Here is a 72,089-nt window from a genome sequence, read left to right as displayed (position 1 = left end):
CATATAAGTGGATTGGATCCCTTATAAGTATGACCAATTAGTTCGGAGGAGTCCGAATAAGAGATAAACACTTCCGGGCCTTAAAGAAGGACCCGGGAAGGCTTTAGGTGGGCCGGCCATGTGATGACCGACCTTAACAAGGGGCCGGCCATTACCTGGCCAGTTAGGCCCTAAGTGGGCCGGCCAAGGAAGCCGATAAAGGGCTATGTTGGCCGGCCACACTAAGGAACCCTAAAAGGGTGTTTTGGGAAACATCTTATAATTAGGCTTTACTAATCCTAGTTTGGGTCAAATACCTTTTCTAGGGATTTCTATATTAGGACCTAATTACACAACCTAAGGGTGTGTGTGTGTGCCTAAGAAGTGAGACTTCTATTCACAACTAAAAGAGTTCAGAATATACATCTCAGAGAGAGAGAGAGAGAGAAAAAAGGAGTTTTCTCAATTATCTAGTCAAGAAAGAGTTCTTCATGATCTCAACCTTCAAGAAGGTCCTAGCTGACTGAAAAGAGGGAGTTCAAGTTATACACTCGGTGTCTCAAGTAGAGGAGCAACAATTGGGGCTCTTATCTTCCGAATACTGGTCGGGATTTAGTTCGAGGGAAGGCGATTAAAGGTAATCTTCTTTCTATTCTAGTTCATTGATATGTTCATGTATAGATTCTGGTAGTCTAGTGTTAAACATAGAGATGTTTGAGATTCCGCTTACAACATTAGTTAGATGATTAGTATGTATTAGATACCTACGAAACCCTACAGAAATGGGCTACATCTCTAGGGTGCCAGACTATGAAGTGATAAAGGCAGTGGTTATGTAAATGGGGTCAATCAAGAGCCCTGGACCAGACGGCATGCCATGCCATTTTTATCAACACAACTGGGACATTATAGGGGACGATTTGGTCTTATATATCCAGCAAGCTTTTTCTACGGGTAAGATCGACTCATCCATCAATAATACCACTCTTGCCCTTATTCCGAAAATCCGTTACCCAAGTATGGCATCATATTTCAGGCCAACATCTTTGTGCAATTTTCTCTATAAGTTCATCACAAAAAATCTGGCTAACCGTATCAGCCCCTACTTAGATCAATGCATAATGTGGACTCAGAGTACTTTCGTTCCTTCGAGACAAATCATCGACAATATTATCATTACTCAAGAGATTATTCACTCTATTCAGAAGTCTAAAGCCAAAAAAGGTGGTTTTTGTCTTAAAATCGATATGGCCGAAGCCTACGACAGAGTGAGTTGGGACTTTCTTGGAAAAGTCCTACCGACAACGGGTTTCTCAGGTCTATTCTTAGATCTTATCATTTCATGCATTACTTCTACCACTTTTAGCATCCAAATTAATGGTAGCCTTCATGGGAATATAGTTGCTTCTAGGGGTCTAAGGCAGGGGTGCCCGTTGTTCCCCTACCTTTTTCTTTTAGTCTCCCAGTCGCTCTCCCTCTTTATCCATTATTATGAATCGAAAAATCTGTACAGTGGGTACAAAATAAATAAATATAGCCCTACCATCCCCCACCTACTTTTTGCCGATGACCTCACCCTCTTTGGGAGAGCCACCACATCAAATCTTACAGCAATTAAAGAGATTATCACTACCTACTCTAATTTTTCTGGTCAGAAAGTTAACTTTGATAAATCCTCCATTTTCTTTGGAAAGAGAATTCCCAATGCTATGAGAATGCAGTTCACCAACTCCCTCCAAGCTCTTGCTATAACTAATCAAGCCAAATATTTGGGGTCGTTCCTCTTCAAGCCAGGTAATTGCATTGGCAGTTTCTCTTGGCTAGTCAAAAAATATCAAAAGTCTTTATCAGATTGGAAGAGCAAATATATTTCTCAAGCAGGTAAGACAGTTTTAATCCAATCTATATTGGGAGCTTACTGTACATATACTTTCAGTCATCAGCAAATTCCAAAGCATATTACTAACAAGTTAGAACGAGCTGAACGATGTTTTTGGTGGGGCCACTCAATATCAGAGAAAAAGATTCATTTCATAAATTGGAATACAATATGCTCATCAAAGCAATATGGTGGTCTTGGAATCCGATCTGTCCCGGAAGTCAATGCTTCTCTCATTGGTTAAGCAACATGGAGGTACTTAACTAGCCCATAAGAGGTATGGGTTAAGATTCTCAATTCAAAGTATATTAAAACTGGCAATTTTTGGACTATACAAGCCCCCTCATCTGCCTCTCCTTTCTGGAGGGCTATTTTGAATAGTAGGGATGTCATCCATCCCAATATCTTATGGGAAGTAGGCAATGGTAATAACATGGGGATTCTTTCTGACTCTTGGCTTAAAGATCTTCCTAGCAAAATTCTTGTTCTCATAAATGATATGCCAGATAATATCAGATTGGTCTCTCATTTAAGAAACCCTTCCAACCGTGATTAGGACCAAAATCTTTTACATAATCATTTTGATACAGACTCTATAGAAGCCATAAACTCCATTAATATGAACCAATATAACACCTCTGACAAACTTATTTGGACTCCTACCGAGTCTGGTAAGTTTTCAGCCAAATCTTACTATCATGAAACTCATAGCCGACCTATTTTAGATAATAATATCACTGATTTTCCCTGGACTAAATTATGGAACAATAATATCATGAACCCTAGAATCCGTCTATTCATTTGAAAACTAATCCATAATGGGTTAGCCACTTTGGCCAATATTAGTAAATGCAATCAGTCTATTAGTCCTTTTTGCAAATTATGTTCAACAGGGGATATAGGAACAACAAATTACATATTCGGGTCTTGTCCGAGATTCAGAGATTTTCTTAGATCTTCTAAAAAAACAAATACTTATAGATCTAAGCAAAAATCCAATCAATAACTTGAAAGGCATACTGAATAAAAGATCAAATAGAAACATAGATTGGATGTGGTATACTTATCTGCATTGGCACTGGTGGAAACCAGAAATGATCTCGTCTTCAATAATAAGGAACCAGATTATACCAGATGCTTTTGGTCGATAACACAGGAGGTATATGCTTCTTATTACCCACTTTATCTTCTTCTATATCTAAGCCCAACATGCAAGTTTCCAGCTGGTTACCTCCTCCCTTTTCACTACTAAAGGTTAATGTGGATAGAGCTTTCAAACCACCCATGGGAGCTGCAGGAGCCATAGTCAGAAACAGTGAAGGAGAAGTAGTGAAAGTAGATTCAATGAGTTTTCCGGCGATTTCGCCTCTACACAGCGAAATGAAAAATTTCGAATTAGGGCTAAAATTGATAGAAGATATGGGTTTAGGAGTTTTTATATTGGAAGGAGATTCAAAGTCTATGGTTGAGCTACTTTGTGATGAGAATCAAACTCCGCCGTGGCGGCTATCCATCGAGATTTATAAGCTACGTGTTAGGGTTTCCAATTTGCAGGTTGAATTCCAGTATTGCCCCCGACTTTCAAATAAGGAGGCTCACCAGCTGGCGCATTCGGCTTTAGGCCCTCAGACGTGAGATAGTTGTTCTTTCGTCCTTTCAGTTAACTTCCTTTATCTTTCGTATCAGTCTTTTGTGTTTTCAGTCCTCGTGACTCTTTTGTATGACACAATGGATCTCGTTATATTTATGAAAGCTTTAATAAAAAAATATATCTTGACAGGCAGTACATTTGAATATACTTCTCTACACATTTAGGCAGTTTTGGGCTCTGGAGCGGAGTAATTAGTTTTATCTGATGGTGCCACCATATCCCTTTCTCTAATTGGTTATTTTTAGGCAGTCTTGGACGGTTTCTAGTAGTTTCTCTAGTAGTTTTTTTTTTGACAGTTTCAACTGAACAGGAACATTTGTTCATCTTTCTGTCTGTCTTTTTTATTTTCCTTTAAGGGTCTTTCATTGGGGGTAGCAATTTGATCCGAACCGGCGGTTTTTTGCCTAAATCCGTCCATCATGGGACGGGTTTTACCGACCCTTATTAAATGGTTCAGGTTTGGTATGAAGTTAAAAAAAATAATCGGGTTCCGGGCGGGTTTGGTATTAGATAATAAATCCCGCCCCGAACCGGTTATATGTTATATATTCAATATATGTTTTATCTAAGGTTATGTTTCTAAAATATTAATCTTATAAAATTTTGTTAATAATTGTTATGTTACTTCAAACTAAAATAACTTTTGTAAAACAAAATAGAAAATATTTTGTTTGAACCCGAGCCGACTCATTTCATATTAAACGGGCTGGGACAGGACAGTAATGGTTTAACAATTTTTAATTGGGACGGATATGGTAATTGAACAACCACCCCGATTAATTTTTGGAACGATTATGGTAAAACCCGTTTACTAACGGGCCGACGGAGTTGGGAAGGGGATGAACCGTCCCAAACCCGCCCCGTTGACATCCCTAGCTTTCATTCTCCAGACCATCTTATTACTTTATTTACTTCTTTCTCTTCCAAATTCAAATTAATTTTTCAAACACCATGAATGCTCAAGATTCTCACTTTTTATAGCAATTTCTTGCCCTTTATGCTGATGATGTTGTCCCGATTACTGTGGAAGGAGAAGACTAAATTTCCTCGTACTCGGATCTTGTTAAACAAGGAGTTCTCTGGTTTCAAAGCACTAAGAAGATTGACATCAGTCTAGCTATGCTTCGCTTATCAAAAGTTCTGCACGGTCCTTATAGATTCACGCTTACTGATGTTAAAACTAATGTCTTTTTTTGTTCGTTTCATTGGGTTATCCAAGATGAACTTGTGGTTCTTCAATCTTGTACTCTGGACATTGCTCCTAGTAAATACTCTTTCGACTCGGTCTAGATTTAAACCCAATTTCATGGCATCCCCTTGTGTCATCTTAATAATACTACTGTCAATAGGTTGCCGAGTTCCATTGGCCAATTTATTTCTACTACATCTGAAGATGCCGCGAAATGGAGTGTTTTTGGCCGAATCAAAATCAAGTACACCATAAACAAACCTTTACCACAACGTGTTTACTTGAAATTGTCTAACTATAAACTTATATCTATTACGATTAGAATGGAAAAACTACCCCGTTTATGTAACTAGACTCCATTCAACTAGACTTGAAACTGCTTTATGGAAAATTACATCTAATAACTATGTCATAATCAGTACACATTTATAGTAACACATATGTGTCAAAAACGTAACTTTGCATTGAGCTATCTATTAAACAAAATTAGAATTTTTTTGGAATAAATAGTTTTGTTGTCTCAAAAATCATTAATAACTTAAGTTAAGTCTTATACCTCTAGAGCACTACACTTATCTTTACAGCGTAATGATCTCAAAAGTTAAAATAACAACATCTAAAAAATAAAGACAAATTAAATAACTGAATATCTCGACTATTTTTCTGTAATGCGTAAAGGGCATTCCCCCAACCATATGGCGGCGTTATGCTTAGTATTGCTTACATTGGAAAGGGAAAATCATAAAGATGAGGGCAATAACAAATAATTACCAAAGATAACACATTTGTTGACTTCCCGCCTAACTAATATTTTTGGTGAACCAATAACTTGTTTTCGGCCCTTTGATAGTCGGATATTTATGGGGGCCAAAACAATCCCTAGGGCGCCCATAGAGAGGCCAAATGGCCAATTGATCACAAATTGAACAAAAAAGTGATCTCACCCTAATAAAAATCCGTAAAATTGTAAAGAGAATCAATTTTGTAAAAGGAAACTATGTGAAGTGTTAGCTAATAAATTTTGTTTTTTTTTTTTGAAGAGCTAATAAATTATGTATGGTTAACTTTTGTCTATTGTTTGCTTCATGAATCTCCAACCGGAGACTCAAGAAATACTCCAAAAATATATAGTGTCAAGTGTCAACTTTTTTTTCTTCAATACATCGATGTATTGAAAATTTTGACTCTTTAGTCAATACATAGAAAAAAATATTATCTCCGCGCGCATTTTCCTAACTAAGGGGGGCACACAAGAAACTGGTCATACTTTAGGAGCCACTAAGAAAATAAGACTCAATTAAATGTCCAAGACAATATATTATGCCCAATTAATAAATTTTGCTTTAGATAAAGCTTTATTACATGGTAAAAGTGAGATCTAATATAAAAAAAAGTACACATCATTTGTGATTTTCAGCACACAATATTCCCATTCCTAGCAATGCTTACTCAACTGGTGTAGTAACTTTGTGAGGATTAACGTCAGATTGTAATGAGGCAGGCATACGATTGCCTTCACCGATGCAACTAAAAGGGCATTTGATCCTGGCAAAAAATCCATCATGTGTAGAAAGACAAGTGAGCAGGCAACTTACGTAAGATTCCACAGAGGCTGAACTCTGCCCAATACACATTCCAAATACTAGAACCAACAGAATTAGTATTCCTCTCACACTTCTTCCTTCCATTTCTTATTTTTGTGAAGTAACCCTAGTTTTATATTTCCCTCTAATATACCTCAACCTTTTTCTCTAAACTTTGATGGATATATGAATCAAAAGAGACCTCTTATTTATAGGCTTTAAAATGACTTATCATTTCACCGCAAATGGAGAATATTATTTTCAAGGGTGATCACAAATATTTCCTAACTTTAATTCACAATTTCGTTATTAGATTGTCCTATAAGAGAACAAACAAATAGAGTAAAATAGTAATTTTCACCTTATCATGCTACTCACTGCACACTTAAAACAATTAAATATTTTCTAGAAATTCACCAAATTTGGTCAAAGAGAATCTTTTTTTTTTTGTTACAAGAGGTCAAAGAGAATCTTTTTTGTTGAACCAAGGTTAGAGAGAATCAAGTAATTCACTTCTAGAGTCAAATCCTTAAAATAAGAATACATTTTTGTTTATTAACATATGAATCAAGATCTAGTTCAACAAAAAAAAAAAAAACATATGAATCAACAGAACATTCTTTCAACATTTAACCATATTCTAAATCTATCATAGTAACCCAAAATCAATAAGATTTTGATTCATGATAAAGATTACTTACAGGACAAAGAGAATATCATAACCCAAAATCAATAAGATTTTGATTCATGATAAGGATTACTTACGGGACAAAGAGAATATCATAATAAAGATAAGGACGATAAAGAAAAATTAACCAAGGTCGCATATTTGTTTACTTCCAACCTAACCATCAGTGGCGGATCCAGAAATTTTATTTTGTGGGGGCACTTTTAACTATAAAAATATTCATGTTGTAAAAAAATCTGGATATGAACTTCAAGTGATTGATTTAAGTATCTCTTAACCAACTCGACTATTGCTAAATTGTGAGTTTTTTGTTTTGAGAAACTCTAACTTGTGAGTTACATTGACTAATGTGTCGAGAAAAAATAACTAGCCTTTCTTTACACAAAAGATAACATTCGTAAATTTTTGAAAGAATGAGCTGTTTTGAAAAATGATTATCACATTTTACTTTCTTAAAAAAATTTAAAAAAAAGAAAGAAAGGGAGCGCACAAATTTTAAGAAAAAATTAAAAAATCAGAAATATATATTATTGTTTGGGTCTTGTATTTCTCCATTTCTGTTTGAGTCTTTTTCGCTTTATCACATTTTTCCTTTTCTAAAGAAATTAAAAAAGAGAGAGACACCCAGACAATAATTAATTAAAAGATATGGGCACAAACAAATTTAGTCATAAAAAAAGTCAAGAATAAGGAGGGATGATGAGGGTTGAACCCGTGTCTGTAGCACATTTAATTGAGAATAACTATGAACACGTGGGGGCCTGTGTTACGTGGATCCGCCCCTGCTAACCGTTATTTTTTATGGAGCAGTAACTTATTTTCGGCCATTCAATGGTCGAATACTTATAGAGGCCAAAAGAAATCGTTGCACACCAATAGAGGCCAAATATTCAGTTGGTCACAAATTTAAGGATATAAGTGATATAAAAAATTCACCCCTTAAGCTTAAGAAAAGGCGGAGGTTTTGGGGCATAAAGAAAAATCTCAAGGGAATAAAGACTTAGTCAATGAATCTTGACTTAGGTGGAATATTTATCTTTTGTCCAAAAATAAATATGATTGTATTTTAGTCCTTAATATTCATCTCCCTCACCTCCACCATAAATTCCGACCACCACCACCATAATTTCGGGCCAACACCACTAATCAAAATTAAAGAAAAACCTATGTTTAATTTCAATCCTTTAAAGACTAAAATGATCAAATGGAAGTAAGAAAAAACAAGTGCTTGATCAGAACTCGGGAGAGAGAAACCTGTACATATTCCTTGAAAAAAATTGTCTTTGATGAACCAGACGTGCATCCCAAGTCTTCTGTACTAACACAAGCATCATGTTTATGAGCCATTTTAGTTACTTCTTTGATGAATGCTTTTGTCTTCAAACAGTGAGACCCACCAGAGAACTTCAATCCGGTCAACAAATTGTGCTTTTTACTCAAAAATATCCTATCAACTAGAGGAAATTCACTGAACGACTTAATTTAGATCAAATCATTCATATTAGGGGGATCTTCATCCTCAGACAAACTCTTCCTTTCATATATCGACCTTTTCTTTCGAAGATAGAGACTCTTTTGAACTTCGCCTTATGTTTCGCGGATTTTTCTCCTTCCTCATCTTCTTCAACTCGATGAGTTGAAGAAAAATAACCCCTACATATCCAAGATCCGGTGGGTATTGAGAGGGACAGAGAGAAAGAGGGAGAGGAGAGGAGGACTGTGAAGAGGTAAATCACCTCTTGATAATAGAAGATTATAATTAACTGAACACAGAGAGAGAGAGAGAGAGAGAGAGAAATCGTGTGGGAGAGAGAGAGAGATGGAAGAAAGAATTCTCTGTGTGTTTATTCATCTAGTTTACATGAGTATTTATAGGTTTACATGTAGGTTACATATAGAAGTAAATCTAGGAAACATGGAAACTTCCTTTAACAAGTTATTACATGAAATAACAATTAATAGTTAGGAAACTATTAATAATTAGGAAACTCTAATTATAGCCGGTTGGGCTTCCTCTTGCTAGTCGGCCGGTCATCCCATGATGTTGGTGGGCTTGTGTATTCTTGGGCCTGGTGATATATCTTAACACTCTCCCTCAAGTTGGAGCAGAAAGGGACGTGATGCCCAACTTGCCAATAATATGTTTGAACGCATCTGCTCCAAGTGGCTTCGTGAAAATATTCGTTAGTTGCTCAGAAGTAGGTGTAAAACGGGGAGCAATGACGTTGGCTTTAATCTTTTCCCGAACGAAGTGACAATCAATCTCAATATGCTTTGTACGTTCATGAAAAATTGGGTTATCAGCTATGTGGAGTGCTGCTTTATTATCACAGTAAACTGACATAGGAGAAGAGTGGTCGATACCAAGATCGCGAAGTAGATATTTCAACCATTGAAGTTCACTAGTTAAATGTGCTAGGGCACGATATTCTGCTTCAGCAGAAGACTTAGCAATGGTAGGTTGCTTTTTAGATTTCCAGGAGAGTGGGCTAGAACCCAACATAGTGAAATATCCCGTTGTAGAACGACGAGTGGACGGACAGCCAGCCCAGTCCGAGTCACAATATCCAGATATGTGTAAAGAACTGGTGGAAGATAGGAATAGACCATGACCAATAGATCCTGAGATATCGTAGAACACGATGAGCAGCATCGAGATGAGTGGTGCTAGGTTTTTGAAGAAATTGACTAAGATTATTCACTGCATAACTGATGTCAGGTCGGGTGACAGTGAGATAGAGGAGGCGACCAATCAGTCGTCTGTAGATGGTGGGATCCGGAAGAGGGTTGATGGGCCTAAAAAGTTTCCTAAATAAGTCTACACCCGCAAGTGCTCGGGCGTCAAGTTGTAAAATTCCGGTAAGACCGGTTCGTTCCTCAGAGACTAAGTCAAATTTTAATTCTAATCTTAAAACTATTATGTCTTCAAAATAGTGGTTTGATTGGTAATATTTTTTTTTCAAATAATAAAAAGATAAAAAGCAATTAAAAATTAAATAATACTAAAGTTGATATTCAGAAAAGGGGAACCTAGGGTTTTCGAATCCATCCTTTTAACAATTGTAACGACGATTTACTATGATTTAATTAGCAAATTCTTTATATAACTCAGATTTTTGGTCCATTAATGGTCTAAAAATCCGGAAGATTTTATCATGAAAAACAATAAAAATTATTAATAAATCGTATCGATAAAATTATTTATGAAGAACTTCATCTAAGACCCTAGATAAAAGATTAGTTAATCATAGACATTTTATAAAAAAAAAATTGGAAAATAAAGTAAACAGAGAGAGAAGAAAACAAACTTTTTCTTCGCTGGAAACGGTTTCCTTCTGATTTTCCACTGATAGCCAAACACACCCCTGATGGAAAACGATTTTCTCGTCTTCTAGGAATTGAATTCTCTGTAGGAAAATTGTTTTCCCACCTATTTTCTCATCTTCTCCAACTACTTTCTACTGTTTCCTTTCTCTCTTTTAATCTCTTACTTATAGAAATAATGAAGAGAAGATAACAATTATCCGAATGAAACAAGCAAAGAAGAAGAAAATTGAAACTTCTATTTAATTTCTCTCTCTCTGTAATCACTCTCTCTCTCACTAAGAGAATCAATACAAAGTGGGTTTCTGTTTCTTTATCTCTCTACAAAACAATCTTTCCTTCTCTCTGTTTCTCTCTTTCTAACTCTCTGTAAATGTTCTTGTTTAACCGTGGAATCCTCTCTTTCTCTCTCTAAACCGAGATGATGAAGATGATTTAACTTTTTCTCTCTCAGCCGTGATGATCCTCCCTAACTCTTAGTTCATGTTTTTCTTTAGCCGTGAGATGATGTTATAACCCTGGAGTGATGATGTTGTCTTTGGCCGTGACTTCCTTTTGTAGAAAGAGGAATACCATCATCATTCAATCTTTCTTCTCTCGGTTTTAGAAACTTTCGATTTCTTTCCTCCTCTTCCAATCTTTCCTTTTCGGTTCAAAACTTTTTTATTCATGGCAAGATATCTTCCTCTCTCCAGCTCGTCTCTCTTTCCTTCTTTTATTAAACAAAATCTCCATCTCTGTCTCGGTTCTTTCTCTCTTAGGTTTAAACAGCTATGTCTCTTTCCCTTTTGAATTTGAAAAGAATAAATAAGGGATTCCGATGAATCTGGACGTTAACTGCTAGCATCGATCTAAGCTGCTCCTCTCTTTGACCGTCAGATGTGTGTAGGTGTGGAGATGAAGGCATTAGATCACTCCGGACTATCATACTATCATGCTTCCACGAGCATTATAGCACAAGTCTAAGAAATCACGTGAACCCGTCCTTGAATAACAGCTGGCGTCATTTCGGGGCGTATTTAGTGTTGCAAAGCCTACGGTATTAAACTACACCGACAGAGCGATAGCCGTCAGATCCGGAAGGAAGTACAGCGATCGTCAGATATGCACGAGGGTTACCGAAGCTTGGATACGCGGAGTACTAAATCAAATTCTCGAGAAAATCCCAAGCATGTCCCGCTGGTGCCCACCTTTGTACCGAATTTTTCGTACTGACGTCCAGATTCGTGCCACATGTCATTGAAATGCCCTAACTTGACCGGATATTGACCAAAACTTTGACGTGATAAAATTATCTCATCCGAACTCCGATTTGACCTCTGTTTCCGCCGTTGGACTCGTCTTGGGCTCTACTTTCGTCCGAGCATCAAAAATTGATCACAACTCGCTGAAAATTAAAATGACCAAAATGCCCCTCTTTCATCTATTTTTCGAGCCCAATTCCGTAGAAGATACCTGAGAAAGAAAATCAAACAAATCATCAGAGTAACTGCTCGAATCGGACTAACTGACCCGAGTTAAAAGATTCAGATGGGACATTTTCATGTCTCATCAAACATCCCCAAACTTAGATTTTGCTAGTCCTCGAGCAAAACAGAAAAATAAAACTAAGCCCAGTTCACCAATTTCGTAGGAAATCACGATTGCACTTAGCTCGTGCAACAAGCCGTTAAACCTCTAGGTTACCCTAGAGGACGAGTTTTGTCTCGTGAGGGTTTGCAGTGAATATACCCACAAAATTCAAAAATTTCAAAAATGCAGAAGGGTCTAAATATGATATGGACTAAAAATGTTTATCCGGTAAACTTTCGAAAGTTAATAGAAATGAAATCCAAGCTAACCAAACCATACAAAAGCTAAAATTCCCTTCACTAGTAACCAAGACTCGAAGTGCACGTGACCAGCCAATATGAGTATCATTTCGGTTCAGAACAGACAAGACCTTGATTACCTTCTCAATACATTTCGCCTCGACTACTGCCTCACGGTCATACACTCAAAAATTTAAGTCACTCAGAAATGTTTCACTCAATGTGCGAGTATGAGCATGAAGAAAAACTCAACACATTACAAAAGACAGACTAAATTTTTGGTAAACGACTGATCTCATAGAAAGGAAACAACCACTAATACGGAATGGGGAAGTTAACCAACTCTTCTCACCTGATCAACTATCCAACAATGCTTCCTAGAGGTCAATAGACTATAATGATGATGTGACTAGAACTCCTGAGAACTCGACGTCTTCAAATCTTCAAGAATTACTTCAAGGGATAAACACGTAAACAAAACTACACAAACACTTTTTTTTCTTTTTCTATTTCTTTCTTTTTTTTTTTTTTTGGTAATACAACTCAAAATACACATCTTACTTTCTCAACAATTTCCTTGGGTATAATTTTCTCCTCTTTGCTTCATGTCTTATTCTCAGGGTTCTAAATGATGGATGAGATCTATTTTCCTCTAGTTGACATTGCTTTCAAGTTTCTCAGACTACAAGAGAAGGGTTGACTTCCTGATGACATCCCTAGTGGTTGTAAAATTTGAACTCAAGAGATCAAATGAGTTCTAATGAATATTGCGAGGCTGAGTAGCTCTTCACTCTACTCGGAATTAGCTCAGAAGAGATCACTCAAAACAACAAGAAAGGCTCAGAATCTCACATAGGTTAACTCTCCACTAATGATTAATCAGGTTTTCTCAGAAGTGTCTATTCTTCACCTATCTAACACTCACATGGCCAGTGCAAAACAACTCCAAGACTCGTAATTCGTGGAAGAACTTTCAGCAAAAGCATAGTACGACCAATTAGACTCTATAACTATTAACAAGCAAAAACAACTAGACTCACATTTTCAATCCAAAAATTAAAAAATTTGAACCCTTTTGAATATTTGAAATAAGGACTAAAAATTCAATCCCCTATCCCCAAAATTAAACCTAACATTGTCCTTAATGTTCTGAAGACTATGCAAAAATAATAGGATGTAAGGAAAGATGTTACCAGATTTAGAAGTCCTATGCATGGGTTGCCTCCCAGAAAGCGCTAAGTTTAACGTCTTCAGCCAGACGAAACTGATCATAGCGGATCAGTCTGGATAGACAGGATCTTCGATAGAAACATCCTCTGTATCGTTCAACATCTCTAAAAATGGTTTTAACCGTTGTCCATTCACTTTGAACACACTACCATTTTTGTCTTCAATGTCGACCACACCATAAGGATAAACAAACTTGACCATGAAAGGTCCTGACCATCTAGAACGGAGTTTCCCAGGAAATAAATGCAAACGTGTGTTATATAATAAAACTTTCTGACCCGGTGAAATTTTTTTTCTTAAAATATTTTTATCATGAAACATTTTCATTTTATGCTTATACAACCTAGCACTTTCATATGCATCATTTCTCAACTCCTCCAACTCACTGAGTTGCAACTTTCTCTCTCTACCCGCCTTGTCAAGCGAAAAATTCAACTGCTTGATAGCCCAATATGCTCTATGCTCTAACTCAACAGGTAAGTGGCATGCTCTGCCATACACTAGTCTATATGGAGACATTCCAATAGAGGTCTTAAACGTTGTACGGTAAGCCCATAGTGCATCGGTTAGTCGTAAAGACCAATCCTTCCTATTGGTGTTAACCGTTTTCTCTAGAATGCGTTTAATCTCCCTATTCGACACCTCCACTTGACCACTAGTCTGTGGATGATATGGGGTTGACACTTTATGGGTAATACCATATTTTTTCATTAAAAGCTCAAACTGCCTATTACAAAAGTGTGTGCCCTCGTCACTAATAATTGCTCGCGGTGTACCAAAACGTGAAAATATGTTTTCCTTCAAGAAAGTGATCACAACTTTGTGATCATTCGTTTTGGAAGCAATCGCCTCTATCCACTTTGACACATAGTCAACTGCAACTAGGATGTACAGATTTCCAAATGAATTTGGGAAGGGACCCATGAAATCGATGCCCCACACATCGAAGATCTCAACTACCAAAATAGGATTAAGGGGCATCATGTTCCTACGTGAAATGCTTCCCAACTTCTGGCATCGTTCACACGCCAGATAATATGCATGGGTGTCCTTAAAGATAGACGGCCAGTAAAAACCACATTGTAGAATTTTTGCGGCCGTCTTCTTACTACTAAAATGCCCTCCACATGCATGATCATGACAAAAGGAAATGATTTTGGATTGTTCACTATCAGGAACACACCTCCTAATAATCTGATCGGGACAATACTTGAACAAGTATGGATCGTCCCAGAAGAACCGTTTTACCTCGGATAGAAATTTATCACGATCTTGCTTGGTCCAGTGTTTGGGCATTTGACCAGTAGCAAGATAGTTCACTATATCAGCAAACCAAGGTAATTGGGAGATACTAAAAAGTTGCTCATCAGAAAAGCTCTCTCTCATGGGTAACTTGTCTTCTACAGACTCGACTACAAGTCTAGACAAGTGGTCTGCTACTAGATTCTCGGAACCCTTTTTGTCCCGAATCTCTATGTCAAATTCCTGTAGCAGTAGTATCCATCTAATCAGCCTAGGTTTTGCATCCTTTTTAGAAAGGAGATATTTTAATGCAGCATGATCAGAGAATATGATGACCTTAGAACCCACAAGATATGATCTAAACTTCTCAAGGGCATACACTACAGCTAACAACTCTTTTTCAGTGGTAGAGTAGTTTAGCTGTGCATCGTTCAACGTCTTACTAGCATAGTATATAACGTGAAGAAGTTTATTCTCACGTTGACCTAACACGACTCCAATAGCATAATCAGATGCATCGCACATGATCTCAAATGGAGTACTCCAGTTGGGAGGTTGGACAATAGGGGCAGAAGTAAGCATAAGTTTGAGTTTCTCAAAGGCTTCTAAACAAGGCTCATCGAAGACAAATTTGTTCTCTTTTGCCAAAAGATTACAAAGAGGTCTAGATATCTTGCTGAAATCTTTAATAAGTCGTCGATAAAATCCAGCATGTCCTAAGAACGATCGAATATCTTTAACCGTTTTAGGGACTGGAAGGCTTTTTATCAACTCTACTTTAGCCTTATCTACTTCAATGCCCTTTTCAGAAATGACATGCCCTAAGACTATTCCTGAGCGAACCATAAAATGACATTTCTCCCAATTGAGAACTAGGTTCTTCTCTTTGCATCGAACCAACACGAGTGTGAGGTGATGCAGACACTGATCGAATGATGAGCCAAAGACTGAAAAATCATCCATAAAGACCTCGAGAAACCTCTCTACCATATCTAAAAATATGCTCAACATACATCGTTGAAATGTAGCGGGTGCATTACACAACCCAAAAGGCATCCGACGATAAGCATAAGTTCCAAATGGACAAGTAAAAGTGATTTTCTCTTGGTCTTCAGGGGATATTGGAATCTGATTATAGCCAGAATAGCCATCTAAGAAACAATAGTAGCTATGCCCAGCTAGTCTTTCTAGCATCTGATCAATGAAAGGAAGAGGAAAATGGTCTTTCCTCGTGACCGTGTTCAATTTTCTGTAGTCAACACAAACACGCCACCCATGGTCATCCTGGTGGGTATTAATTCATTTGACTCGTTCTTGACTACAGTAATGCCTGATTTCTTGGGTACAGTTTGAACAGGGCTGACCCAAGTACTATCTGAAATAGGGTATATGATACCCGCACCTAACAATTTCAGGACTTCAGCTCTAACAACCTCCTTCATGTGAGGGTTAAGTCTACGTTGCATTTCCCTTGACGGTTTAGCATCTTCCTCTAGGTAGATATGGTGCATGCAAACAGAAGGACTTATACCCTTTAAATCAGCTATTGACCACCCTAAAGCCTCTTTGTGGTTTCTAAGGACATCTAGCAATCTACTTTCCTGTTCTTTTTCTAACTCAGAAGCAATAATGACAGGTAAAGTTTCAGATGGGCCTAGAAACGAATAATTTAAGTTCTCAGGCAAGGGTTTCAATTCTAAGGAAGGTGGTTTCTCTGTGGATGGAGGCAACTCTGGGATAGAAGGACCACTGGACTCACTGGTGGATGATAGTTGATTCGTCTCTACAGTTGGCGAGTCAATTGGCTCGGACAAAATGAGGGGTTCAGCTTTTGCTTTCCATTTATTAGTATCCAATAATGGGGTAGAATCCAACAAAGCATTCACCTCATTGATACTTCCCTCCTCATCAAAGTCTAAGCCAAAATGAGCCAACAGGGTTTCTAAAGGATCCTCAGATAAAGTCTCAGGTAAAGAATCCTGAACGAACATATCTATTAGGTTCATCTCATTAAACTCATTAACATCATCTGGGAAAAGTCCAGCCTTAAAGATGTTCATCTCTACAGTCATGTTTCCAAAAGATAATTTTAAAAGTCCACTCCTACAGTATATGACAGCATCAGATGTAGCTAAGAATGGTCGTCCTAGAATGACGGGAATTTGGTTTTGGGTATCACTAATTGGTTCAGTATCTAAGATGATGAAATCTACCGGAAAGATGAATTCACCAACTTTTATCAAAACATCTTCCACTATCCCACGTGGTCGCCTAACAGACCGATCTGCCAACTGGAGAACTATAGAAGTGGGTTTTATTTCTCCTAACCCTAACTGTAAGTAAACAGAGTAAGGAAGTAGGTTAACACTGGCACCTAGATCTAACAATGCTCGTTCGATCTCATGTTCCCCTATGGTGCATGGTAAGGTAGGGCTTCCTGGGTCTTTATACTTAGTTGGAAGGGTTTGCTGGAGAATAGAGCTGACTTGATTAGTCAAGAAGACTTTCTTATGCACATTCATCTTACGCTTCCTAGTACATAGGTCTTTAAGGAACTTAGCGTAAGCTGGGATTTGTTTAATAGCATCTAATAATGGAATGTTAATACTAACCTGTTTGAACATTTCCATTATCTCCTCAAACTGAGTCTTCTTCTTTAGTTCTACCAAACGCTGAGGATATGGGGCTCTAGGAACATACGACTCAGGCACAATGGGTGGGTCTTCAGACTCAGGAGCCTTCTCAGGTTCTTTACTAGGGACACTAGTTGGTAAGGTGGGTTGTTCAGAGTTTAGTTCACTATCTTCGAGAACTCCTACCTTATTGTCAATTACCCTACCACTTCTAAGGGTGGTTATTGCATTGGCCTGGTCCATCGACTGTTTACCCTTCGGGTTTGGCTCTGGTTGACTAGGAAACATACACTGATCTCTTTGCCTAAGGGCTTCTACCTCGGTTTTTAGACTAGAAATTTCCTGTGAGATTTGTTGCATAAATTTAAGCATGGTTTCCTCTAAAGATCCCTGAGGAGTATTTTGGGTATTAGGCTGACCCTGATTTTGAGCATAAGGATTCCTAGGAGCATTAAACCCAGGAGGGTTCATGGAGCTACTAACCTGACCATGATTTTGACCCTTGGACCAAGCAAAATTGGGGTGATTTCTCCAACCTGGATTATAAGTGTTCGAATAAGGATCATATTTCTGACGGTAATCTTGCCTAGAGTTTAGGTAAAGAGCATTAGCTTGCTCTTTTTCGTCAGAAACAAAGAATAGGGTACACTTATTCCCTGTATGAGATGGGTCTCCACAAACGGAGCATGGATAAGAGATGGATTCATTTCCAACACTCATGGCCTGAGTGGGATCCTCCCTAACTGCTTTAGGCTGACCAAGCTCTAAGGCTTCTATCCTTCTCGTCATGGCGGCGAGTTTAAGTTCGGAATCATCAACTCTATAGATGCCGCCTTTATTCGGAGTAGGGTTTGCCCTAGTAGGAGGTCCTCTAGAAGTTTCCCATTGATGGGATTTCTCAGCTAAGTCTTCTAGAAATGTCATGCAGTCATCGACGGATTTATAAGTAAATCCGCCACCACAGAATGACTCTACCATGGATGTAGTGGGATAGTCTAGTCCGTCATAGAGAATTTGGACTAGTCTGCTCTTTTCATAACCATGGTGAGGACACTGTAGTTCCAGTTCTTTAAATCTCTCAAGATATTTGTAGAGAGATTCTCCTTCTTGTTGCACAAAATTATTAAGACTTTGCCTTAAAGAGGTGGTTTTGTGCTTGGGAAAGAATTTCAGAAGGAATAAACTGGTTAATTCTTCCCATGTGGTGATGGAATGAGGTTGTATGGCATACAACCAAGATTTTGCTTTCTCTCTCAAAGAGAAAGGGAACAACCTAAGCCTCACTATTTCATCAGACATATTGGGGAATCTTATAGTCCCACAGATTTCTTCAAAATCCCTAACATGGTGGTAAGGATTCTCGTTCTCAACTCCACGAAAGAGTGGGAGCATTTGGATAATGCTCGGCTTTAACTCAAAGTGAGCCGTGGAGTGGGGTAACTGTATGCATGATGGTTAACATGTTCTAGTAGGGTTCATATAATCCCTGAGTGTCATAGGTGGATTTCGATCCCTGGCTTGGTTTAGATTTTCACCCATAGTGTCACTCAAAGAGAGATTGGCTAGAAGATTACTTAGATGAGTTTCTCTACTAATGAAACGACCTCTCTTATCACGATATCTATCGGGCATAAACTAGAGCCCAATGACCAAGGATATTCTCAACAAAACTTTTTTTTTTTTAAATCGAAAATCGAGGAATCACTACGAAGACCCTAGAGGAAAGCAAACACAATCAGTCTGACTCCACCAAGCAACCTAAACAGAATTTAGACAGACAAGTTGGTCAGATTCACCCTAAAATTCTAGACAGCTCCTACTTCTTTACAAAGCTTGAACTATAATTGTTATGAGGGTTACTCCGTCAAAGTAATACGGTCAAACAATTCTTGGTGACGACCAACGATGAACGTTGTGATAGCCGTCCAACCTTCGGTAGCGTTGCCTCTTCTCGAGGTGACCTTTTAAAGAATTGATTAACACTTTCCTTTGAGGAATGCCCAAATAAAAATTAAGTCCCTGAATTGTTTCAAAGATCCTATGAGCTCGAAACCTTAGGGGCTGATGTCTAATTCAGATTTTAGATTTTAGGTGAAGTTTGGGATCGTGAATGTTGTTACCTATTTGGGCAAGAGAACGGTGATGAAATCCGTCTCCTATCTTTCAATTGGGTTATTGCCCTTACTAGAATGCTTACACTAAGCAATTCGATCAAAACAATTAGGCACACGAAACACGCAAATACCCACTGACAGGGGCTTCGTGGGTGATTAGAGAAATTACCTCCCGTTCAGGACGGGCGATGACCCTTACAGACGACCCGGGCCACTCTCCCCTTGAGTGTTCCAACCCGAGGCTTCGTTTTGGTTTTCGGTTACAATTTATAAAGCCCTCCAATTTAGGGTCAAAACTTTAATACCAAAAATAAAAACTAGAAAGTCTAAAAGTCTCTCTCTCACCAAAAATAAAAAAAAAATACTAAAAAAAAAAATGTAAATTTTCCTTCTTGAGTTCCTCTCCTTGTTGAGCCTTTTCCTTCGCTCCTTAGCGTTCTACACACCAAAAATGGAAAAGCAAGTCAAAGTGTCCAAAAAAAAAAAACTTACCAAAAATAGAAATAAAATTAGATTCAATTCAAACTAAGTCCCCGGCAGCGGCGCCAAAAACTTGATGGGCCTAAAAAGTTTCCTAAATATGTCTACACCCGCAAGTGCACGGGCGTCAAGTTGTAAAATTCCGGTAAGACCGGTTCGTTCCTCAGAGACTAAGTCAAATTTCAATTCTAATCTTAAAACATTATGTCTTCAAAATAGTGGTTTGATTGGTAATATTTTTTTTTTCAAATAATAAAAAGATAAATAGCAATTAAAAATTAAATAATACTAAAGTTGATATACAGAAAAGGGGAACCTAGGGTTTTCGAATCCATCCTTCTAACAATTGTAACGACGATTTACTATGATTTAATTAGCAAATTCTTTATATAACTCAGATTTTTGGTCCATTAATGGTCTAAAAATCCGGAAGATTTTATCATGAAAAACAATAAAAATTATTAATAAATCGTATCGATAAAATTATTTATGAAGAACTTCATCTAAGACCCTAGATAAAATATTAGTTAATCATAGACATTTTATAAAAAAAAATTGGAAAATAAAGTAAAGAGAGAGAGAAGAAAACAGACTTTTTCTTCGCTGGAAACGGTTTCCTTCTGATTTTCCACTGATAGCCAAACACACCCCTGATGGAAAACGATTTTCTCGTCTTCTCGGAATTGAATTCTCTGTAGGAAAATTATTTTCCCACCTATTTTCTCATCTTCTCCAACTACTTTCTACTGTTTCCTTTCTCTCTTTTAATCTCTTACTTATAGAAATAATGAAGAGAAGATAACAATTATCCAAATGAAACAAGCAAAGAAGAAGAAAATTGAAACTTCTATTTAATTTCTCTCTCTCTCTGTAATCACTCTCTCTCTCTCACTAAGAGAATCAATACAAAGTGGGTTTCTGTTTCTTTATCTCTCTACAAAACAATCTTTCCTTCTCTCTGTTTCTCTCTTTCTAACTCTCTGTAAATGTTCTTGTTTAACCGTGGAATCCTCTCTTTCTCTCTCTAAACCGAGATGATGAAGATGATTTAACTTTTTTTCTCTCAGCCCTGATGATCCTCCCTAACTCTTAGTTCATGTTTTTCTTTAGCCGTGAGATGATGTTATAACCCTGGAGTGATGATGCTGTCTTTAGCCGTGACCTCCTTTTGTAGAAAGAGGAATACCATCATCATCCAATCTTTCTTCTCTCGGTTTTAGAAACTTTCGATTTCTTTCCTCCTCTTCCAATCTTTCCTTTTCGGTTCAAAACTTTTTTATTCATGGCAAGATATCTTCCTCTCTCCAGCTCGTCTCTCTTTCCTTCTTTTATTAAACAAAATCTCCATCTCTGTCTCGGTTCTTTCTCTCTTAGGTTTAAACAGCTATGTCTCTTTCCCTTTTGAATTTGAAAAGAATAAATAAGGGATTCCCATGAATCTGGACGTTAACTGCTAGCATCGATCTAAGCTGCTCCTCTCTTTGACCGTCAGATGTGTGTAGGTGTGGAGATGAAGGCATTAGATCACTCCGGACTATCATACTATCATGCTTCCACGAGCATTATAGCGCAAGTCTAAGAAATCACGTGAACCCGTCCTTGAATAACAGTTGGCGTCATTTCGGGGCGTATTTAGTGTTGCAAAGCCTACGGTATTAAACTACACCGACAGAGTGATAGCTGTCAGATCCGGAAGGAAGTACAACGTTCGTCAGATATGCACGAGGGTTACCGAAGCTTGGATACGCGGAGTACTAAATCAAATTCTCGAGAAAATCCCAAGCATGTCCCGCTGGTGCCCACCTTTGTACCGAATTTTTCGTACTGACGTCCAGATTCGTGCCACATGTCATTGAAATGCCCTAACTTAACCGGATATTGACCAAAACTTTGACGTGATAAAATTATCTCATCCGAACTCCGAGTTGACCTCTGTTTCCGCCGTTGGACACGTCTTGGGCTCTACTTTCATCCGAGCATCAAAATTGATCACAGCTCGCTGAAAATTAAAATGACCAAAATGCCCCTCTTTTATCTATTTTTCGAGCCCAATTCCGTAGAAGATACCTGAGAAAGAAAATCAAACAAATCATCAGAGTAACCGCTCGAATCGGACTAACTGACCCGAGTTAAAAGATTCAGATGGGACATTTTCATGTCTCATCAAGGGTCACCATCAGAAGGACTTAGACGAAGTTCCTGTTCCATTGGAAATGAAGAGGGACGACAGGCAGAAAGACCTGAATCTGTAATAATGTCAAGGGCATATTTGCGCTGACACAAGAAGATGCCTTGAGAGGAGCGAGAGACCTCGATTCCTAGAAAGTATTTAAGAGGACCTAAATCTTTGAGAGAAAAGGTGGTGTGAAGAAAAGATTTTAGTTGAGAGATGGCGATTTCGTCATTTCCAGTAATAACGATGTCATCTACATAAACTAATACGTAGAGATGGACAGATTCTGTGCAGAGAGAAAATAACAAATAGTCGGAAAGGGACTGTGTGAAGCCCTTTTTGATAAGGACTGAAAAGAATTTAGAGAACCATTGACGGGAGGCCTGTTTTAGGCCATATAGAGACTTTTGTAAACGACAAACTTTAGACTCGCCCTGTTTAGAAAAACCGAGAGGTAGTTTCATGAAGACCTCTTCATCGAGGTCGCCTTGGAGAAAGGCATTGTTGACATCTAATTGATGTAGGGACCATTTTTTAACAGCTGCAATGGATAGCAGGACGCGAACTGTAACTAATTTGGCGACAGGAGCAAAGGTGTCATGGAAATCAAGGCCCTCTATTTGAGTATATCCCTTTGCGACAAGACGAGCTTTGTAACGTTCAATATAGCCATCAGCTTTGAATTTGATTTTGTAAATCCATTTACAACCAATTGCCCTTTTTCCAGAAGGGAGGCCTGTAATGGTCCATGTTTGATTAGCCTCTAAGGCTGCAATTTCTTTTTCCATTGCCTCACGCCAGTGAGGGGATTTGACCGCCTGAGAGAATGAAGTAGGCTCAACTGTAGAGATTACAGAGTTAAGAAAAACCTGGTGAGAGGCTGAAAATTGATTAAAGTGAAGATAGTTAGTGAGTGGATAAGTAACAGTAGAAGAAGGATAGGAGTGACAAACATAATCGTCTAGGTGCGCCGGGGGACGACGGAGGCGTGAAGGCCGAAGGGAATGAGGTGGAGATGACGGTGCCTCTAGAGGTAGGGACGATGGTGCCTCTAGAGGGACCGGCCGGTCATCGAAAGATGGTGGGCTTGATGACCGAGATCGAGGAGGCCCGGGAGTTCTCGTAGGGCGAGAAGGAGAGGGCGGATCGGGAGTGCCGGAAAGGGCATGAGCTGAATCATTGATTCTAGTTGGTGTGCCTATAGGTAGACCGGTTGAGTCCGAAGGAGAAAGAGGAAAGATGAATGAGCCATCATCCGGAATTGAGATCATCGGATGTGTGTGAACCAAAGGAGGGACCCGACCGGTAGTGATCATGGGAAATTTGTTTTCATGGAAGACAACATCACGAGAAGTGATGATTTTTCGAGAATTGAGATAAAAAACGCGATAACCTTTTTGACTGTTGGGGTAACCAATGAAAATACCCGGAGAAGCACGGGAATCGAATTTGGTTTTGACCAATGGTCGTCTAGTAAAACATAGACAACCGAAAACCCGAAGATGATCAAATGTGGGAGGAGATCCCAATAACTTTTCATGAGGAGAAAGACCTTTTAAAGTGGGTGTAGGCAATTTATTAATGAGGTAAACTGCCGTGAGAACACACTCACCCCAAAAGGAAAGTGGAAGATGAGCCTGAAGGCGAAGAGAACGTGCCACCTCTAGAATGTGTCGATGTTTTCTCTCGACGATTCCATTCTGTTGTGGAGTATGAGGACAACTAGTCTGATGGAGAATTCCCTTTTTGCGGAACCATGATTGGATGTCATTGTTCATAAATTCGGTACCATTGTCTGAGCGAATGGTTTGAATTTAGGGCTAAAATTGATAGAAGATATGGGTTTAGGAGTTTTTATATTGGAAGGAGATTCAAAATCTATGGTTGAGCTACTTTGTGATGAGAATCAAACTCCGCCGTGGCGGCTATCCATCGAGATTTATAAGCTACGTGTTAGGGTTTCCAATTTGCAGGTTGAATTCCAGTATTGCCCCCGACTTTCAAATAAGGAGGCTCACCAGCTGGCGCATTCGGCTTTAGGCCCTCAGACGTGAGATAGTTGTTCTTTCGTCCTTTCAGTTAACTTCCTTTATCTTTCGTATCAGTCTTTTGTGTTTTCAGTCCTCGTGACTCTTTTGTATGACACAATGGATCTCGTTATATTTATGAAAGCTTTGAGAGGATAAATCTAAGGCCCAAAAAGGAGCCCAAATAGGAAATCCAACCCAATAGGGAATTATATTTCAAAAAAAACCCAAAATGTTAGATTACCTCTCTATCCCTCAAAAAGAAATTGTTCCCTCTCTTATCCCTCACTCATTTCCCGCCCAACCAGCCTCCCTCTTCCCCTCCCTGGCTTGATTTGACCCGAGACTGACCAGCCTCTCTCTTTCTCTCTCGGTCACCGCGCTCTCTCTCTTCATTCACATCCTTCTTGATTAGACACAAACCCTCTCCATCTCTCTCTCTTCATTCAAACGATTTCTCTCTATCTCTCCTCTCTATCTCGATCAAACGATTCCTCTCTTCATTCATTCAAAGTTGCCTCTCCATTTCTCTCTCTATCTCTTTTTCAAGCGAAACGATTTCGGCCATTAACCCCTAGAATCGAAACGTTACCGGCGATTCTCTCTCTCTAGCAAAGCTATTTAAGCAACTTGATCTACTCATTTATCTCTCTATTTCGCTCTCTTTCAACGAATCTTGTGCTTCTCTCTCTATTTCGTTTTCTTTCAAACACAGGTACGTCTCTGTTCTTCCTCTAACTCTTGATGCTCTCTCTGTTGTTGGTAAATTATTTGGATTGTTAGAACATTTTTGGGGTTTCTTGTTTCAGATCTTTGGTTGTTGGTACAGTTTTAGGGGTGTTCGAAAATTTGGGGGTGTTTTCAAACAATTAGGGTATTTATGGTTAAGTTCAGTAGTCTGATCTTGAGTTTGTGATAAAATATTTTGGATTGTTTTTCAAAAAAGTTTTAGGGTTAAGTTGCTCTACAGTTTGTGATAAAACATTTTAGTTGTTGTTTTGTGATTTCGGAAGCATTTGGGTGTTTATGGTTCTTCATCAAGCTTCTAGGTTAGGTTTGTTTTAACATTTAGGGTTGTGATCCGAAAGTTAGATTTCTGTGGAGACATTTAGTACTTTGTCTTTGATTTTTGGGGTTTGTCTTTGTTGATGAAGTGAATGATTTGTTTTATCATTCTGGGTTGTGTTGAAGAAATGTTAGATTATGTTTAGACATTTTGATAGTTGTTTGTGATTTCAGAAGCATGCATCTTCACAGAAAGGTCATTTGGGTGTTTATGAATCTTCATCAAGTTTCTAGGTTAGGGTTGTTTTAACATTTAGGTTTCTGTGGAGGAATTTAGTCATTTGATTTGGATTTATGGGTGTTTGTCTTTGTTGATGAACTGAATGGTTTGTTTTAACATTCATGGTTGTGTAAAAGAAATTAGTATATGTTTAGACATTTTGGTTGTGTACATACATTCTGTGTTTGTTTGAAAAATGTGGATGTCTAATACAAAACATAACTAATTTTGCAGATTACAAAGATGGTTAAAACAAACACAAAGAAAGGAGATGGTCCTGAAAAAAAAACAACAGACTCCAGTGAGGGCTAGCCCTAGAAAGAGGGCTAGCGAGGAACCATCATCTGCTGGGCCTAGCAAAAAAGGCAAGAAAGTTGCTAGTCCAAAACAAGCAAAGGTATGTTATTGTATACACATCTTTGACAATGTCCTGTAATTAATGTTTGTGTTCTGACATTTCTTATAATGGTTTGGCATATTTGTTAGTGTGTTGTCATTCTGTAAAATGTTGCTTCAATTAGTGATCTGTCATTATTGTGTAGACCATTGGCCTAGGCTTATTATGTAGACACATTCAAAAATGATCTGCCATTACTTATAGTGATGTAGCATTCAGTTTAGTGTTGAACATTTTGTTGAATGCCCTGACATTTCTGTTACTGTTTGTGTGAAGCATCGAGGGTATACTTCGAAGACGAGAGTGCCGATGGTGGAGCCTCAACCAACAGAGGCTAAGGAACAGATGAAGAAAACTACTTTCAATTACAAATGTAATTTGAAAGCAGTTTATAAGGTGGCGCGGGATTGTAAATGGGGCATGACTGACGAGCAAAAGAATATGGTGTTTGCTTCCCCATTCGGGGCCTTCTTTAAGGCACTGACCAGTGGGGTTTTCCAAAAGGAGAATGTGATGGAGAAGCCTAACAAAGCCATATACGATCTGGTCTACTGCTTCGACAAACAGAGCCAAGCCTTCAACATCGGAGGGAAGATGATTGAGTTCACTCCCGGAGATGTTGCTTTGCTGTTGGGAGTCCCCATGGAAGGACAGGTTTACGAAGCATTCCCAACAAATGTCACCATAGATGTGGCTAAGGACCAGTTTCTGAGCAAGTATTTCAGAGATTGTATTGTAGAGGGGAAGTCTGCATCGTTTGGGGGCCCGAGCATCGAAAGGGCACTGAGTGTGGCTGCCAGAACAAAGGCTCCTGCCATTGAGTTCTTGAAACTCTGGATCATGTACATGGCAGCAACCTTCCTCTTTGCTTCAGCGGCTGGCTCCTCGGTGGTCGGGAGTTTTTATCACAATCTCCAAACGGAGAGAATGATAAATAGAGTTTCATGGCCGAGAGTTATTCACTCCTACATGATGGAGAGAATCAACAAGCACTCGGAAGACCCGGCCAAAGCTTCAGGCTGCCTGACTCTGCTGCCCTTAAGTATTCATAATCATGCACTTAAATGTTTCATAATTTCTTATAATGATAAAAGTCAAATTAGTTTGCTCTGACATTCTATAATATGTTTCATCATTATTTTGGGGAGCTTATCTAATGCTGAAACATTTTGCAGAATGTTTGGGAATTTTATAAAATGTTTTTCCATTCCTTGTGATGATACAGAAAAACACTTCTGATCTATTTGTGTTTAATTTATTTGCAGTACTGGTATTGCATGCACACCAGGATCCATGAGGACCTGGTAGAAGAAGTAGGGGTAAGTCCTAGAATAGCTCGATGGATGATCGAGCCATTCTTCGTTGAATGTTAAGGCATTTAGAAAAATGAGAACTATAGTTGGGCTCGACATGTTGCACTGTTGTGATAAGCGGGGTGGTTGCACCTGCGACATATTCTTTTCCTCCTGGTAACATCTCCGGAACTCTGCAACCGTGTTGTACGTGGTCTCCCTGGTGCCCTTTTAACTAGTGGAGGAAGAGTCTTGGTTAATGGATCAAAAGCATAGGGTTCGTCAAAATTTGGAACGGGGTAAACACAATGTTGGTATGTGTTTCTGTAAGCCTCCACCGTCCAGACCGGATCGTAAAAACATGTACTATCACCACGAGTCTTGTTGATGCATAACATTGTATGTTGACACGGAAGCGAATCTACTTGCCAACGCCGACAAGAGCATGTGAGAGTACCAAGATTTACGGAATGGCGTGGAGTCGAATATACTTCATAAATAAGTGGGGCTGCCTTGACGTATCTCCAAGTCTCCGCAACTTTGTATTTCGCTTGTTGCTCCAAGTTAATGGATGGGCAAAGAAATGTATTTCATCCAATAGCGGCGTCTCTATGCTTTCTCATCTTGTTCATAATCTTTTGTCTTATGGCATCCAACAATGCAGTAATAGGGAGAACGCGGGCTTTCTTTACCATGTTGTTGAAGCTCTCAGACAGTTGGGAACTGATGGCGCCATACCTGTAAGAAAACATTATAACGAATGTCACAACATTTAATGGAATGCTTATAATAAATCATGTCGTGTTAGAACAGTGCACTAAATAACTGAAGATATGATTAAATGTGAAAAATAACTGAGTAAACTTAAAGTGTGCCGGTAACAGGGTTCATGGTGTTTCAACATTTCAACTAAAAAAGAGTAAACAAAATACCTATCCCCTGGGAAAAAGGAATCTGCCCATGATTCCGGATTAAGGGATTGGAAAAACCTCTCCACATTGGTTCCACCCATCTCAACCATTTGTTCAATGGTTGCGTGATACTCGCTCTCGGGTAATGCCCGTGCCGCCGTAAACATAAGACTCTGAAAATAACGTGACTGGCGCGCCCCGTTACGTATTCTCAAGTTCAGATTACATCGTAAGTGCCAAGCACAGAATGAGTGGTGAGCAGTGGGAAAAACATTCTTCACGCCTTTTAGAATTCCAGCATGTCTATCAGAAATAAAGGTGTAACGTTTTATCAGATCCACCACTAATTTCAAATTTTGCAGAAACCAATCCCAATTATGATCATTCTCAATGTCCACAACTGCGTAAGCAATGGGGAAAAGACCTAACAAAAAAAAAATACAAAATTACTTCTGTTGATTCATAAAGAAATATTGCATTAACATGTGCTGAAATGTCCAAACATACTTGGTAATGAGGAATGACATCAATAAATGACGCAGCATCTCACTGTATGCCGCGTCATTGTAGATCATGTTCTTAACATTTTGTCAAGTGTTAGCAGGAACATTAGAATGTTAACGTAAGATGTGAAAATGAAAACATACCGTCGTTTCCGTCCTTGGTAACCGCAGCTAAAATGCAGCCATTAAAACGAGTTTTGGCGAATGTTCCATCAATATAGATCACAGGGCGACAGTGTTGAAACCCAAGGATAGATGCGTGAAGGACAATAAAAACTCGGACAAATCTATTGGTAGTGGGTTCGATTTGCAAATCAATTATGCTATTGGGATTAGTAGTCGCCAAAGCATCTACATACCACTTCAACTTTGCATAGGAATCACCCTCCTGCCCAAATACTTTGTCCATGGCTACCTTCTTACCACCGTAAGAAAAGTAATAGCTCAACTCAACACCGTAATCGTCTTGAAACTTTTCTTTAACTTCAGCCGTACTCCAATTTGGGTGTTTTCTGATGTCTTCATCCATTAGGCTGCCAACAAGTTTACTAGAGAGTTTGAGATCCGCAAGTTTGAGAACAACATCGAGAAAATCGTGTTACGGTTCGTACTCTTTCAACAGAAACACGGATTTACATCCCAATGGTGCAACCCCGTGGACTCTCCAATTACATCCGGGTTTGGAACAAACGGCAGTCACACGACCTGGTTCATTCTTGATATATTTGTAGTTGTTCTTGGTTGCAATGGTATATCGACCAAGAGCGTGTCGAAAAGCTTTGATACCACCGGGGAATATTTGCCCAATCTCCGTAAATACGTCGCCCCATGAGTCACATACTAACTTCTTGTCATTATTTTGAGATGTAGAAAGTGACCTTTCAGATTCCATACTGCAAAATTGAATAAAATGTTATGAAAGTATCATCAATTGTCTTAACAGGTTAACAAATGTATGAACATCTAGTGTAATGTCGCGGCACCAGACATAATGTACTGACATGCGTAGGAATGTTTAGTTATCAAGGAGAATGTCTTACAATTATATGAAATGTGTGAGTTTATGTGAAAATGATGGATAACATTCTACTGAATGTTTCGAATATGTGGTATAATCAGGTGGTCCAAGAAACAATGTCTGATCATTCTATCAAATGTTGGTCAAAGTGATAATTCCATAGCTATGAAACAAATGTGTTAACACATGATAAAGTACTGTTAACATGTAACCAAATGTTCAGAAATTTTAGTAAATGTTAACACAAACTTTAAAGTTGTACCAGAAACAAAAATAATGTACGGACAACGAAAGAACTGTACGGACACTTCAGAAACTAAGCATTAGACAAGAAGGATGAACAAGAGCATATAATCTCATAAAAAAGAGTTTCATCATCAACAGTTACCTGGATTTATAGGAGAAGAAGATGGTGATTCGAACAAGTTGATGGCTGAAGCAGAGTCTAGAAACGAACAAGTTGATGGCTGGAGAAGATGACTCGATATGATGAATGAAGAAGAGGGTTTGTATCTCGATTTGTGTCTTTAGGTGATGACTGAACGAAGATGATGAAATTATTAGAGAGAGAAAGGTGAAAACGAAGATGATGATCGAAGAGATGATGACTGTAGAGAGATGAATGTGGAAAATAGGGTTTGGGTTTCGGTTTAGGTAGAGAGATAAAGTGAAACAGATTTTGGAGAGAGAAAGTGAATCAAATTTTTTAGAGAGAAAGATATGATTTGTTAGGAGTTGTTGGATATATATAGGAGGGCAAAAGAGGGTTTAGAAGAAAATAGGAAATCTTAGAGATACGAGTTGGGCCCGGATTGAACATTAGGATGTGTATTTGGGTTTGATTTCAAATATTAGTTGATTTTTGGGTTTTGGGTGGGTTAATAATCCCTATTGGGTTTTTTTTTGTATTTGGGCCCAAAATTTGGGCCTTTCATTAAAATTTTCTTTCTCTAATTGGTTATTTTTACGCAGTTTTGGACGGTTTCTAGTAGTTTCTCTAGTAGTTTTTTTTTTTACAGTTTCAACTGAACAGGAACATTTGTTCATCTTTCTGTCTGTCTTTTTTATTTTCCTTTAAGGGTCTTTCATTGGGGGTAGCAATTTGATCCGAACCGGCGGTTTTTTGCCTAAATCCGTCCATCATGGGACGGGTTTTACCGACCCTTATTAAATGGTTCGGGTTTGGTATGAAGTTAAAAAAAATAATCGGGTTCCGGGCGGGTTTGGTATTAGATAATAAATCCCGCCGCGAACCGGTTATATGTTACATATTCAATATATGTTTTATCTAAGGTTATGTTTCTAAAATTTTAAGCTTATAAAATTTTGTTAATAATTGTTATGTTACTTCAAACTAAAATAACTTTTGTAAAACAAAATAGAAAATATTTTGTTTGAACCGTCTATTTTGTTTGAACCCGAGCCGACTCATTTCATATTAAGCGGGGTGGGACAGGACAGTAATGGTAATTGAACAACCACCCCGATTAATTTTTGGAACGATTATGGTAAAACCCGTTTACTAACGGGCCGAAGGAGTTGGGAAGGGGATGAACCGTCCCAAACCCGCCCCGTTGACATCCCTAGCTTTCACTCTCCAGACCATCTTATTACTTTATTCACTTCTTTCTCTTCAAAATTCAAATTAATTTTTCAAACACCATGAATGCTCAAGATTCTCACTTTTTATAGCAATTTCTTGCCCTTTATGCTGATGATGTTGTCCCGATTACTGTGGAAGGAGAAGACTAAATTTCCTTGTACTCGGATCTTGTTAAACAAGGAGTTCTCTGGTTTCAAAGCACTAAGAAGATTGACATCAGTCTAGCTATGCTTCTCTTATCAAAAGTTCTGCACGGTCCTTATAGATTCACGCTTACTGATGTTAAAACTAATGTCTTTTTTTGTTCGTTTCATTGGGTTATCCAAGATGAACTTGTGGTTCTTCAATCTTGTACTCTGGACATTGCTCCTAGTGAATACTCTTTCGACTCGGTCTAGATTTAAACCCAATTTCATGGCATCCCCTTGTGTCATCTTAATAATACTACTGTCAATAGGTTGCCGAGTTCCATTGGCCAATTTATTTCTACTACATCTGAAGATGCCGCGAAATGGAGTGTTTTTGGCCGAATCAAAATCAAGTACACCATAAACAAACCTTTACCACAAGGCCTTTACTTGAAATTGTCTAACTATAAACTTAATTATATCTATTACGATTAGAATGGAAAAAGTATCCCGTTTCTGTAACTCCTGTGGCTTGCTTGGTCACACTTTAAAGTTTTGCCCAATTATTCTGGCTTTTGTACACATTCTAAAGCAACAAATCACAGATTCTCAAAGGGAATTAGTTCAAAAGCCATGGAACTTAAGTATCCAGACAACTTTAAAGTCCCTTATATGAATCCAGGACAGGGGAGAGAAAATGACTCCTTGGGAGTTCAAGTGGGATTAACCAGGGCACAATTCCCACTGGTCTACCTAATGATTCTCCGCTAAATAATGAATCCATTACTAATGTATTTGGTGATTTTCTTTCGAATTTACATCAGGCAAAACGAAGTAGGGTGAATATTTCCTCGACGACCATGGTTAAAGACAACCCTATTTTCAATAATAATCGGGAGAGAAATCTATTGGTTGGGGTACATCCTCTTCATCACCAACAGATCATGCGTCAGAATTACAACACATTAAGATCTCTTCCGTGGATGGACCGACTAGACATTTAAAAAGAACGGCTAGGCAGATTTCTAACAATAGTTCTTCTGAAAGGGTGACGTCGTCCGATACGCCGATGGAGCAATGAATGTCTTTTTATGGAATCGCCGAGGACTAGGGAACGCCTCGACAATGGAGACTATAAACCAGTTCCTATCTTCAACTAAACCTGATGTGGTCTTTTTATGTGAAACCATGCTTAATTTTTTTTTTAACTTCTTTTAATAAACATGGGTCTTAGTAATAACTTTTATGTTTCTTCAAATGGGCGAAGACGCGAAGTAGAGGTTATCTTCTTCGTTGGACTAATAATGTTTCTATTCATATCTATAATCACTCTATTAATATGATTCATGCCTCAGTACAATCGATAAATAATTCTTCTATTTGGGACCTCTTTTGTGTCTACGATCCTCCACGGGTCCAAGACAGGCCGACCGTTTGGTCAGGTCTATCAACACTTATTCGGTCTATTGTTAATCCAGTTTGTTACATAGGAAACTTGAAAGCTCTAGGTTCTCGAAATGATAAATGGGGTGGGTCAACTTATATTCATTTTCTAACTAAATTTCAGGACTTTATGCAGGAACTTCTCTTTTGGATATGGGTTTCAATGGTCCGGGTTATACATGGACCAACAGTAAGACAATTCATCACTTGACAAGAGAAAGGCTAGACGGGGCCCTCTGTTCGGTATCTTGGTTAATTTAATTTCTTGAGGCCTTTAAACAAAACTTAGCTATTTATTCTGATTATGACTTCCATCTGCCACATTTGATTCCTGATGCTATTGCTGCTGATATTGAGCACTTTCTAACAATTCTCTAACTTCCTTAACAACCAAGATGAATCAATATATTCAAAAGGAACTTGTTGAAATAAAGAAACAACAACCATTGATGTAACAATAGAAAGTGGACTTCCACTTGAATCAACAACACAAGAAGAGAATTTCTCACTATTATATTGATAAATTTTAGGTGAGGGTTTTTGGGAACCAGGGTTCAACAGAAGAAAGTAATGGGCGATTTTCACGTACGGTTTTAGTAGTTAGGGTGTAAAGGGATTGGAGTGGGAGGTATGTTGACGGCCATTGAAGGTTGATAGTTGTGCCTATACCTAAATTTGGTTTTAATCCCCCTTCCCCATTTATCCATTTATTTTGTGAAGTTTGAATGGTTGTTTTGTTTGATGAATTGGGAATACAAATTCTATTTGGCCTATTAATTTGTTAGATGAATTGGGTATATATTTCTATCTCTTAAAGCTTTTGTTGATGTTAAGCTAATCGAAGTTGTTTTTTTTTGTAGGAGTAGAATTACAACACCTATTAAGTAATATTAGAAATACAATGCGGGATGGAGTTCCAAATCTGCTTTTGAAGATGTTTCCGTCCCCATTTGGCTAGAGTGTCTGCTTTCGAGTTGCTTTGTGGGAGTGTAAGAGAATATGATGTTCGTGACGTGTTGGTTGAGCTTGAGGATTTCCTTAATGAGCTTTCCTGGTGGCCATTGGATTGCATAAGCTTGATCTTCAATGTGCTTAATAACGATGAGATTATCACTTTCGATATAGAGGTGTTGGATATGTAAGTTGATCGCCCATAAGATTCCATTCCAGATGGCTAAGCATTCACACTCTTCTGCGTTTTGCACTCTGAATGTGTCTGCTAACACTGTTACAAAGTTTGCTTTATCATCTTACATAATACGATCAATACCTGCTGGGTCCGTCATGGATGTGAAGGAAGCGTCGACGTTCATCTTAAGAAATGGTGTCAATGGAGGGCACCATTGGTATTGCTTTTGTTGAGCTCTGTTCGTGGTGGATTTTGTTGGTGTTGTTTTCAGAAGAGTGGTGATGCACCTGAAAAGGTTGCAACCCAAGTGGAGGTACCAAGTAGTACCCGATAAAACCGGAGTCGATCCAAGGATAGGTTGGTAGTCCGGTTATCGGGAGAGTCTAATCCACCGCTCTACGAGTCACTCACTATCTTAGACTAAAAGGAAAATGTGACAATTTAGGTTTTTGAATTGATTTTAGAAGAAGTAAAGAAACGTAAAATAATACTAAACTATCTAAGTGAGAGAAGTGAGGGAGATTCGGGAGATGAGTCAAAATAATACTAAACGTAAAAGTCGAGTTAGAGGGATACTTCGATCCACACGATCGATATGGCTAAATACTAATTATCTAGAGCATGAAAGGTTAGTTAACTTCACCCACATTGACAATCCAAAGCATAATATGTCAAAATAAGCATAATCGATCAAAAGTTACTAAGCCTCGACTATCAAACTAATAACATACTATCAAATAAATTGACAACGAACAAGTGTGACACTAATAAGTATAATACGTCAAACTAAGTATAACCGATCATAAGTTACTAAGCATCGACTATCAAACTAAGTACGGACCATCAAATTATGCATCAATAAACGATTAAGAACGAGGTTTCTAATTCACAAAATTAAAAGAAGTTAATGAACTATCATTCAACAAACAATAAGTATTTCATCACATATCAATTCATGCTTCACGAGTATCCGATCAAGGGTTAACTAGACATGGTGAAACAATCAAATGCATAGAAAGGAGATAAAGAAAGACATGAGTTAAAGCGAGAATCCCCCTTTTCGATGTGGAACAAGGCTAGGATTGTCGAAAAATGTATGTGTTTGTGTGCAGCCGATCTCCCCTTAGCATATATCTAGATTCCCTTTAGAATTGCAAATTTGGTGTCACCAAGCAAAATCAGAGTTCCCCATATCACAACATCATCTTCTTCCTCTTATCACTTTACTTCCATGAAAACCAAACCCAAGCTTTCTTGTTAGAATAGTTATAGTCCCACATTGCCCAAATGTTTAAACTTTTCTCATGTACTACTCTTTATAAAGATCTTATGTAATTGCTAGGAGAATCAATACAATTTCTTTTTTCTTACATGGTATAAGAGCTTCTAGGTTTCTTTCTTGGGTAATAGTTAGTCGTTTATAGTCTCCCGCTTTGCCGGCGGCGATAGTCCCATTAATGGCTACCGTCCGCCGGACTTTCGACGATTTTTAGTATGCTTCAAGTTTAGTATTTTTTTTTTCAAATAAGAGTAGTTTTCTTCTATTGTTCAAATCTAGTCATTATTCAATACTTTTCTCAATAGTATTCGAAAATGATGCAGATTAACAACAAGAAGAAATATCAAAACAAGAGTGATTTGTTGAAGAAATCAAAATATAAGCTATTAAAATATCTCAAGCATTTCAAATGCCTCAAGTTCTCCACAACATGAAATCTATGTGGATCAATGGTCATTTAAATGAAGCTCTATTGAGATGTGAGAAATTGGAAAGCTATTAGAGAGGGGGAAAGATTTCATGGGCTTTTTTTAAACTAGTTACTTACCCCATGTTTATCTTGAAACTATGCTTATAGTTGTCCAAAATTTTGATCTACTAAATGATGCACACGACATGTTTGATAAAATGTGTGAAAGAAATGAAGCCTATTCTCAAAGAGGGTTTCTTGATGTTTTTGTGAACATGTTTGTGGGTTCTCTAATGGCAAAAGAGTTCATTCTCTTAGTTGATTTACTCATACTTCTTATATCAAAGTTGAGAACTCTCAAACTATTGTGTCTGAGTTTCCATAAGATCAAATGAAGAGGAGATAAGAGAATAGAGAAGAATTGAAGTGGGAAAGATCAAGAATGGTGATTGCTAGTGGTTGAAAAATGATAAAATCATAAGAACAACGGGTTGCATTTATATGGAATAATAATCATGTGTGAGAGCTATTAAAAGCAAGGAGTATATCTCCGCCCACAACCGGACAATGGGTTATAATTGTCCGCTTTCTTTTTTAAAAAGAGAACATACCTGGCAATGGGACCAACCTGACAATGGATCCAACAAAACCTGGCAATGCGGCCAACCTGGCAATGGAGCCAACAAACCTAGCAATGGGGCCAACCTGGCAAGGCAGCCAACCTGGCAATGCAGCCAACCTGGCAATGCAGCCAACAAAACCTGGCAATGCAGTCAACTTTTCTTCAAATGGACTTCCAATGGAGAAAAGAATAACAACAACAACGAAAACATCAACAACAACAACAAAATCAACAACAAAATCGACAAAATCAGCAACAACAACAAAATCGACAACACCAAAATCAACAAAATTAACAACTTAGCAACCTCACAATGATGCCTCCATATTAAAAAATGTCCAAATAAGACTAAATTGAATGTCCAAGACAATATATTATGCCCAATTAATAAATTTTGCTTTAGATAAAGCTTTATTACATAGTAAAAGTGATATCTAATATAAAGAAAAAGTACACATCATTTGTAATTTTCAAAAGTACACATCATTTGTAATTTTCAACAAACAATATTCCCATTCCTAGCAATGCTTACTCAATTGGTATAGTAACTTTGTGAGGATTAACGTCAGATTGTACTGAGGCAGGCTTACGATTGCCGTCTTTGATGCAGCTAAAAGGGCATTTGAGCTTGGCAAAAAAATCCATTATGTGTAGCCAGACAAGCGAGCAGGCAACTGTTGTAAGATTCCACAGAGGTTGAATTCTGGCCAATACACATTCCAAATACTAGAACCAACAGAACTAGTATTCCTGTCACACTTCTTCCTCCATTTGTTATTTTTGTGAAGTAATCCTGGTTTTATATTTCCCTCTAATATATCCCAACCTTTTTCTCTAAACTTTGATGGATATATGAATCAAAAGAGACCTCTTATTTATAGGCTTTAAAGTAGCTCATCATTTCACCACAAATGGAGAATATTCTTTTCATAGGTGATCACAAATATTTCCAAAATTTAAAATGTATTTACTTCTACTAATATTATTTTCAGGAGGATCCAAGGGGTGCGGCCGCACCCCCTCGCATCTTCCCCGGTCATGGATGAAACGTATGGACCTTGACAATGATTTCGTCCATAGATTCATGCTCTTTCTCAACCAGCTTACCCTTTGAGTGAATGCTCTTATTAGGAAGAAAAAGAGTTCTCCAGGAAGAAGCAAGTAAAGTATCCTAACTTATGAAGGAAGGCATAAAAAAGATCGATGGATTTTTGGAGAAAGAGAAAATGTGGAAGTAGTGGTCGGTGGTCGAAATGGCGTTCGTGTTGGAAGATGAAGATTAGGAGTCAAAATATAACATTGCCCGTTTTTTACTCAAAATAAATATGTTCCCTAAGTCAAATCTAGTTGATCAAAATCTTTATATCCTTGGAGACTTTTCTTTATACTCCAAATTAGTGGTCTGATAAAAAGATTAAAAAATGTAAAGAGGAACAGATTTTGTAAAGACAAACTACGTTAAATGTTAGCTTGCTAATAAACTTTGTAGGTTAACTTTTAACCCTTTCCTTAATGTTACCCTATAAACTCTAAAACAATTAAACATTTCGGAAAAATTCATTAAATTTGGTCAAAGAGAATCTAGTGTAGTACCTCAACCCAAAATGATTTTCATACACAAATAATACTTACATGGTAAAGGGAAAATCATAAAGATCACGGAAATAACGAATAATTACCCAAGATAACACATTTGTTGACTTCCAACCTAACTAATATTGTTGGTGAACCAATCACTTATTTTCGGCCCTTTGATAGTCGGATATTTATGGAGGTGAAAACAATTCCCAGGGCAGCCATAGAGAGGCCAAATGGCCAATTGATCACAAATTGAACAATAAAAGTGATCTCACCCCAATAAAAATCTATAAAATTGAAAAGAGAATTTCGTAAAAGGAAACTACGTGAATTGTTACCTAATAAATTATGTAGGATTAACTTTTATCTATTGTTTGCTTAAGGAATCTCCAACGGGAGGCTCAGAAATACTCCAAAAATATTTGGTGTCAAGTATCAATTTTTCTATTCTACAAAGCATCGATGTATTGAAAATTCTGACTCTTTAGTCAATACATAGAAAAAAAATATTCTCCGCATTTTTCCTAACTTAGGGGGGCACACAAGAAACTGGTCATACTTTAGGAGCCACTCAGAAAATAAGACTAAATTAAATATCCAAGACAGCATATTATGCCGAAGTAAAAATATTTGCTTTAGATAAAGCTTTATTACATGGTAAAAGTGAGATCTAGTATAAAGAAAAAGTACACATCATTTGTGATTTTCAGCACACAATATTCCCATTCCTAGCAATGCTTACTCAACTGATGTAGTAACTTTGTGAGGATTAACGTCAGATTGTACTGAGGCAGGCTTACGATTGGCGTCTTTGATGCAGCTAAAAGGGCATTTGAGCTTGGCAAAAAATCCATGATTTGTAGCAAGACAAGCAACCAGGCAAATGGTGTAAGATTCCACAGAGGCTGAACTCTGCCCAATGCACATTCCAAATACTAGAACCAACAAAACTAGTATTCCTCTCAAACTTCTTCCTTCCATTTCTTATTTTTGTGAAGTAACCCTAGTTTTATATTTCCCTCTAATATACCTCAATTTTTTTTTCTAAACTTTGATGGATTTATGAATCAAAAGAGACCTCTTATTTATAGGCTTTAAAATGACTTATCATTTCACCGCAAATGGAGAATATTATTTTCAAGGGTGATCACAAATATTTCCTAACTTTAATTCACAATTTCGTTATTAGATTGTCCTATAAGAGAACAAATAAATAGAGTAGTAATTTTCACCTTATCATGCTACTCACTGCACACTTAAAACAATTAAACATTTTCTAGAAATTCATCAAATTTGGTCAAAGAGAATCTTTTTTTTTTTGTTGCAAGAGGTCAAAGAGAATCAAGTAATCCACTTCTAGAGTCGAATCCTTAAAATAAGAATACATTTTTGTTTATTAACATATGAATCAAGAGAACATTCTTTCAACATTTAACCATATTCTAAATCTATCATAGTAACCCAAAATCAATAAAATTTAGATTCATGATAAAGATTACTTACAGGACAAAGAGAATATCATAACCCAAAATCAATAAGATTTTGATTCATGATAAGAATTACTTACAGGACAAAGAGAATATCAAAAAGAAAGATAAGGACGATAAAAAAAAAAATTAACCAAGGTCACATATTTGTTTACTTCCAACCTAACCATGTGTGGCGGACCCAGAAATTTTATTTTGTGGGGGCACTTTTAACTATAAAAAAAATTCATGTTGTCAAAAAATCTCGATATGAACTTCAAGTGATTTATTTCAGTATCTCTTAACCAACTCGACTATTGCCAACTTGTGAGTTTTTTTTTAGAAACTCTAACTTGTGAGTTACATTGACTAATGTGTCAAGAAAAATTAACTAGCCTTTCGATTTACACAAAAGATAACATTCGTAAATTTTTAAAAGAATGAGCTGTCTTGAAAAATGATTATCACATTTTACTTTCTTAAAAAAATTTAGAAAAAGAGAGAGAGCGGACTAATTTTAAGAAAAAAAAATCTGAAATATATTATTGTTTGGGTCTTGTATTTCTCAATTCCTGTTTCAGTCTTTTTCGCTTTATCACATTTTTTCTTTCCTAAAGAAACTAAAAAAAGAGAGAGACCCAAACGATAATTAATTAAAAGATAAGGGCACAAACAAATTTAGTCATAAAAAAAGTCAAGAATAAGGATGGATGATGAAGGTTGAACCTGTGTCTGTAGTACATTTAATTGAGAATAACTATGAACACGTGGGGGCCCGTGTGTTGGGTTTTACACCCTTCTACTAGTGTTTATAGCGGAAATAAGACATCTAATGTCTACGTTAGTATTCCCAGGATCACATGCATAAGCCCATAATAATACTAAGTAAAACTAGAAAGATAAATACCTTATTCACTAGTTTTCCCTCGAACCTTTCCAATTGCTTATGAGAAGACCAAGAGCTTCAAGCGTAGCTCCTCTACTTGGGACACGAGCAATCAACTTAATCTCCCACCTTGTTGTTTAGCTAGCACACCAATGGTGGTTGGAAGAAGAACTCCTTTCTTCTTGACTAGATAGATAGTTAATGGGAATTAGCTCACTTTCTCCTCTCTACTTGGTATGGTAGAGTAAGAAAGCTTAGAGAGAAATTTCACACCTTATTCTCTGCCCTAAAAGTGTTTATATAGAACCCTAATGAGAATACACCTTGATGGGTCATGAAAATGTCCCATCTAAGTCGTTTAATTTAGCCAAGTTAGTCGATTTCGAGTCTTTATTATAATAAAATGGTTGGTTTTCTTGATTAGGTGTCTTTTGTAGAGTTATGTGTGAAAATCGATTAAGAACGGGAGGAAGTTACTTGAAGGGCATTTTGGTCTTTTGGACACAAGGGTATTATGGTAAATTTGGCCAAGGTCAGTTTATGGGTGAAAAGTAGAGTCCGAGACGAGTCCGTAGGAGAAAACGGAAGTCGATTTGGAGTCCGGATGAGGAAACTAGGCAAAGTCAAAGTTGGGTCAATATTCGGGTAAAGTTCGGGAACAGTTGGACATGTGTCGCAATCTGGAGGCCTGAAGCACTTTAACTCCGTGGTACGTGAAACACCAGAACTGATCTTAAAGTGTTCGATTTAGTGGAGCGCGGAGCAAGTTAGATTCGGTAGTCCCGTCCTCGTACAACCGTCCACATCCGTGCACTTTTAATCGAACGGATGCTGCTTGTGGTACAACATAATACCGTGGATCAGCTCACACAATAACTTTCAATTTCCCAGCTTTGGAGACAAGTAACGGACAAACCTGATTGATGCATTAATTCCATAGCCGACACTTGGCGCCCCCATATTCACAATAGATGCTTTTCCTCAAAACCCCAAAACGGCTAATAGGCTTACCCTCTTGTAACGAGACAAGTGTCCTCCCATTTCTCTCTTTTAAAGTGAGAAACCCTAGCCGCCTGGGTACTCCGGGGTTTTTATATTTTAAACCTAAAATCCCACAAATAACCCTCCTATTCTCCCATTTCTACCATTTAACCTCAATAAACCCTAACACTATATAAGACCTTTTTCCTCCTCCATTAAAACCTAGACTTGCAAACCCTCTCAAAGGCTTCCTTACCTAATTTCTAAGCCACTTCTTATCCTCTCTTAGCCTCCTTTTCTCTCTGCCTCTTCTCAACTAAAAACCCTAGCCACCATTCTTTTCTCTACCACCTTCATCTTTTCTTTCTAATTTCTTTCTCCTTCTAATTTCTTCTTCTAACCCTCTAATTTCTCCATACCTTCTTCTCTAAAATCTCTTCTTCTTCTATCTCCCTTCTAAATTTCTCTTCTTTCATCTTCTAATAAGCTATTATTTGGAGTTTTGAGCAATATTCTTGAGATACTTGGAGCTTAAATTGGACATCAAAATGGAGATACATGGGAATATGGATTGGGAACATTCTTGGTGATTTCTTTCCATTAATCTTTTGTAATTCCATTTATTTTATGAATTCAATGAATATTATTTTAGATTCCATGAGTAGCTAAATTTTGTATCTAGGGTGTAGAGGAAACCCATATTTGGGCTTATTTTGGGATATGTTATAAATCAATGAATCCTTATTTTTGAGCTTCAATGCCTATTGATTGTCATTTCATGTTGATTCTATAACCTTGTTATCATTCATGTATTATAATTAGATATTTCATGCTTTTATTGATTTATTAGATGAGATATGCATTTTAGATCTTGAATGATAGTGTAGGAAATTAGTTTTATATGGTAGTCAATCATACATTCTTGATTTTGAATTGTGCTATTAAAGAATATTATCCGAAACCTAATTAGTTCATTAAGCTAGGTTTTGAGTTATAAACAAATAGTGATTTGTTGATTGAATGCTTATCTTAAGTAGTCCATTTATGTGGTGAAATCGAAATCCCTAGATTCTTCTTCTCATCTTGATTTAATTCTTATTAGTCTTTTAGTATTGCTTTCTTTTTAAAATAGTTTCTTAAAAAAAAAACAAATCAAAATTAATGAAAGGGGGTTTTAATTCGAGATTTAGATAAAATAGCTTGTCCTTGGGACGATTTCCCGATCTTATTATAAATACTATAACTTGACCCCGTATACTTGCGGGAATAGACCTATTTTTAGGCCCATCACACCTCCTCAAAGGTTTCCTCAAACACCGTTTAGAATAAGATTTAAGGAAATAGTCGAAAATAGCATCTAATGATATTTTTCTCAATTACTTAATAAGGAGGTGTCCAAACACCACAAAATTTTGCATGCATACTACTGGATATGTCAGAAATCTCCCCTCAAAATTTCAGCCCAATCCGATCCCTAGAATTGCCCGAATCGGCTAAGGCCCCAAAACCCTGTTTTTGGCCTTTTGTACTATCTTTGCCTAATTCCTTTTTAGGCCTATGAGATATGTTTATGGGACATTCCCATTGTTATATCTCACTCCCACTAGTCATATCCTAGATCAATTTGACACTCTTATGTGTAACCCATTGTAGGATCTGATCAAAGTTAGCCGCGAATTACTTCGTAATTCGACGATCGTAGTTGGTCTCTAGCTACAACTCTACGATCCCTAAATCAATCGGAATTGATGATCTTCCACATCAATCGTCATATCCAACAAATTGTTCGCATTGTCACCTTGGTCGAAGGACATCTCCTTCAACTCCTTCACCGTGACCCCATGGGCCCCTACGTGGATCCGCCCCTGTTATCCATTATTTTTTGTGGAGTAGTACCTTATTTTCGGCCATTTAATAGTCGAATACTTATAGAGGCCAAAAAAATCGTTGCACACCAATAGAGGCCAAATATTCAGTTGGCAAAAAGAAATCGTTGCACACCAATAGTTTGTGTAATGACTTATTGAATCTTAGTATAACCTCTAAAAAAATTTCATATTTTAGGTTATTTCTTGTTCGCCTATGGTTCGTTTGGATTCATATCCTTGAACCTCTATTGACTATTCCCACTTGAACCATGATCTCATCGTTCGGTTCGTCAATAGATTTTAAGACCCTATACTCTAAGTATTATTCGAGTACATTCACTTGTGCTTAGAAACAAGAAACAATTACTTATCTAAAGGTATACTATTCTACGAAATCACACATTCATACATACAATAATATGACATCCATAATTAAAACAAAGTATATATCCTCGATTCCTTTCTAGGTTTGCTACGTTTCGTATAGCTACTCGTGGGAAATAGTGACATCTCTATGTCAAATGGGCTCTAAAGTTTATTTTCGTAAAATTCGGACTAAAAGCACATTATGTTTCTTCCTTAATGATTTCCAAAATTAATTCGAGGAAAAACTCTGTTGGGCCCCCGATGACCCGGGTCAATGTCGGAAAAAATATGCTTGGAACCTGGAGAAAAGGTTTGAAAAACTCCCACTCAGGTCAAGGCCCCAAAGCCCTCGAGTCAAACTCGAAAAAACCTAAGTCAACCCTGGTCAAAGTCCCTTGACTGGTCTCGGGTCAACCCTGGACTTTGTCTCGGATAAGCCTAGTCATAGGCCGGACCAAGAGACAGCACGTTCCTGTCGTGCTGTTTCCCTCGGTCAAACTTGTCCTTCTTGGGTCAGATGCGTCCTAGACGCTTCTGACCTAGGACAGACCATAGGCATCTCTGATGGGATGCCTGGGATGCGTCCTGGACGCATCCTAGATGCGTCCAGACCATCGGGTCTATGGTGTACCTTCTCGGATGCTAAGTCCGAGAGGTGTTGGAATAGTGTGACGCGTCCTAGGCGCGTCTCGGGTCGGGACAGTACACGGGCCATCTCGGTTGCAAGGTCTGAGATTCCTTGGTGCACCACAGTCGCGTCCAAGACGCTTCCGTGCACGGACGGCACCGGCATCCTGCATGGGATGTCTTCTGGATGCGTCCAGAGGCGTCCTAAACGCATCTGGATGCTCCAGTCGCATCCTAGGCGCATCTGGATGCTCCAGTCGCATCATTGGTGTGTCTGGAAGCTTCCAGTCGCATCCTAGATGCGCCTGGACTCGTGTCCAGGGTCTCGGTCCTAGACCAACTAGGATTCCCAAGAGCGCGTAGTGGACGCGTGAGGGACGTCCGAGATCCGTCTGTCTCGGACTGGGATATCCCAGACGCGTCCTGGACGCGCTGGGACGTCCGAGACCTTTGATTCTCGGACTCCTAGTCCGTGTTGGGCTAGGATATCCCAGACGCGTCCTTGACGCGCTGAGATGTCCGAGACCTATGAGTCTTGGACTCCTAGTCTAGTCCGTGCCCCACCCGGTCTCGGACTCCCAGTTCGAGAGGCGCTGGTCCGGCCCGGACGCGTTCTGGTCGGTCCGGCCAGCTGGGTTTCCAAAAATTTTGGAAATCCTAGCGTTCCAACTGCTTCTTTTATGTTTTCTTACTGTTCCAGCTGCTGTTTGGTCCTGTTTTTTATAATATCATCATCCAAAAATCCTAGTTTTTGATGATTTTGTCAAAACTTTAAATCTCCATTCAAACACCATTAACACCATTATCTAGTTATTCAAGTTTGAATCTAATTCGTCTAGTCAAAGATAGTTCATGTAAACGGCTCTTGATGCCACTATTGGGTTTTTGTATCTAATACAACTAATTACTAGTGTTCTAAGCGGAATCTCAAACATCTATATGTTTAACACTAGATTACCAGGATCTATACATGAACATATCAATGAACTAGAATAGAAAGATGGTTACCTTTAATCGCTTTCCCACGAACTAAATCCCGACCAGTATTCGGAAGATAAGAGATCCAATTCTAGCTCCTCTACTTGAGACACCGAGTGTATGACTTGAACTCCCTCTTTCGAGTCAGTTAGGACCTTCTTGAAGGTTGAGACGAAGAACCCCTTCTTCTTGACTAGATAGTTGAGGGAAACTTCTTTTCTCTCTCTCTGACAGCTCCCTCCCTCTCTCTGAGGAAAACTTACTGAACTGTTTTTCAGTTGGCTTAGGTTTTCTAACCCCTTACTCTCTCCTTTAGGTTGTCTAATTAGGTCCTTATATAGAAATCCTTAGAATAACTATAAATATAACCGGCCATATGATGGCTGGCCCCTTGCTAAGGTCGGCCATCACATGGCCGGCGCACCTAAAGCCTTCTGGGTCTTCCTTTAAGGCCCGGATGTTTGTATCTCTGTTCGGACTCCTCCGAACTAATTGGACTTACTAATAATGGATCCAATCCACTTATATGCCAGTCTATTACTAGTCAATTCTCTCCGTTCATACCATCACTCTTATGTGTAACTCTTGTAAGATCCGGTCTATGTTAGCCGCTGATTACCGAAGTTACCCGACGATCGTAAGCAGCTTCTAGCTAAGCATTACGACTCCTAATTCGACCGGACTAATGATCTTCCGAGTAAGGTCATCATGATCCTATTCGCCAAATCGTGCGCATTGACACCTTGGTCGAAGGACATTCCTTCGGAAGGATACCATTCCTTCTGACCGAGGGAATAATCCTTCAACTTGGCCCTCTGAGTCTCTTTTGTCGGCACCATCCCGGTGTACCAAAGATCCTACGATCAAGTGTGTTTCATTTCTTATCAGACAGGTTAAACCCAAAACCCGTTGGTGTTGCCTACAAAATTAACTACGAGTGAAGGTCTGACTTCCGGTCAACGACCCAATCCCATTGACTTCTTGACCCGCGAATTTAGTCCCTCACATACGTCTCCGATGCAACACTCTAAAAATTAAAAACTTATTTAGGTGACATTTCTTAGATGGGTAGTATTATTTTTAATATCGAAAATGTTGATGCAGACAATTAAGGCATCAAAAAGAATCTCGAACATTGAGTTACTCTTTCAGTAATCTTTTTCTGAGAAAGAAATACATTAAAGATCTAATTTTGACAGTTGACACTTTAGATATTCAAACTTTCTTTCTTTAGTGTTTAGATGGAGATGCTCTCAGTAGTTTAAATTTGTAAGAGGCTGAACCTTGAATGGTCTTAAACCATATATGTGGCTATGAAGCCTTTTTTAATAATTCTGCAATTTTATTAAGGCCGCGGTTTTGGAGAATAAAGAAAAACATTTCAGAGAATAAAAATTTTCTACAAAATTGGTCAATTAAGATTGACTTTTTTATTTCTATTTGTTGCTATAGGGGTTCCAATTTTTGGGGTTAAAAAATTAAATTTTTAGAAGATCTCATAAAAGAATTTAGAAGGAACTTCAATAAACTTAGTCAAAATCTTTCTAGAGATCTAAATCCTAAACTTCTTCCAAGTGTTCGTTTTTTTCTTCATCTTCTTCTCCAAAGCTTTGTTTTTTGTAATCACCAAATGCTAAAAACATGAGAACAACCTTAATATATTTAGAAGTGATGAAAAATATGTTTTAGGGATCAAAGTTAACTTATTTCTAGGGTTCAGAATTTGTTTGCCTCTCTTGGGGAGGATTGATGGATGAAGAAACTTGTTTTGTACATCCCATGAAAAATGTATTAAGAGCTTATAGTATTTTTTCCTCTTTGTCTCTCTAATTTTGTTTGTGATTTCGGAGAAGCAGGGGTAGTAGGGGTTGAAGATTTAAGGAAGATAAGTGATAGAGAAAGAAGAAAAAAAATGTTTGGCTAGAAGTTATAGAGGAGATGACATGTGTGGTTTTTTTCCATAGAAGAGGAAAGAGGAAGGGAAAGAAAAAAGAGGGAAAGGGGCCTAAAATAAAATTTTAAAAATTTTATTACTTACAGTTAATTTGGTAAATTGTAAATTTTTTCTGTACTGCCATAAAAAGATATTCCATAGAATCATGAATTCTCTTGAGAACTAATTCTTAAGAGATTTTTCTTTATTCTCCAAAGTGGCGGCCAATAAAAAGAAGGCCGCGGCTTTGGGGAATAAAAAAAATTCTCCGGGGAATAAATTCTCGAGGGAATCCAGATTTTTTTGAAAATTCTCTGAGGAATAAATTTTTATGGGGAATACAGAATACGTTATTTTGAAAGTTCTCCTCCATCCCATCTATTCTCTCTGCCACTTCATCTTCTCGACACCTCATCATCTTCTCCGGCGACCTTCAAACATTAAATTTTTTTTTATTATTTTCTCTCTCTCTCTCTCTCTAATTTTTTTTTTCTTTTTTCTCTCTCTCTAGAACAGATCTAGAGAGAGAGAGAGAAGGTCAATGGAAGATATTTAATGTTTTGAACATTCTTTTTCAGAGTAAGCCATGGCTTTAGTGGTTCCTCTGTAATTATTGGCTCAGATTTTCGAACCAGTTCTTGCTTATGAGTCGGAATAGTGCATTTATTATTCGAACTACCATCGGAATCTTCATCCCCACGCTCAAGAATTTCAGTATGTTTCTTAAGAATAATTTCACGAATTGAGGAATCAGAACTATCAATTTCCCTAGATCTAACCAAACTACAACAATTGAATAAACCAAGAAACGAATTGAAACTATACACGTCTTTAGTGGATAATGTATGAACAACAAAAAACCCTTCGGGTTTGAGTGTTCTTCCAATTTCAGAAGCGAAATCAATCGGCCGAATTGACCGATCGAGTCCTCCATCACCGGAGAAAATAAAATCAAAAGTATTATCAGAGAAAGGTGTCGGAAAACCTGACCGGATTTCACTAACGGAAGAGATGATTTCTTTGAAATCCCAATTGAATCTGAAACACCGATCTCTTTCAAAGCGAAAACATCTTGTCCAGTTGGAGTTTCAACACATAAAGCCTTTGAATCAGGTGAAAGAAAACCTTAAGAAATTAGATCTTGAAACACAGAAGAATAGAAATCGACATTCTTTCTCCATTCTTTACTTGTCCATAGATCACGAAGAGCTGAACTTGAAGAAGATCTGATTCCGGCAACGAAAACAACTGAAGCACCGATTTGTACACCAGCACCGGCCAAATTGATATTTTCAGGAACGGAGAAGAAACAGAAATCACTAGTGGTACAAGATCCTCCAGTAATTGTTTCGACATAGAAGAACCGAAGGAAAATGATGAAAACTCCAAATAAAAGCATAAGAACCAGAACACTTCTTAACGAACTCGATTTCCCTGTTGAATGATCCCTCATCTCACTGAAAACTATGAGAAATTCTTTCTCTTCTCTCAGTAGAAGTAGAAACCCTAAGAAGATTGAAAAAAGGGATGAAGTAGAAATAGAAACCCTAGCGAGAACAGAAACGAGCAGAGGTGTGATTACCGCCAACTAGGGTTCTTGGTGAGTGAAAAGAGGAGATGAAAATGGATATCATAATTTCTTTCTATTTTATGTTTTGGGATGAAAATTTGTTGCCAGTTTAGTTTTTTTAGACCTTCATCCTTGTCACTATAGGTAATGGTTTTTGGTAGCAGAGGGAAAGAGAAAGACAGTTATAGAGAAAGAGAAACAAAAAGAAAAAAAAATAGAGAGAGAGAGAGAGGAGAGAGAAAATAAATAAATTAAAAAAATTATGTTTGAAGGTCGCCGGCCGGAAAATTGGCCGACCGACGACTTTCGCCGGAGAAGATGATGAGGTGTCGAGAAGATGAAGTGGTAGAGAGAGGTGATGAGATGGAGGAGTCTTTTTTATAGCATCTTCTAAATTAGAAGCCCCTTAGCAACAAAAAGAAACATAAAAAGTCAATCTTATTTGACTAGTTTTAAGAAAAGTCTTTATTCCCCGGAGAATTTTCTTTATTCCCCGGAGAATTTTCTTTATTCCCCAAAGCCGCGGCCTAAAAAGAATTTAAATTTTTTTATTTGAAGTTAATTTCATAATGGGTTTAGAGTTTTGGAATTGATCTTGATCGTACGTGAGAAAATAAGTTAAGAAACAAAAATGGAGTGAAAAAATTCAAGTGTTAGGGTGTAGAGAGAGGAAGAAGCGTATACGTTATAGCCTTATAGGAGTATACAAATGGTTACCCAAGAACTTGACCTCCACCTTGATGAACAGTCTGAGAGAGTAAAACCCATCAAGCCAATACTTCCACCACCATAAACAAAATTCAACTTTCTTGACACCTAAACCCTAACGACAACCCCCAAAAAACAGAGACAAGTTAATAAATTGATGATGGAAGTTAGAAATGGGTTTAACAAATTACAAGTGGGAGAAATTCAGGATGGAATTTAGAAATGGGTTTAACAGATTAACCGGTTGTTCCTCTAGTTAGAAGAGCAGCATCACTATAACAATCTTGCTTTCCAGAACTACTACCACAAAAAACACACACACTCTTAAACCCTGATGACTTCGTCACAAGTTTATCTTCCATCCTCTATCTCCTCTCTCTCTCTCTCTGTCTCTGATTACTCTTATTTGGAGTTCAAGACTTAAAATTGGTACTACTTGACCCATACCCATAACATACAACCGTGACATTATAGCAAAATTATAGTAGAGAGAGAGCAAAGATAAGAGAGAGAAAATGAAGAATAGAGGGCAATGTTTGATCAAGTAAACTTTCAGAATAAAAAAAGAATATGGCCGCTAAATAAATTTTTCTGTATTCTCCATAAAAATAAGTGTTGGAATCGGAGCCGATTTAGGATCGGTTTGGATGGTCAAACTCAAGATATGGGCACACCATTTTGTTCCTCTCGTCGAGCTCTTCAATTTAGAATCAAGAATCGCTCAAATCCGATTCCGGATGAATGAGATATTCTCAAGAGTTAATTCCTATATGGCCCCCTACTTTGTGACCAGCTTCCTTTATGGCCCCTTTTTTTCGTAAATTCAAATATGGGCCCCTATTTTCAGATAAATGTCATTACTATCATTCTTAATTCTAAATTTAAAACAATAAAAAAATTATTTCCACCTCACCCCTCTCTCTCTCCCTACACCTCACCCCTCTCTCTCTCTCTCCAATTCACCTCTCTCTCTCTCTCCACCTCTCCTCTCTCTCTCCTACTCACCCCTTTCTTCTCCGGCAAGGTGGCCGGCCGGAAAATTTTCCGGCCGGCCACCTTCAAACTTAAAAAAAAAAAAAAAAAATTCTCTCTCTCTTAAACTCCGGCGAAGGGAAACCCCCTTCGCCGGAGTTTAAGAGAGAGGGAGAGTGGAGGGATTTTTCAAAAAAAAAAAAATTTTAGAGAGAGAGAGGAGAGAGAAATTTTTTTTTTTTTTAAGTTTGAAGGTGGCCGGCCGGCCACCTTGCCGGAGAAGAAAGGGGTGAGTAGGAGAGTTGGAGAGAGAGGTGAATTGGAGAGAGAGAGAGAGAGAGAGAGATGAGGTGTAGGGAGAGATGAGGTGGAGAGAGTGAGAGGGGTGAGGTGGAAATAATTTTTTTTATTTGTTCTAAATTTAGAATTAAGAAGGGTAGTAATGACATTTATCTGAAAATAGGGGGCCATATTTGAATTTACGAAAAAAAGGGGGCCATATTTGAATTTACGAAAAAAAGGGGGCCATAAAGGAAGCTGGTCACAAAGTAGGGGGCCATATAGGAATTAACTCTATTCTGAATCAAAGTTTGACAGAGTTATGACTTGATTTAGGCGCTAAGTGGGCTCAATTCCTACGGATGATGTTCATCCCTCCCTTTGCACTCTCGATCCAACAGATCTTGCTGAACCGTCACTTCCAGAGTGCAAACCGTCACCAATAGTGTCCCAAATCCAACAGACACGTCCCTAAAGCATGTATCCGTTTAATTCCTATTTATATTACCCAAAACAACTCCAAATCTGATTCCGTTTTTTCCAGTGGATTTCTCTTTAGTAAGAGATTATTCTAGAGTACTTTAGATAAAATATTTCATCTTTCATGAGTCTATTCATCAAAGAAGTTTATAATGGTTGTTTAAGTTCGCTCGCTTTCAGACATTCGAAGTACCTTCATCGTCAAACTGAAATGTAAAGCCGTTGTATCCTGAGAGACAGACGCCGTACTGGTTTTAGTACTAATACCAGGGTGTTCACTGTCTTAAGGAAAGAGACAACTTGCCTCGAAACCAACCAAAGGCCCTAGAGGTTTTACCAAGGAACATAGATTCTCTGGAGACTTTTCTTTATTCTCCAAAGTGACGGCCTTTAATTAATTCAATACACGATTACACGAAAGCTCACTGCACAAATAAAGAAGACGCGAAACTCTAAAGGCCTAAGCTGAGGAGACCAAATAGCTAACAAGCCTGATTATTGATTATACGCTTTATTTACAAGATTAAAGTAAATAAGCTCTATTCATGATTAGAAGTTATCCTCCAAACGTCTCTCTAAAGAGAACTCGAGCGGCCTCGGTCACGTGATAGGAAGCAAAGAACAAACTCATGAATTTGGAATCGTGACACATCTTGACAAAAAGGAATTACACTGAAGTACCGATAGAATCTGTCAACAGAAAAATGGAAGGGCAAAGAATGGGCCTTGAAGTGCAAGTGAAAGAGGGGGTGAAGAAAACTTCAACCTTCGTACGAATTTTCAACAAACGCCAACAGATTTTAACTTTGTCAATAACATTCCGAATTATACAAATCCTTAGGCAAAACTATAAGAGTAAGCGAGATAATACCAATACTTGTCGTCAAGTTCAATGCAATGGACTGAGTTTGGTATTGAAACCAAAGATGTAACTTTATTCTCCCAATTCCCCCAAACCACAACAAGAATTAGAGTCTTATTTAACTTCTTCATCTTAAATCCTAAATGAAAGCACCCTAAATAGTTGGATTCTAGAGATTATAAATTTATCATAACAATGAACCATATTGTTTTTCTACAATGCGTAAAGTTGGATTTAGTTCAATTCGATCGGGTAGATATATTTGCAGTTGTACATGGATTGAATTTGAAAAAAAATTAACAGTTGTAGTTGTATTTGTAAATAGAGTGAAATCAACACAATAAAAATGTAACTTGCCAACTCTCCTTCAATTTGTTATAAATTAAAAACAAACAACAATAAATTCAATATTAAGTAGAAAGCTTATTTTCGATAACCCATTTATTACATTGCGAACATAATATCTAATTTATAATAAAAAAAAAACAATTTGTGGGACACAATTTTATGCGTTCCTAGTAATGTTTTACTCAAGTACTGGTGCATTAGCTATTGGGGGCTGACCAATAGGCGGTGGAACATATACAGACTGACCGATACAGTCTTTCGCGCACGTAAAAGGACATATTAGCTTGGATAAGAAACCATCATGTGTAGCAATACAAACGTAGAAGCAAACCTTAAAACAATCTCCATAATCTGCTGAACTTTGCCCAATACACAAACCAAATACCATCACCAACATAACTAGCATGCCCCTCAAACTTCTTCCTTCCATTTCTATATTTTTCTCAAGTAACCCAAGTTATCTTTAGCTAATAGATTTAAACCGTTCTCTCTAAAAAACTTTTGATGGATAAATGATACTATAGAAGATGTCATATTTATAGGATACAAAAACAATCTTCCCAACCTTGAGTAGCAAATCTTTCCAAGTTTAATTCATTATACTTTTTTATACAATATGTCTTCTAAGATTAGAAATATATGTAGTAAATTAGCAATTTTTTCACCTTAACTAGGAAGTGTTTGGGTTAGTGGCATATTCTATAACATCATGCATGATTTCAAATTAGGTAATATGGGTTATAATGAACAATAAGATCTAATATATGATAAAAATTGCCTACTGACAGAAATCATAATTCATAGTGTCACCATGATAAGCTTTTTTTTGTACTCATGGTTAGTTCCACCTTAATTAGAAAGATTTTTCGGATTCTTTTAATATCCAAATCACTTGCTACTAAATAGTAATCCTTATTTACGTTTTTCAGGAAAGTCTAGTCTCATATTTTATTTTTCTTTCTATATTATATATTAAGTTTCTTTACTGTATTATTTTTGTAAATTTAATAAAAATAGTCAGCATATTCTTTCAGTAAAAATGGTAGGAATGAGAATTATCATTTACTTGGGGGAGAAAACATTGTCAACTATATTGGGCCTAAATTATCTCTTATGTATCATGTGAGTAATTTTAAGAGATTAATCATATTGTCTTAGTGATAACTTTTTCAAGAATAACTTGTGAATAGTCCAATAATGTTCTTATTAGTTTAAGATTTAAAATTCTATTTTTTTTTTTTTTTTTGCCAAATTTCGGTTCCAATTTTTTTGTAAAATTATAAACTACTTTCGACGATAATATTGATATATGTCGTCGACAATACTTAGATTTCTCTGAATGTTCGACGGCAAATATCAGAAGCGCCTTTGGAAATAGTATTTTCTGAAGGAAGCGTTGGTTGAAAAAAAGTATTTACCACACTATTTTTACAAGGAGTTCCCAACGACATAGTACCATCGGAAATAACTTTTTCCGACGGGATTATTCTCTTTTAACGGTTTTATGCCGTCGAAAATAGTCCTCATTTTTATAGTGTTTTTTTCTATAAAAAAAGTTAAATTTCATTAGATCGTCTGAATAAGTCGAATTATTACAATTTGTAGGGATACTATCTCCATTACAATTTGTAGGGGATACTATCCCTTTCCGAAAGAGAAGAAAAGTTACAAGATAAAACATAAGTTGCCAACTTAAATTATATGTTTGCAACAATAAATATGGGTTAGTTAGTGTCCAATATCGGGATATTTTCTGTGAAAAACTTGATTTAGACAACACGATTTGTCTTCCAAACGTACTCATAAAAACCATATATGGAGATAAATAAATAATTTAAGGTTTTATATAAACGACAACAGTCTCTCAACAAGTAGATATTGTCTATCATTTCATACCCGAAATCCATATTTGAGGTATGACAATAAAGTGCGAAAATCAGAAATCACGTACGGGAATAGTGTTTGGCAAACATGAATGAATCACAAATTACATTTTCAAAAGGGATGTGACTCTTCCTAAAAAAACTCATATCAAAGTTAAATAAGTTTGACTAAAAAGTAGTTTGAGTAATCTACGGGAACATTGAAGAGCAAAAGATTGTCGCCAAAAGACACTGACATAACATCCAAATTTGTGTTCCATCTGCAAGTGCAAAGAACTGGAAGTGCAAATAATTTATGATTATAAATTGAAAATACTATAAGCCTTTCTTCCTTATTTTATGACAATAAAGTGCGAGAAACAGAAATCACGTTCCCAAATATTGTTTGGCAAACATGAATGAACTACAAATAACATTTTGAAAAGGAATGTGACTCTTCCTAAAAAAAACTCAAACCAAAGTGAAGTAAGTTCGACTAAAAAGTAGTTTGAGTGATCTACATAACATTGAAGAGCAAAAGATTGTCGCCAAAAGACACTAACAGAACATCCAAATGTGGGTTCCATCCGCAACTGCAGAGTGCAAATAACTTATGATTATAAATTAAAAATACTATAAGCCTTTCTTCCTTAAGTTTAAAAAGTAATATACTACAAAAAGAAAATCGAAGTATAGGAAATCATAATGTCAGAATAGACTTAGACTTTCCTAGAAAACTTAAATTACGATAATATAATTTCATTTTTCTAATTTAAATTTTATATGTCGATTAAATAAGAAAATTAATGATATCGTAATTGACGTAAGGCATATCTCTTGTGATAGTGTGTCAGTGTCACTCGCATACATGTGGTGTTTTCACTTAAACTATTTAATAATACTAGAGCATAGCCCGTGTCCATAGGGTACAAATTTTTCTATATTCATGATACGCGCGGTTATAACCAAATACATTAAAAGTGATAGGGGTAATTCTTAAATGGATACTAGGAGAGATTTTGTTGGGTTGTTTGAAGAGAGAAACATAATTGTTTTTTTTTTTGAAATCAAACTTCATTGAAAGGCCAAAAGGCTAATGAGAATTACATCATAAAGTTTAAAATAACAAAGACACAATCATAACCGGACAAACAAGACAAGTTATGCCCACATGGGGTGCCCCTAGAGCTGCCTGATCTAACTGGTTGGCTACTTCTGGTACAGCCACCACTAACCGTCTAAGGATAGTTTTATAACCGATGCTTCTTTCACCTTCTTCTCTTCTCGCCGTCAACCATGGCGTTTAGATCTCCGGTTAGCGACTCTGATTCTGGTACATCGGTAGAGAGAGTTGTAAGTAGAGGTGAAGAAACTCCCAATAGTGGTCTACGATCAAAACACTCGGCCAGAAAAAACAAAGAAACAAAAGGTCCTAAAGACCAACAAAAACAGGCCCTAAAGACCAACAAAGAAACATAACTTTTGTTGTACTAAGTAAATAGAGAACTAGTAACTCTTTCTTCTCCCTTGCTCCCCGACACGCACCATATGAATGAACCAGTGATTACCCTGTATAAACTATCACCACGGAACCCTCCACAAACCACAAACCCTGTATAAACTCTCTTCTTTTTCTCCTAATTTCTTTTTTGTTATGTAGAGTTTATTCCCAAGCTTACTCTTCAGTTGCATATTAGGGCTTATCTCTCAAACTCTTGTCTATTCAAGCCAACTTCACATATATAGAGTACTTTTCTTATATCATCAGAAGTATGTAAGTATAAAGAATGTTTTGACTAATCTAGGTATGAGAATATTTTTTATACAAAAGATTGTTGGACTATATGAGAAGATTTCATCATCTATTCTTCTTGGAATCAAACCCACCAGGAAGTAAAAAAAACCCTAATATGTTCAAACCAATCCAGCCCCAATCACTATATATATATCCTCAATTACCCCAAACCACAAAAACCCTAAAACCTAACCTCAATAAACAATTAATAGAGGGAATACTGACGGATCAGAAAGAGATTTAGCCCTAAATACTATTAATAGAGGAATTACTTACTAAAAACCTAAGAAAAAGGGGGATCCGGCGAAGGGAGGACCCTTCGCTGAAGCCTCAAATGCATATCTAACAAAAGTTGCAGAGGGAAAGGGACGGTTGGAGTGAGAGAGAGAGATGGTTTTGACAGCAGAGTTAATTGGGTATTTTAGCCTTTTTTTTGGAAATCAAACTCATTGAAAGGCCAAAAGGCTAATGAGAATGAGAATTACATCATGAAGTTTAAAATAACAAAGACACAATCATAACAGGACAAACAAGACAAGTTATGCCCACATGGAGTGCCTCTGGAGCTGCCTGATCTAACTGGTTGGCTACTTCTGGTACAGCCACCACTAACCGTCTAAGGGTAGTTTTATAACTGATGCTTCTTTCGCCTTCTTCTCTTCTCGCGCGTCAACCGTGGCGTTCAGATCTCCGGTTAGCGCCTTTGATTCTGGTACATCGGTAGGGAGAGTTGTAAGTTGATGAAGAAACTCCCTATAATGGTCTACGATCAAAACACTCAGCCAGAAAAAACAAAGAAACAAAAGGTCCTAAAGACCAACAAAAACAGGCCCTAAAGACCAACAAAGAAACATAACTTTTATTGTACTAAGTAAATGAGAACTAGTAACTCTTTCTTCTCCCTTGCTCCCGACACGCACCATATGAATGAACTGAAGGGGAATAACTTAGTGTATCTCATACACCTAATTGTCTAGTGTTGGTAGCGGAATCTCAAACATCATATGTTTAACACCAGTTTCCAGGATCTATACATGAACATACCAATGAATTAGATTGGAAAGATGATTACCTCTTAATCGCTTTCCCACGAACTAAATCACGACCAGTATTCGGAAGATAAGAGCTCCAAGTGTAGCTCCTCTACTTGAGACACCGAGTAATGACTTGAACTCCCTCCTTTCAGTCAGCTAGGACCTTCTTGAAGGTTGAGATGAAGAACTCCTTCTTCTTGACTAGATACTTGAGAAAACTCTTTTTCTCTCTCTCTCTCTATGAGATGTATATTCTGAAACTCTTTCAGACACTCAGTTGTATATCTCTGGATTGCCCTTTTTTTTTTTAGGTTATATAATTAGGTATATATAGAAATCCCTAGAAGAGGTATTAGACTCAGACTAGGATTCCATAAACCTAATTATTAGGCAACACCCAAAATACCCTCCATTGGGTCAACTTAAAGTGGCCGGCCAACATAGCCCTTTATGGGCTTCCTTGGCCGACCCACTTAGGGCCTAGCCGGCCATCACATGGCCGGCCTCCCTAAAGCCATTCCGGGCCTCCCTTTTGGGCCCGGACATGTTTATCTCTTCGGACTTCTCCGAATCTTTTAGGACTTACCAATAACGGATCCAATCCACTTATTTGCAATTATCCATCTAGTCAATTCTCTCCGTTCAAATCATTACTCTGTTGTGTAACCCTTGTAGGATCCGGTCTATGTTAGCCGCGAATCAACTCTTGATTCGACGATCGTAGTTGGCTTCTAGCTAAGCATTACGACCCCTAATTGGACCGGACTAATGATCTTCCGAGTAAGGTCATTAAGATCCTATTAGCCAAATTGCACGCATTGCATCCTTGGTCGAAGGACACTCCTTCGGAAGGATACCATTCCTTCAGACTTTAGGCATCATATCCTTCATGAACCAGTGATTACCCTATATAAACTATCACCACGGAACCCTCCACAAGCCACAACCACAAGCCACAAGCCACAAACCCTGTATAAACTCTCTTCTTTTTCTCCTAATTTCTTTTTTGTTATGTAGAGTTTATTCCCAAGCTTACTCTTCAGTTGCATATTAGGGTTTCTCTCTCAAACTCTTGTCTATTCAAGCCAACTTCACATATATAGAGTTCTTTTCTTTTATCATCAGAAGTATGTAAGTATGAAGAATGATTTGACTAATCCAGGTATGAGAATATTTTTTATACAAAAGATTGTTGGACTATATGAGAAGATTTCATCATTTATTCTTCTTGGAATCAAACCCACCAAGAAGTTAAAAAAACCCCTAATCTGTTCAAACCAATCCAGCCCCAATCACTACATATATATCCTCAATTACCCCAAACCATAAAAACCCTAAAACCTAACCTCAATAAACAATTAATATAAGGAATACGGACGGATCAGAAAGAGATTTATCCCTAAATACTATTAATAGAGGGAATACTTACTAAAAACCAAAGAAAAAGGGGGATCTGACGAAGGGAGGACCCTTCGCTGGAGCCTCAAACGCAAATCTAACAAAAGTTGCAGAGAGAGAGAGGGACGGTTGGAGTGAGAGAGAGACGGTTTTGACAACAGACTTAATTGGGTATTTTAGCCTTGTTTTGGAACACCCAAATTTGTCAATATAATTGCTTTTTTAAGAGAGAGAAATTATGTGAGAATTTTTTTGAAGTGGGTAGCTAATTTGACTTTTAGATATTTTTCTTCTAAAGATTGTTTTAGAAAGAAAGGTTAAGATTCGCAAATGAGAAATGAACTTCCGAGATTTATAGGCGCAACTTATGACAACGCAAAAAAATCTATGTGATTTGTTATATTGATTTACTACATGTGACTACATCATCTCAGTTTTAAGTTGACTTTAATAGTGCAATCCTTGGGTAAAAAAATATAGAATGACTTATTCAGGAAGAGTTATAAATCAAAGTTACTCTAGATGTACATGAAATCAATGTTCTCTTTTTCGAACTTTCGGACTCTTGATGGACGTCTATGCTCCTGAAAGGAGGTTGATTTTTATCTGAGTCTGGGATCGGCCTAATTTTATAGCATCTTCTATCATTTTTTAATTTTGAATTGAATGATGGCGCCCTAAATAGTTGGATTCTAGAGATAATAATATTACAATAACAATGAACCATATTCTTTTCCTCCAATGGATAAAGTTGGATTTAGTCCAACTGGATCCGGTAGATGATATTTGCAATTATACATGGATTAAATTTGAAACCAACACTTAGTTTTTTTTTTTTTGTTGAAAAGGAAACCAACACTTAGTTGTATTTGTAAATAGAATTTTTTGTATGAATGCGGCACACACCTCAATTTATTCAAATAAGTTTGAGGGTACAATATGGTTAGGTCGCGGCTTTGGGGAATAAAAAAAATTCTCCGGGGAATAAAGACTTTTCTTAAAACTAGTCAAATAAGATTGACTTTTATGTTTTTTTTTTTATTACTAGGGGACTTCTAATTTTTGGGAGTTCTCCTCCATCTCATCACCTCTCTCTACCACCTCATCGCCATCTCATCATCTTCTCCGGCGAAGGTCGCCGGCCGGCTAATTTTTCGGCCGGCGATCTTCAAACATAAAAAAAAAAGTTTAATTTAATTTTTTTTCTCTCCTCTCTGTCCATTTTTTGTTTTTGTTTTCCTTTCCTCTCTCTCTCTCTAGAACAGATCTAGAGAGAGAGTAGATCTCCATCTACACGAACAGACCAGGTCTGTTCGTGATCTACTCTCTCTCTCTAGATCTGTTCTAGAGAGAGAGGAAAAGAAAAAAAATGGAGAGAGAGAGGAGAGGAGAGAGAAAAAAAAATTAAATTTATTTTTTTTATGTTTGAAGGTCGCCGGCCGGGACCTTCGCCGGAGAAGATGATGAGATGGCGGTGAGGTGGTAGAGAGAGGTGATGAGATGGAGAACTCCCAAAAAAATGTATTTTGTATTCCCAATACAAATTTATTCCCCGGAGAATTTTCAAAAAAATCTGGATTCCCTCGAGAACTTATTCCCCTGAGAATTTTCTTTATTCCCCAAAGCCGCGACCTATGCTTATGTTTGGAAAGTAACGTATTAACAATGTTAGGTGGTGTTTCATGTTACAGATATTGAGTTCCAATGCTTGAGAGACTAGCGTGTGAGTAACTTTGTTTGTTCTGCCGAGGTGTATCAGAATTCAACCCTCTCCAATCTTTTCATTTCATTCATGATCTCCGATATAATATTTCTGATTCTCCATGAGATTTGGCCATCATTCGTATTGCAAGCCCGAATAACGGTGATTGCATCTCCCTCAGATGATTACTTTTCTAAGATATAATTTGATTTCTAAGATATAATTTGATTGATAGTTGCACACCAAACAGGATTGCATTTGCTTCTGTAATAATTATATTTTCAACAATATAACAGTTGGAACTCGCTGACAAGAACTCTCCATTAGCGTTTCTAACTATTGCAGCCGAAGCCCCATCTCCATTTTGAATGCCCCACCAACATTTATCTTCTGGTACTCTGGAGGGGGGATAACCAGGTAGTGACTTAATGGTGACTTTGTATTGGTCTCCATGTTTGACTATCATGTGAATTACCGTTGTTTTCGAAATCTGACCACATAGTAATGGCATCACTTATTATTTTCATATTATTAGGTCTAGTGTTTTCAACTACCAATTTGTTTCTAGCCTTCAACATATACCAAAGTATATAACGACTCATATGAAATCCTTCATCAACCGCCTTTGTTGTGACCCTACTAAGTGTTTCGATTATCGTTTGTGATTGATTGATTCGGACACCTAGTGGCGAGCGAAAGGTGTCTTTATGCAAATTGGCAATCGTTAAATAGGTGGTTCGCATCTTCCTCTTTATCATTACACAATGAACATATCTTCGACTCAATTTTATTGAACCTTAAAAACTATGACCTTAGTTGGGATATAATCATTCAATAGCCCCCAAATAAACATTTGCACTCGTGGGGTAATGTCAACATTTTTCAAAATTAGGTAATATGACCTTAGTTGTAAATAGAGTGAAATCCACATAATAATAACTTAAAACTATACTTGGCTAATCTATAATTAAAAATAAAAAAAAATGTAGCTTCCCAACCTCCTTTTTTCTTTTTGTTGAAGACCTCTCCTTCACCCTCATCCATCATAATACCCTACCACAAGGAACATACGAACCCACGTCTTACCTACAGTTTGGAAAATCTTCTCGCTCCTCCCCAAATTACATAATTAGTTTTAACCAGCCTTCAATCTATCCCCAAATCACACAAACGGTTAGGACAAGGCTTTAGTCATCCCGAAAATTACACACACCATTCGAACAAAACGTTAATCCAACAACGAGTGAATCTCAAAAATCAGTACTGCATCGGACAGAGGAAGAGAAAATCACATCAACCAGCTCATCGCATATCAGGGAGTATCTCAAAATCACCTCTTTTTCATTTTGGTTTACTGCTTGCATGTTTAATCTTAGGATTGTTCAGCACCAGATCCGTGTCTAGACTTATTTTTTTCTAATTACTTCATCGTTGATTGACTTTAGTTTGTTCTATCAAGATATAACCCTAGGATCTATTCTTCTGGTTTTGATCTTAATATACATATGATTATTTCCAGATTCAAACGCTATGTTGACAATATTAGGCAAGCTTACTTAAACTTGATCAACCAACATCTTTTCATTCTCATGATCTACTGCCTTGTGGTTCTCTCCCTTATTAATTGATTTAACTTCAACACACCTGAGCAAAAACTTAAATAGAGTAAAGAACGGGAATGATTATAAAGTGTTATCATACCGTCGACTTACTTCCTTTCACTTTGATCGGCTACCTTTCAAGTTCCGCACCTCTCTGACCGGAATCAACCTAAGAACATTTGTTGGTCAATTGCTGACTACTTTACCCTCTCGATTTAGAACAGTCATACAGAGCATTTATCTCAACTTTCCCTTCGATCCATGAGAAAACCATCTTTCTAATCTTAATCTCAATCGTTGCCCACCTTTTGTTTCGCATTTCTCAGCTCAATCTTTGTCGATTACTTTTGTGTCTGATTTTCGAATTGATTAAACTCTTTATCTAAGTTCCTTAACATTTTCACTTCCACCCCTTTTCGCAATTCATTTGCGATCATTTGTCGGATTAGTTGGGCATTTATACTCAGGATATATGACGGCGATCCCATTTATAAGGTGTCTGACCTGATTCTACTTCGTAGAACTCGAGCGGATATGGTCTCTTTATATGGAGAATACTAGCGGGATAACTAGGAATCATCTTTTGGTTCCATCTTACAGACATCCTCGTTTTGTCCTGGAACTTTGGGTGTTTGTTTAATCCATCTTCGATGTTACAGGAAGTTAGGTACAAGTTTCATCTTTCAATCAACCGGAAGGACTCTCAAGGCCAAATGTCATATCATCCTCATGATGAGCTATCAGACTTGCAAGCTACAGAATGAAGAATGGTCTACAAATCGAAGATATATTATGCAATTCCTCAGTTCTGTAATTTTGTTGTTTAACTTTGTTTACTGTAATGTTGTTTTCTACTTTAGATATTGTAATAGACTCTAAAGTTTAAAGTATTTTCTTTCAACAAAAAAAAAAAAGATTACCCATTTAATACATTGAGAACCTAACATCTAATTTAGTAAAAAAAAAATTAGTAGAAAAAATGATTTGTGGGACACAATTTTATGCCTTACTAGTAATGTTCTACTCAAGTACTGGTGCATTAGCTATTGGAGGCTAACCAATAGGCGGTGGAATATGTACAGACTGACCGACACAGTCTTTCGCGCATGTAAAAGGGCATTTCAGCTTGGCAAAGAAACCATCATGTGTACCAATACAAACGTAGAGGCAAACCTTAAAACAATCTCCATAATCTCCATAATCTGCAACTTTGCCCAATACACAAACCAAATACCATCACCAACATAACTAGCATGCCCCTCAAACTTCTTCATTCCATTTCTATATTTTTCTCAAGTAACCCAACTTATCTTTAGCTAATAGACCTAAACCTTCCTTTCTAAAAACTTTTGATGGATATATGATATAGAAGATGTCTTTTATAGGATTCAAAAACAATCTTCCCAACCTTGAGTAGCAAATCTTTCCAAGTTTAATTCATTATTTCTAAAGAAATTTAGAGATGTCACAAAAAAGAATCACACAGAAGTAGCTATAGAATCTCTCATTAGAAAAATGAGAGGGCAAAGAATGGGCCTTGAAGTGCAAGTGAAAGAGAGGGTAAGGAAACTTCAGCCTTGGTGCGAATCTTCCACAAACGCCAACAGATTTGAACATTGTCAATCACATTCAGAAATATACAAATCCTTAGGCGACTATAAGAGTAGATATATTTGCAATTGTACATGGATTGAATTTGAAATCAACACTTATAGTTGTATTCGTAAATAGAGTGAAATCCACACAATAATAAGTTTAAACTGAAAAATATGTAACTTATTAGCCAACTCTCCTTCATTTTTTTGTAAATTGTAAACTAACAACAATAAATTCAATATTACATAGAAAGCTTATTTTTCGATAACCCATTTATTACATTGTGAACATAACATCTAATATATTAAAAAAAAAAATACGATTTGTGGCACATAATTTTATGCGTTCCTAATAATGTTTTACTCAAGTACTGGTTCTTTAGCTATCGTGGGTGCACCAACAGGCGGTGGAACATATACATCCTTACCGATACAGTCTTTCGCGCACGTAAAAGAACATTTCAGCTTGGCAAAGAAACCATCATGTGTAGCCACACAAATGGCCAAGCAAACCTTAAAACAGTCTGCATAATCTGCTGAACTTTGCCCAATACACGAACCAAATACCATCACCAACATAACTAGCATTCCCTTCAAACTTCTTCCTTCCATTTCTATATTTTTCTCAACTAACCCAAGTTATTTTTAGCTAATAGATCTAAACCTTTCTCTCTAAAAACTATTGATGGATATATGACATAGAAGATGTCTTATTTATAGGGTTCGAAAACAATCTTCTCAACCTTGAGTAGCAAATCTTTCCAAGTTTAATTCATTATTTTCTTCATTATGTGTAATCTAGGATTAGAAATATATGTAGTAAATTAGCAATTTTTGCATGCATGATTTCAAATTAGGTCATATGACATTATTAAAATAAAATTTTGGTTTGCTACAGGTATGAATCAACAGAATATCCTTGCAAGAATTTATCATATTCTAACCCCAATAATGGGGTATAGTTAACAATAAGATCTAATATATGATAAAGTTTGCCTACATGATAAGGAGAATATCATAAATCATATCAATATCTTACGTACATATCCAAATCACTTGCTACTAAATACTAATCCTTATTTACGTTTTTCAGGAAAGCGTAATCTCAAATTTTGTTTTTCTTACTATATTATATATTAAGGTTTTATAGAAATGACAGTAGTCTCTCAATAAGTAGATATTGTCTATCATTTCATACCCGAAATCCCTATTTGAGGTGCGACAATAAAGTGCGAGAATCGGAAATCACGTACAGAAATAGTGTTTGGCAAACATGAACGAATCAGAAATTACATTTTAAAAAGGATTGTGACTCTTCCTCACAAAAAAGGTCGTTGTTTCGGAGAAACGAAAAAAATTTTGGGGGAAAAAGGTGGAAATTGCAAAACAAAATCTCTCTGTTTCTTCTCTGTTCCTTCTCTTTCTCTCTTCTCTGTCTTTTCTCTGTCTATGCTCTCTTTCTTCTCTCTTCTCTCTTTGTTCTTTTTTTTTTGAATACTTTGATCAAATATATTTCAAAAGATCGGAAAAGAAGAGAAACACTCGCCTATATATGCCGAAACGACACAGAAAACCAACCCCCCCCCCCAAAACGCCACCCCAACATGACAACCCACCACAAAGGGCGGAGAGTAAGACTAAACATTAAAGAGAACACAAAAAACCATCCCATGACTCAACCATACAGTTAAACGAATACAATTTGGCCCACCCATACGATCTACTCCAATGGTAAATAAGGCATTTAGCCGCGAAAAAGATGTACTCTATTGATCGAGTTTTGTCTCTGAAAATCCCATCGTTTCGAGCACTCCAAACTGCCCAAAAGATGGCTTTGGGGATAATGTTGAGAATTGCCTTCTTATGTTTACTTCCTTTGATACCATTCTAGGCCAACATGAGATCTGTAATGAAACTAGGGTAACACGAGACAATCCCCACGCTACTCATGAAGCTGTTCCACACACTCCTCGACGTGTCACAATGAAGGAATATATGAGAGCAGGATTCTTCATCTTTCCCACAGAGACCACAACGATTCGGCGAGATGAAACCCCGTTTCCTCAAATTGTCCATGGTTGGAATCCTCTCCCAAATCACTGCCCATAAAAACACACTCACCCTCATGGGGATGTTCCTTCTCCAAATATCTTTAAAGATCGGGTTAGACTCCCTACCATGGCTTGTCAAGAGCGTAAACATCGAACTCACTGATAACTCTACCTTCTCTCTTTGTTCTCTCTCCCTTCTCTCTCTAAATTCCGCGAAGGGACCATTCCCTTCGCTGGAACCCTTCGTATGGAAAACTAGACGAAGGATTCCTTCGCCAGACGAAGACGAGGGTTCCTGCAATGGGGCAATCCCTTCGCCGGAACTACAAAAGTGAAGAAAGAGACGGAAAGACAGAGATGAGAGAGCGAGAGAGAGAGAGAGAGAGAGAGTGAGAGAGAGAGAGAGATGACGTCCGGAGTCATTACCGCCGAAGTTGATGGTGGTGGGAAATAAGATGAAGATATCAAAAGTAGGTAATGTTTGGAGGAAACAAAAAAAATATTTAACCAAAACTTTCTTCCGGAAAACATTTTCTTATTTCCCCAAAACATCGAGAGAAAAAAAAAAACTCAAACCAAAGTTAAGTAAGTTTGACTAAAAAAGTTGTTTGAGTTATCCACATAAAGATTGAAGAGCCAGAGATCGTCCCCAAAAGACACTGACATAACATCCAAATGTGCGTTCCATCGCGAACTGCAAAGTGTAAATGATTATGAAATAAACATACTACATTCCTTTCTTCCTTAGTTTCAAAAATAATATAATATACTATACAAAGGAAATCAAAGTATAGGAAATCATAATGTGAGATTAGACTTTTCTAGAAAACTTAGATAATGTAATTTTCTTTTGCTAATTTAAAATTTATATGTTTATTAAATAAGAAACCTAATGACATTGTTATTGATGCAAGGAATATCTCTTGTCATAGTGAGTCACTCGTATACATGTAGACAGTTTGCACTTGAATTATTTAACAATATTTACTACTGGGGCCGGCCCAACTAATTTTGAGGCCTAAAGCTAAGTTAATAGGGGCCCTTTTATGTATAAGCAAAAAGTAAGCATTAATTCTTTAACGTTGCTAGTTGGTAGGTTTGAACCTCTGAACATCATACCACAAACAAAGAGCTTCTCCATTGAGCTAGAGATTCAATCTTGTCATTGGTTTAGTTATAACAATATATATTTGGATTAAAACAACTCACTAAATTCAAAGAAGAGGCCCTTACCTGTGTTGGGGCCAAAGCAGCCGCTTTGGTTGCTTTGGGCCTGGCTGCCCCTGTTTACTACATGTGACTATATCATCTTGGTTTTAGGTTGACTTTAAATAGTGCAATCTTTGGTAAAAAAAAATATAGAGTGACTTAATCTGGAAGATGTTACAAACCAAAGTTACTCTAGATGTACATGAAATCAATGTTCTCTTTTCTTGAGCTTTCGGTCTCTTGAATGATTTATGTGCTCTTGAAAGGAGGTTGATATCTCAGTCTGGGATAAGTATACTTTTATAGCATCCTCTATCATTTTTTAATTTAGAATTGAATAGCGATACGTTTTGTACATATGGATGAGATAATACTATAATGCATTTTCATTGTGTTACTTCAATGTTAGAATAGTTATATAGTCCCACATAGACCAATAGTTAAAACTTCTCTCTTGTGAAACTCTTTATAAAGATCTTATGTAATAGCAAGGGATATCAAGTCATTTCAATACAATTCTCTTTTCTTACATGGTATCAGAGCTTAGGTTTTCTTTCTTGGGAGTAGTTAGTCAATCTTAGTCTTCCGGTTAGCCGCCGGCGGTAGTCCCATTAATGGCTACCGTCCGCCGGACTTCCACCGGAATTTAGTTTTATGTTTCTTGTTCATTTTTTTCCCAATAAGAGTAGTTCTCTTCTACTATTCAAATCTAGTCATTATTAAATACTTTTCTCAATATTATTTGAAATGATGAAGATTAAGAAGAAGAAGAAAGATCAAAACAAGAGTGATTTGTTGAAGAAATCAAAAGATAAACTCTTAAATGATCAAAGCATTTCAAATGCCTCAAATTCTCCACGACATGAAACATATGTGCATCAAGGGTCACTTTAAATGAAGCTTTGGAAAGCTATTAGAGAGGAGAAAGAATTCATGGGTTTATTATTAAAACTATATTTACCCCATGTTTATTTGGAACTAGACTTAAAGTGTTTCCAATTATGATTTACTCAAGGATGCACACCAAGTGATCGATAGAATCCGTGAAAGAAATGATGGTATTCTCAAAGAGGCTTTGCTTTTGATATTTTTTGTAAACATGTTTGTGGGTTCGTTTGCCAAGCAAGTCCATCCTCCTGCTTAATTTTCTCATACTTCTTATATCCAAGTTGAGAACTCTCAAATGTTTATTCCTTACTTTGTCCCATTAGTTTTTTAATAGATCAGACGAAGAGGAGATAAGAAAAAGTGTAAAAGGATAATAGAAGTGGGAAAAGTCAAGAACGATAATTGCTAGTGTATGTTTAACAAAGAATAAAGTAGATCAAACGCTTAAATTTTATTTCATTGATGATGTTGGACTAATAATCATGTGTGAGGGCTAAAAATAGCAAAATAGCAAGCAAGATAGCAAACAAGATAGCAAGATAGCAAACAAGTTAGCAAGCAAGATAGCAAGATAACAAGATAGCAAGTTACAACAACAACAACAACAACAACAAAAAACCTGGTAACAGTACCAACTTTTCTTCAAATGGAGAAAAGAAAACAACAAACAACAACAACAACAACAACAACAACAACAACAACAACAACAATAACAACAAAGCTGCTAATGGTACCAACTTTTCTTCAAATGGAGAAAAGAAAACAACATAGCAACCTCACCATGATGTCTCCATATCAATAACAAGTCAAAATCTACAATTTTTGTTTAGCAAACTCATGAATCACAAAAACATTAAAGAAAGACTCTGATTTGGTCTCTCCCGTGGAAGACAAACCTGTTAGCCCCATGTAACTCCGCAACCTCTTTTAATAGCCTAGTAACTAAGAAAAATGTTGCAATGAAGTACAAACAAATTAGAAAACTTTAAGAAAAATAAATCACAAAAAATAAGGGTTATTTCCCAAATGGCCCTTAACTTTGTGACCAGCTTCCTGCCTAGCCCCCTACTTTAGCAAATATTCCCATATGGCCCCCTTTTCCATTATCTTTAACTTTCCGTTACTCTCACTCCTCCATCTCATTTCCTCTCTCTACCAAGTCACCTAACACGCCACATCATCATCTTCTCCGGCAGGAGTCGCCAGCCGGCCAAAATTCTGGTCGGAGACCTTCAAACCTAAAAAGAAAAAATTTCTTTTCTTCTTCCTCTCTCTCTCTCTCTTGTTTTCTCTCTCCGGCTTTCTCTCTCTCTCTTCTTCCTTTCTCTCTCTCTTTCTTCCCCTCTCTTCTCACTCTCTCTCTCTCTAAAATGGCCGGCGAAGGGGGGAACCCTTCGTCGGGCATCGATCTGGTTATCCCAGACCTTCAAAGGTCTGGTTTTCGCAGACCTTCGAAGGTCTGGTTTTCGCAGACCTTCGAAGGTCTGGGAAAAAACCAGACTGACAGTCGGCGAAGGGTTCCCCCTTTCGCCGCCCATTTTAGAAAGAGAGAGAGAGAAAGAGTGAGAAGAGAGGGGAAGAGAGAGAGAGAGAGAAAGGGAGAGAGGAAGAAGAAGAAGAGAGAGAGGAAGAAGAAGAGAGAGAGGAAGAAGAAGAGAGAAAAAGCAGGAGAGAAAACAAGACAGAGAGAGAGGAAGAAGAAGAAGAGAGAGAGGAAGAAGAAGAGAGAGAGGAAGAAGAAGAGAGAAAAAGCAGGAGAGAAAACAAGACAGAGAGAGAGGAAGAAGAAGAGAGAAAAAACAGGAGAGAGAAAACAGGAGAGAGAGAGAGAGAGAGGAAGAAGAAGAGAGAAAAAGCAGGAGAGAGAAAACAAGAGAGAGAGAGGAAGAAGAAGAGAAAAAAATAGGTTTGAAGGTCGCCGGCCGGAAATTTGACCGGCCGGTGACCCTACCAGAGAAGATAATGATGTGGCGTGTTAGGTGACTTGGCAGAGAGATGAAATGAGATGGAGGAATGAGAGTAACAGAAAGTTAAAGATAACGAAAAAATGAGGTCGTATGAGAATATTTGCTAAAGTAGAGGGCTAGGCAGGAAGCTGGTCACAAAGTTGGGGGTCATTTGAAAAATAACCCAAAAAATAAATTTACGTGATTCAGTCGTAAACCTATTTCATGGTAGACAATTGCAAGATGATTTTCACTATGTATGAAAAACAAATTCTTGAAAGTAGAACTTAAAGTTCATAACAAAAATTTGTAAAGAAAATAAGAGAGGAGAAGAAAAAATAGAGCAGTTAATGTGTATTTGACCAAATGGAAGAACCACTTTGTATAGCCTTGGAAGTCCAATAGTTGCGTGACGTCGAAAAAAGAAAAAGTCGAAGCCCAAAGCAGTTGCATCATGTCAAAAAGAAAGGCCAGCGCTTTGGGGAAAGCTAAATAGTTTCTGGAGTGTGAAATTTTAAAGGGAATATGTAGATTTTTAGAAATTTTCTGGGAAAATAATTTTTAAGGGGAGATAAAAAAAACACTCCACCTCACCTCACTCTCTCTCCACCTCACCTCTTTGTCTTCTCCGATTAGGTCGCCGGCCGGAAAATTTTCCGGCCGGCGACCTAATCGGAGAAGATAATAGGTGAGGTGGAGAGAGAAAGAGCTGAGGTGGAGAAGCTATGTTGCTTTCCCCTAAATAAAATTGTCAAACAAAATTGACCAATTTTTGACCGAGTCTTCACACCCCAGAAACTATTTAACTTTCCCCAAAGCGCTGGCCAAAAGAAATGTCCAAGCCCAAAGCAATTTTGTAATAGAAACTTTGAGTGGAACTGAAGGAGCATATACCTCTAGCTAAACAAAAGGTATAAGAAGTTTTGGTAGAACACAAAGTGATACCCACAAAAGATCGAGAGTGATTGGGGACTCCAGCTTGTAGTCCATTGTGTACTCCATGGTGAGTTGGACAAAAGATAAGTTAATTGGTTGTTTTTAAGATCGAGGGCGGAGCCATTAGTGGGCTGCAGTCCGGGTCAGCCCACTGATATTTGTAAAGGCACCAGTAATTTAACATGTATTGTAATTGGCTCAGTGGCGGATCTTGGTTAATGGGCCTTGGTGGTCATTGGTTTAAATCCCTGCTCCCTCCCTTTTTGTCCTTTTTGAATAGGGAACCTTTTTTTTTTGTTGAAATATTTGAATAGGGAACTTAATTATTTATTGAATTTTAGGGGTTGTTGGTTTTGGATAAATTATAAATATATTGTATATTTACTCTATATACTTTTCTTTTAGAGGACAAATTTTATTTTAAAATAACGCAGTCTTCTTTGTAGCTAGCTTTTTGGCACGTATGAAACATTAATTTACATGAATTTTATCTACTCTAAATGAGGTTTACGAGAAATATTCCTTTATTTTAATTTTGCATATATATGATTTAGAAATTTCTCCTGTTATGGATATATTTGGATCACTTAAGATAAAATTTCAACAGAGACAACTACCTAATGTCTTTGTTTAGTTTGTCCGAGTGATTCCGTAATCTCGTCGGAATTATGACCATAGGTATTAACTTTCCATAAATGCCAAAAAATATTTACATTTTTTAATATTAACTATAATAGCAATTTTTTTTAGATATCAACTTTCACCTCGTCCCACCTTTAAATCCTGGCTCTGCCTGTTTAAGACTAAAGCCAATAAAGAATTTTGAAAGAAGTCAAGTCAAATTAACCCATGGAGTATGGTTGGCAGTGTCCCACAATTGGACTTGTATCATTTTCCAAAAAGATTACCATTTTTAGTAATAGTGATCAAAATCTTTAGTACACTTTTTAAAATTCTCTCCCTATGGAGAGGACTTATATCATTTTCCAAAAAAGATTACCATTTTTAGTAATAGTCAACAAAATCTTTAGTATGTTTCTTAAAATTCCCTCCCTACATATGCATTCTAAATTTTCCCACCAAATAATTTCATTCACCTTAGTTCATTTTTAAGAAAACTTTGTTTAACAGATTATACTTAAAGTTAATTAAGTATGATAGGTCTAAAGTCCAAACTTAATTAAATAAAATAGTTTTTTTTTTTTGATGAAATTAAATAAAATAGTTAATACGCGTTTTTTCTGAATGTCTGATTTTTCATCAGACAAATACACGAATGTATCACTAACTTGTTAATTGTTGTAAGAGCATATATGTGTAAAATGAATTGATTGACGTCTTGATGGAATCTTCATATTCCTAGGAGGCTTAGGGCTTAGGGCTCAGGGATAAGCGGTTGCAAATGCAGTTGATATACCCGAACCAGGACAACCCCCGCTCCAACCCTCGATGACACTCAACTCTCCCAACTACCTAACTGTAACACCCCTATTTTCTTGACATACCAAATTGGGTGGAAATAATAAAAGTCTAGGTCAGTTTTGTTTAGATGAAATACTAGTGGGTTTAAAAACCCTATTTCTCTTCACTTTTGAGGAAACCCTATAGAAAAGAAAGAGGGTGCAGCCGCTCCTTAGTGAAGGAAGGAGGAATAAAGAAGAAAAGTGATGGAAATAGATTTCTCTAGTGAGAGAACAAGCCATGGTTGTGGTCTTAAAGTCATCTAAGGCGAAAAGAGGTAGATTTCCTATCTCCTAATTTTTTTGTAGGCTCTTTCAATTTATTCCATGATAGGTATAGTATTGTTAATCACATGAAATAACGATTAAATGGCTTACACATTAGTTTTATCTAGAATTTCATAAAACATATAGACAGGACAGTATTTCGGTCTAAATTCAACTTACATCTGGTGATGATATATGAAGAATCTCGGTGTGATTCTTATATGTTTGGAAAGTTCTGTTTGTCTACTTTCTAGTAGTTCAAACGGTTCTTAAATCCGAGTTCCGAGTGAAGAGTTACGATAGTTTTCGTACAAGGTGTCAGAACAGTGTCTACTGCACGTCGGTTTACATTAAAATTGAATCTGGTGCAGATATATAACGAATCTAAGTGTGATTTTTATATGGTTGGAAAGGTCCCTTT

At 37.3% G+C, this 72,089-nt stretch overlaps 1 protein-coding gene, 3 long non-coding RNA genes and 1 pseudogene across 4 annotated transcripts in view; 1 reads left to right on the top strand and 4 right to left on the bottom strand.

The window, feature by feature from the left end:
- Positions 1 to 1,425: 1,425 nt before the first annotated feature.
- LOC147564213 (uncharacterized) lies at positions 1,426 to 3,354 on the bottom strand. The gene is made up of 2 exons (XR_015226283.1): positions 2,922 to 3,354; positions 1,426 to 1,799 (listed from the first exon to the last, which is right to left on the bottom strand). It is a non-coding gene; the product is annotated as an uncharacterized LOC147564213 (long non-coding RNA).
- Positions 3,355 to 13,086: 9,732 nt separating this feature from the next.
- Positions 13,087 to 38,581, bottom strand: LOC147564212 (uncharacterized). Its single transcript, XM_086668085.1, has 6 exons — positions 38,343 to 38,581; positions 36,012 to 36,139; positions 22,505 to 22,856; positions 16,474 to 17,330; positions 15,839 to 16,359; positions 13,087 to 15,377 (listed from the first exon to the last, which is right to left on the bottom strand). The coding sequence occupies exons 1-6, from the start codon at positions 38,579 to 38,581 to the stop codon at positions 13,383 to 13,385; spliced, it is 4,092 nt and encodes a 1,363-aa protein (XP_086524211.1). The 3' UTR covers positions 13,087 to 13,382.
- An 8,642-nt stretch (positions 38,582 to 47,223) lies between these two features.
- LOC147564211 (uncharacterized) lies at positions 47,224 to 48,349 on the bottom strand (annotated as a pseudogene).
- A 6,472-nt stretch (positions 48,350 to 54,821) lies between these two features.
- LOC147564210 (uncharacterized) lies at positions 54,822 to 57,947 on the bottom strand. Its single transcript, XR_015236794.1, has 2 exons — positions 56,654 to 57,947; positions 54,822 to 56,290 (listed from the first exon to the last, which is right to left on the bottom strand). It is a non-coding gene; the product is annotated as an uncharacterized LOC147564210 (long non-coding RNA).
- A 13,471-nt stretch (positions 57,948 to 71,418) lies between these two features.
- LOC147564209 (uncharacterized) overlaps positions 71,419 to 72,089 on the top strand; it is a 2,000-nt gene continuing 1,329 nt past the window's right edge. The window contains exon 1 of the long non-coding RNA XR_015226280.1: positions 71,419 to 71,679. This is a non-coding gene — a long non-coding RNA (uncharacterized LOC147564209). The remainder of the gene's footprint in view (positions 71,680 to 72,089) is intronic.

The sequence above is a fragment of the Eschscholzia californica genome, unplaced genomic scaffold, assembly GCF_041429995.1.
Source record: "Eschscholzia californica isolate CP2 unplaced genomic scaffold, dmEscCali1.0.p SCAF_1, whole genome shotgun sequence".
NCBI lineage: Eukaryota > Viridiplantae > Streptophyta > Magnoliopsida > Ranunculales > Papaveraceae > Eschscholzia > Eschscholzia californica.
The sequence above is the reverse complement of the archived record's forward strand: the minus strand, read 5'-3'. Positions and strand labels throughout refer to the sequence as shown.

Excerpts from the sequence above, each read along its gene's own strand:
- LOC147564212 (XM_086668085.1), bottom strand. The coding sequence starts at position 38,581 with ATGGAAGGAAGAAGTTTGAGAGGAATACTAGTTTTGTTGGTTCTAGTA. Across the intron at positions 36,140-38,342 it reads AAAGTTACTACATCAGTTGA|GTTGGCTGCATTGCCAGGTT; the intron begins GTAAGCATTGCT and ends CTGCATTGCCAG. Across the intron at positions 16,360-16,473 it reads AGACTTTGATGAGGAGGGAA|AGACGAATCAACTATCATCC; the intron begins GTATCAATGAGG and ends CGCCAACTGTAG.